Raw genomic sequence first — 72,089 nt, 5'->3', positions numbered from 1 at the left:
AATTGGGTTCCCCCACTACTTTCCATACTTCTCAAAAAAAAAAAAAAGTTGTATGATGTTGCTTTCAATCTACGTAATGGTGCTATGGTGATTATTGATAGATATAGAAAGTCTTGGGTTAAGCAAAATATATTAGGCTCACTACGAGAGGATGGGCTTCAATCTTGCAAAGAGACCACTGGGCTTCGATTTGAAAGAATGCAGGCAATTACCTGGATCCACTTTGGTTGGTCTTGCTTTCAATCTCTCCTTGATCTCCACATCCCAGCTGCGACATGCTAGGATGTAAGCTAAAATCTTTATATGGCTTGCTTTAAAGCTGAATATAAGAGAAATTTTATGGAGAAAAAGTTGGAGCCAAGGATTCAATTATATCCCCTTCGGAATCCATTTTTCTCAACTTTTTAATCAAGGATGTGAAGGAGAAAGGAGTTTGTAATAACCTGATCCTTGGTCACCCCAATTTTTTTTTAAAAAAATTCTGCATGAATCTCAAAGCGTATGAATCTCAAAGCATGGAAAGGAGGAAAATAACAAAAAAAAGAAAACCTCACACATGGGGTGCGCGAGGCAAGAAACGGAAGACTCCTGATGCTCTTCTCGACTCCGTCGGAGAATGGGATTGTAGTATTGCCGGAAAAAACATGGATTTTGGCCTATAAATAGAAACCCCTCTTCCACTTTATTTTCCACCACAAATTGCTGGGAAGTCACCGCCGATTTGAGTCTTTCTGTCGAGCCCTTTTCTTGGGATTTCACTGGAGAGGTCGTCGGATCTTTCGTGTGGGCATCGCCAAACCATGGTAATGTTTTCCCCTTTCTCCTTCTTTTTCTAGCTTCACCATCGCCGGAATAGGTCCGATTAGCCACTAGATGAGTTAAGAACAGGATCTCCCCTGTTCTTTGATTTCTTTCCTCTCGTTTCGCCGACCACCAATGGCTGTGGCCGCCCTCGGGATCGTCTTCTGACCGGCGTTGAGTGCTAATGTCGGCCACCGGCTTGGGTTTCATGCTGTGGTGAGGAGAGGAAGGGAGGGACAAGGGATGATCAGTTTAAAGAAGAAGAAGAAAAGAGTGCCTCTGTTCTCTCTCTTTCTTTTATTTAATTTTTTTTTTTTTTAACTAGGTCGAATAAAATAAAACAAATAATTAAACTAAAACTATAGAGACTTGGAGCGGATCCCTCACGAGTCATAGAGAGTTAAATTAAATAATTTATATTTTATTATTTTAATATTAAAATTGATTTTATAGAAAAATAATCTTTTAGATAAGAGATTTTCAAGCAGATTTCTTAGCATCCCGTCAGTTGATAAATTGAGAAACAGATCGATGTTAGGAGATTAATTTATCATCAATAGATATAAAAATTCTTAGATAAAAACATCGATATATATATTTATTTTTGCCCTGTATGATTTGATTTTTCGTAACTGATATTTATTTTATGATTGTCGATATGATTATTTGTATATTTTGTATCATATATTTATATTAAATATTGATTGCTTTTTGGATGGTTGAGATTGTGATACTGGCTATTGAAAATTTTAAAAGAACATAATATGATACAAAATATTTTTTCTGACATAATTGATATTTAATAAATTGATGATCAAGAAAGAAGTATTTGAACTAGCCACAGTACACTGAGAATAGCCTCATCACGGGCAGAAATGTGATACTAAGAATAGCCTATCATGGATAGAAATATGGTACGAAGAATAGTTCACCATAGATAGAAACATAGCATTGAGAATAGCCCTATCATGAGTAGATATGTGGTATTTGAATTTGTCATCACAAGTTGAAGCATGGTTATTCTTGATTTGCTATCATGAGTCAATGCAGATAATCTGGTTTGCTACCATGGGTTGAAGCACAATTATTATGGATTGCCATCATGGCCTGAAGCATAGTTTATAATTTGTCATTCACGGGCTGAAGTATAGCCATGATTATCCGAACCCCTAAAAACAACAGCTGATTGATCAGATCAAGTTAATGAGACATGGACGATAAGGCATGAAGACACAATTGAGTAAAAAGGGGCTTTGCTTAATTACATATGTGCGGTACGCTACTTTGAAAAGATAGATATATTATGGTATATAATATATGTTTTTGCATGTACTGATATTGAAATATGTTGGATTCTCGATATGAGATTTTGTAGCTAATATTTTCTTGTAATATGGTTTATATATTATTTTTGAATTATTATTATGTTGATATGAGTGTGTGGGGATTTTTACTGGACTGTAAAATTCATCACCCACTTTCTCTTTTTTTCTTTTTAGAATTACAGGATGCTTGTACTTAGGTAAAGTTGAAATCATGATTTGAAAGGATAAATTAAATAGAGTATCATTAATATCTATCAGAGGATCGAGTTTTATAAGTTGCATAAGATTTGATATTTATTAATATAGAATATTTGTTATGAATTGAGATCAATAGTATTCACGGAATTTTTAGGTTGTAATAAATTTTAAGATCTTGTATAGTCTTTAAGATTTTACTCTAAAGAGTGTGTGGTCATCACATATCCGACTTGGCTGTTGGGTTCAGGATATGATAGAGTAGTATCAGAACTTTTAAGGAAACATACAGTAGTGCTATGCATGTAATTTCAAAAATTTTATGCAGCGAAACTATAAGATTCAAGAATTTAATCTAAATTATATGCACAAAATCTAATCTAGACTATCATGCTAAGATAAATAATATGATTTAATATGCATATGAGATCTAAAAATAAAACTTGTATTGATTTGATCGATGCTATAATTCTAGATCTAACTATTAGATCTAAGAAAAACAATCAAGAAAATTTAAAAATTATTATCAAATTGAAAATTCTTGATCTTTACTGGTCCTTTGGATAGGCTCTTCTTCAGGTTGATCGCAGTTATATGAAGTCATCCGGCTTCTACAGAATATCCACACGAAGACCGATGTAGATCAGGCTCCTTGAAAGTGCTAGCTTGCAAGGATCTTTAAGACTGATTTCTCCCTTCTTCTTCAGAAGCTTTGGACGTTTCAAAAAAGAATAAGACTTAGAAGAGGAAGAGAGGAAGAGGGAGAGCTCTGGAGGAAAATAAACAACCAACAAATGAACTCAAGATGGGGCATCCACTATTGGAGACCCCTTTATATAGAATAGGGATTAGGGTTTAGGTCAAAGGGAGGGTGCCAAAGAGTCCATGCCAACCACAATTTTTGGCATCCAAAAATTTCCAAGATTAGGTGCTTGGTGTGAGGAAGAGATTTGGTATCTCACATGCCCAAAAATACCTCATAGAAATTAAGGAAAAAATCAATAGGCATTAACATTCTTTCCTAACTTAAAAAATCCCTTTCCTTCTTATCTCTTTATCTCTAATCGGACCATATTCAAATTAGACAGGAGATAAGATTATGACTCATTATGCTATGCTACACACCATTACTGGATCCACTCTCATCATGCTAAAAATCTCAAGCCAAATCTAATTTGGCATTGAGATTAGGTGCATGGGTCCAAGGTGGCATAGGGATAAAGAGATAGAGTCCCTATTGGGTTGGACTCTCTATTTTCAAATTAATTCTAAACCAAATTAAATCTGATTTGAATCCAATATTAGAAATAAATCTAATCAAATTAAAAATTTAATTATCTCAATAAATTTCTAACCCAATTAAGAATTAGCTGAGCTCAAGTTCTGATCGAATCAGGATCAAATTTCTCTTGCAACCAAACTTGATCATATCAAACCCAATCTAAGTTGAACTAAATCCAATTCAAAGCTCTTTACTCAATCAAATTGAGTTAATTAGCAATCTAATTACTAGTTAATTTTTTATTAATAGTAGAGTCCCAGTCCAGTAGGACTCTCCTTCAGAGTTTCAATCCCATTGGGACTCTTCATTAGAATCACAATCTAATTGGACTCTTCAGCCATCAGATCTGATCGAATCTTTTAATGTGTATGATTTCATAGGTTCAAACCTAAACTGGTAGCACAGAAATAATTTTTTATACTAATCGATGTAACCATTTAGCAATGAGATCTGACGTCCAGATAGACCGAAGGATTGCAAAGCAATATTCTAGAACCTACCGACGTATGGTTACCATATAATTCATACCTTTGACTCTTATGCTTAAAGTGATCTAGGGTTTGACTGTCAACTCTAATTTTGTCGACTGCATTATATTTCAACCTTTCAAATCTATCACATGGATTATCTTGATCAAGATTTTACTAAATTAAAATATACTGATGCATATCTCCTACTAATTTGAAGGGATCAATTTCATCTTGACTCACACACTAACTTAAAAGTATTTGATTGCATCTAGTATCCTTCCATTATTGAATTAGAAACTCAGATAGTCTGATACTAAAGTACAGTGAGTTGCTTACAAGTCACCGTGGTGATCTCAGGTCTGAGGGATACTTATACCCATACCCTTTACGAGCTACTCTTGACAGCAGAGTGCTCAGTAAATCGTCACGTTCGATGCGAATATACTTCTATATTTCATCTGTATGCCATAGCAGTGTCTCACACTTCTTGGTTAAGAGGACAACCAACTCATATGGTACACAACGACCTATACTCGATATTGCTATCATCCTATTAACAACATATCATTCGATCGCAAATATTTTTAAGGACTAAATAATGAATCATCTTTTGTCGACTAAATATAGTCCTAAAGACTTCATTACAATATAAGAGTTCAAAATAAGATGGACAAATTGTAACGAAAAAGTCAAATAATTTTTATTAATAAAAATTCATATATATTTTACAAGCATGAGCATAATCGTCAATAGGCTGACGATTGACTTTGGGACATATTTTTCAACAACTTTCACTTTGACTAAAGTCAATTGGTACAGTATTGTATATCCATCTTTGACTTGTGATCATCAAACTTTTTAATTCTTAGAGCTTTAGTAAATGGATCGGCTAGATTCTTCTTCCCATCGATCTTCTGAAGGTCGACGTCACCTTGATCCATGATCTCCTGGATAAAGTGGTAGCAGCACAGAATATGCTTGATGTGCTGATGAACTTCAGCTCCTTGGCTTGAGCAATGGCTCCAGTGCTGTTGCAATATAATAGGATAGGGCAATTGATGGAGGATGCCACTTCAAGCTCATCGATAAACTTTCACAATCATACAGCTTTCTTTGCAACATCGGATGCTGCGATATACTCTGCCTCACAAATAAAGTCAGCCATGATGTGTTGCTTAAAATTTTTTCAGTAGATTATTTCACTATTTAGGATAAAAATATAACCCAACATACTCTTACTATCATCATGATCTGATTGAAAGCTGAAGTTGATAAATCCCACTAATTTTAAGTTAGTTTCGCCATAAACAAGCCACTGGTCCTTAGTATTTCTTAAATACTTAAGGATGGTCTTTACGACCTTCTAGTAATTCTCTCCTAGATCAGACTGGTATCTACTCATTATTTCTAGTGAGTATATCATGTCTGATCTTATGCATATCATGACGTATATTATAGAATCCACTGTTGAAGCATATGGAACTTTACTCATACGCTCTCTCTTGAGGAGTTATCGGACAATCTCTCTTCGAGAGAGAAATTCTATGGCCTATTAGGAGATAGCCATTTTTGAAATTCTTCATATTGAATTACTTCAGCACGGTTTCTATGTATGTGAACTAGGATAATCTAAGCAACTTTTTCGATCTATTTCTATAGATCTTTATCCCAAGAATATAGGATGCTTCTTCCAAATCTTTCATAGAGAACTGAGACGATAACCAGACTTTTATTTCTTATAATACAGGGATGTTATTCTCAATCAAGAGAATATCATCCACATACAGAATGAGAAATATAACTACAGAGTCATTTACCTATTTATAAATGCAGAGTTTTTCTCAATTTCTATGAAGCCATACGTTCTAATAACCTTATTAAAATGCATGTTCCAACTTCTAGATGCCTGCTTTAATTCATAGATGGATCTCTAAAGCTTCCACACTTTGGACTCATCTGTGGATGTAAAATCTTCAGGTTCTATCATATACATCTCTTCTTTCAGCTCTTCATTTAGAAAAGCTATTTTTACATCTATTTGTCAGATTTCATAGTCTATGTATGCCGCTATCGCAAGCATAATCCGAATAGATTTGAGTATTGTCATAGGAGAAAATATCTTGTTATACTCAATACCATAATACTGACGATAATTCTTAGCAACCAAATGGCTTTATAGGTCTCCACCTTTCCATCTGCACCCTTCTTCTTTTTGAAGACCCACTTACACCCTATGGGTTTAATCATTTTAGGTGGGTCAACTAATATCTATACATCATTGATCTTTATAGACTCTATTTCAGATTTCACAGCTTGAAACCATTTATCAAAGTCGAACCTCTGCATTGCATCTATATAAGTGATCGAATCCTCATTGTTCTCATCGAGTTCAATAGGAACTCCATTTCGGACTAAAAAATTGTAGTATCTGTTCGGTTGACGCGATACTTTATCAGATCTCCTTAATAGTGCCTCTACAATGGATTTTGAATTTGACATCATCAAATTCGATTCCGTAGACTTACTAGACTATGTTGGTTCTACCTGTTGAACTTCATATCAAGTTCAATCTTAGAGGCATTAACTCCTCCAAAAAAAATTTTTCTAAAAAGATTGTCCTAAGATTGACAAACACTTTTTGTTCATCAACAAGATAGAAATAATACCTCTTAGTTTCTTTGGGATATCCTATAAAATTACATCTGTCAGACCTGACTCCAAGTTTGTCTGTTTTCAAATATTTGACATAAGCTGGACATCCCCAAACTCTAAGGTGAGAGAGTGTTGGCCTACGTTCAGTCTATATCTCATATAGTATTTTACTTACAGATTTATTAAAAACTCTATTAAGCACATAACAAGCCGACTCGAGTGCATATCCTCAGAAAGATATCAGCAGACTAAAAAAATTTATCATGGATCGAACCATATCCAACAAAGTTCGATTCTTTCTTTCTAGCACATCATTATGTTGTGGATTTCAAGAGATATCCATTGAAAGAGAATCTTATTCTCCTCAAGATATATCAGAAATTCATCAGAAAGATATTCACCTCCTTGATTTGATTGAAGAGTTTTAATATTTTTTTCAGTTTATTTCTCTATTTCATTATGGAACCATTTGAACATTTTAAATTGATTCGGATTTGTGTTTCATCAAGTAGATATACCTATATCTAGATAGGTCATCTATGAATATAATAAAATAATGGCACCCTCTTTTGGTACTTGTGCTCATGGGTTCACATACATCAGTATGTATCAGACTCAGAACATCACTGGCTCGTTCATCTTTTTCAGTAAAAGGTGACTTGATCATCTTTTTAAGTAGACAAGACTCACAGGTTAGCAATGATTCATAATCATTATCATCAAGAATTTCTTCTTGAGCTAACATGTTCATCCTGTTCTTGTTGATATGATCTAACCTACAATATCAAAGATAGGCATCCATGACATCAACTATCCTAGGGCGTTTATTAGACATGTACATTACATTAAGCCTAGATACAATATAGATTTTATTGTTCAACTGTCCACGCATTATCGTAACATCATTCAAAATGATATCATAATTTTTTTTTATTGATATTTCATAATTTGATTTGACCAAAAGTCTATAAAAATAATATTTTAAAAAAAAATTAAGACAGTAATGACATTCATTTAGAACAATAAAATGAGACTCAAATATAAGCTTGATAACTCTTAAAGCTAGAACTAGAGTTGATCTTCCATCTCTAATGTTCAGAAATCTCTCACCATCTCTAAATCTTCTACTGATTTGAAGACCCTACAATGAATTATAAATATTAATGGAGCTATCGGTATCCGATACCCAAATCATTGTATCAAAAATAAAGAAGTTACAAGATGTTATTATATAAGTACTTTGTCCAGCAACCGATTGCTTCTTCTTCTTTGACTTGTTTGGGTCAAGGAAAGCTATATATTGAGGACAGTTCCTCTTCTAGTGACCCTACTTCTTACAATAGAACCACTCTACCTGACTCTAGTCAGCCTTGAACTTGGGCTTCTGGGTCTGACTCTCAATACTTTGTATCTTTTTATTTTTTTTCTTTTTTTTTCTTAAAGGGATGATGCTCATCCGAAGAAGATTCTCTCACTACATTCACCATCTCTTTATGGAGCTGGTGAACTTTCTCAAAAGTTTGCAGCAACCTCAACTGACCGTGGTAGTTGACTACAGGCTTCGTCATTCTAAAATAACTGAGAAACAACAGTTAGGATTTGGATAGGGAGTTCAGGATCGCATCCTTTCTCAGTTGTTCCTATTAAGAGAAGCAAAGCTTGCTCAGATGCTTGATTTGTTCAATCATATACAATACATGATCGGTAACAAATACTTTTTCTCTCATCCGAGCATTGAAAATGACACAATTAGTCTTGTAATGCTCAATATTGTCGGGAGTACCAAAGGACTCTCTCAACACCTTGAGCATGTCCTCTGGCTGAGCCTCTTCAAACTTTCGACTGAACTCATCATTCATGAAGGTCCGCATTATATAATGAACCATGGTGCGGTCATTGAGCCACTTCAAGTAAGTGTCTCTAACCGCGCCACGAGCATTAAGAGCGGGCTCCTTAAGTGTCGGATCTATAATCACATACAAAATCCACTGGTGCTCCAGGATAATTTTGAGTTTTCGATATCAGTTATTGAAATTGGGTCCCATCAATTTCTCACTGTCGCATAATAATTGGAGTGATAAGTTTGAGGCCATATCTACACACATAAGAAAAAATCAAAACCTAATCAGTATATGAATTAATTAAGCCTAAAGATAGACTTTAGTCTAAAGATTCGCTCACTATTTTATATGAATTGGTAGTCTCTATCTCCAACTGGAGAAATTACTTTAATTTCTGAGTGAGTACTAGATCCACACAGACTGTATACGAGTCTGACTTTAATCGGCTCATACATGTGCATCCATGGATAAGTTCATTAATCAATTATTTCACCAAATAATTTCTAATCGTTGATTTAGCCTCAGATAACTTTTTAGTTGATTTTGGTCTTCTCTGCAAGTCCTAATTAGGTCCAATCACTAACATGATTATACTTACAAATCCAACTACCAAATCATTAGTCCGACTTTAGCTAGCTAACCTGATCACTTGACAGAGAGATTCGACTAAGTCATTATATTATGTATGATAATTTCAATAGCAGATGAGCATCAGATCTTTGGGCCTCGAATGATCATCATACTAATAGACTCATTATCACCCAACTTAATGGGAGGCTATGATTTAGTTATCACCATAACTATCTCATTTAAGAGATTTAATAATTTAGAATATTTAATTATGAATTAGGAGAAGAAAAAGAGAAGAGATCAATCAGCAAACTACAATCTTCTCACTGACTTTACCAAGTCATTGAATCGGATTAGGGTTATGCTGATTGAAATAGTATCTAAATCAGTCACACTGATTAATCTTAATGGCATGGGTTAACTTAAATTACTTAGTGATCTAATCAAAATATAATTCATCAAATTGATCGGATAAGTGAGATCGATGAGAGGGTTTGCTAAGCTTGCCTTAGACACTATCAAAATAGCTAGATAAGTCACTCCCAATTAAAAACTACTAGTCGAAATGTCAAACTTGTCTTAGATATCAATTGATTAATTAGTTTTGATTGGACCAACCTAATGATTCAGGTTCACCATTGAGTCACAATCAAGGTCCATTTGGTCTAATCAAAGACATGAATTTGACCATCTACAACTATTGTATTAAAAAAATCCTGATTAATCTAATTCAATATTTGGTTAGACTTAATCAATTTCTCTATATGGTCAATTAACTCTTTGATTCTAATCTTAGGTCTAACCCAATTAAAAGAATCTGATTTGAGCTAACTCATGCCTTATGTTTTATGCAATGTCATTAGATCTTAAATTACAATTCTAGATCTAATCAATCTAATACTTAATTCTTAATTAAGTTTTTGCATCAACATGGTTTAGATTTTAAAATAATTTCTCATATAAATTTTTTATATTAAATTATAAAATATTTTTAGATCAAATATAAATTTTTATAATTTTAAATCAAAATAATTTTGATTATGAAAATTAGATGTAACTACTTTTCTATGTAACTTGTATCACATACAACAAATCCCAAAGTTTCAAGATCTACGATTTTGTAAGAAAGTAAGTTTTTTTCTTTTTGCTTTCTTCTTCATAGGACCTCATAGTGGTACCCCAACATGCCATAAGAGAACCTTATTGAATGGAAGGAGAGGATCATGTAACTCTACTTACTCCTATGATCGGATGGCCTGATGATTATCCAATCGATTACTTTGCTACTCAGATCATCTAATCTAACATATAAATAACCAGATCTAAAAATAAAATATATTTAGATCTAATCTAAATAGCAAATAATTAGATTCAAAGATATACTATCAGATCTAATAGCATATAAAATCACATCATAAAGAACATGGCTTTGATACCAATTCAAGGAAACATACAGTAGTACTATGCATGTAATTTCAAAAATTTTATACCGTCGAACTATAAGATTAAATAATTTAATCTAAATTATATGCACAAAATTTAATCTAGAGTACCATGTCAAGATAAATAATATGATTTAATATGCACATAAGATCTAAAAATAAAACTTGCATCAATCTGATTGATGCTGCAATTCTAGATCTAACTGTTAGATCTAACAAAAACGATCAAGAAAGTTTAGAAATTATTACCAAATTAAAAATTTTTGATCTCTGCTAGCCCAATACTTAGATAGGCTCTCCTTCAGGTTGCTTATAGCCACACAAAGTTATCCGATCTTTACAAAACATCCACATGAAGATCGATATAGATTAGGCTCCTTGGAAGTGCTAGCTTGCAAGGATCTTTGGGGCTGATTTCTCTCTTCTTCTTCAAAAGCCTTGGATATTCCAAAAGAGAAAAAAAGACTTAGAGGAAGAAGATAGGAAGGGGGAGAGTTTTGGAGAAAAATAAGAAACTAGCAAAAGAACTCAAGATGAGGCATCCACTATTAGAGACCCCTTTATATAGAATAGGGATTAGGGTTTAGGTCAAAGGGAGGGTGCTAAAGAGTCCACGCCAACCATAATTTTTGGCATCTAAAAATTTTTAAGATTAGATGCTTCGCATGAGGAAGAGATCTGGTATCTCACAGACCCAAAAATACTGCATTTAAATTTACAAAAAAATCAATAAGCATCAACCTTCTTTCTTAAGTTGAAATTTTTTTTTTCTTCTTATCTACTTATCTCTAATTTGGATCGCATTTGAATTAGGTAAGAGAAAAGATTATAACTCATTATTAAAAGAATAATATTCTACAAGCCAATCGCATATGGGATGTTATTGGATGTTTATTATAATTTATCTTTCAAATTTATGTAAATGATATTTATATTATTAATAAAATAAATATTTTAGATTCATTATATGCTGCATCTTATTGTTCTTAAGATTATAATGAACCCCATAGGTCTGGACAGTGATTTTAGGGCCGTAATGAGATTATGCCAGTGAAATCTAAATCTTTGATAGCCCTAACTTAAAATATTTCTAATCGTTGATATATTAAGTTGGAGATCAATGATACCGGTAAGACTGGCATGTCCTATGTATGCTCAGAAATGAGGATGGTTGATCTCACAACCACTTGTGAAGTGACACTAATACAAGATATGTATGCTCATTAGAGAATGGGTTCACTGAATTAACTTACCAGAGAATATCAGATGGAGTCTTATTTATATATCAACTGATAATTCTCTAGTGGGAGTTGTATAAGTGATCTTTAGACCTAAGGTCACCATGGTACCTTGTGTACATAGATCCATATTTTGGTTCACTATCTAACTTGATTCTTTGATCCTTATATGGAGTTTTCTGGATATGATGAAGTGTATATAGAGGTTGTGAGTGATCAATAAGGGATCAGTCACTCCTAATAAGAGGAGCGAACATCCTATGTGATCTCATAGGATGGTGATTCTGGAAGTCTTTGGCCAAAGCAGGATGATAATTAGAAAAAGATTTCTAATATATCATCAACTGAATCATCACCTTCAAATCGAGATACATATAGATAAGTGGTTGGATTTGACATATTTTCATGTCCATAGCTTATCTGGGATGTTGTTTGACTGAAAGATTGAATTACACAGGAACTTGCCACTAAAGAATATTTTGATAATTTTTATCAAAATTTTAAATCTTTTGAATAGTCATGACATATTGCTAGATATCAATCTTGACTTGTGGGCTTATCAGAATTGAAAGAGTTTAATTTTGAAATCAATTTGAAAGAGTTCAAGTTGATTGGGCTCTTCGGATGATCTAATCCCATCAGATTAGGGTTACGTCGAAAGTCTGGATCCATTGCTGGCTAAATTTGAAATCCAGTGGGTCACACACTTTAAAATTTAGTCTTAATTTGATCTAATTAAAGTTTAATATAAATTTTATGGGTTAATTTGATAGCTAGCATATTGTATTAATCCAAATTTTTAAATTGGTTTAGTTCAAAGTGGTTGAGTTAATCTAGACCAGTTGACTTTGACCTAATGGGATTGGATCAATTTGGATTGGATCTTTATCCAACTTAAAATAGTTTCAAGTTTAGAAGGACTCCTCTACACCTACCAGAAGCCACAGCAAAAAATAAATGCCACCCCCCTCAATTTGGCATGTGAAGTGGAGAGTCCTTAAAAAAGGCTCTTAATTTTACATGTTGCCTTAATTTTTCAATCAGAACTCCTATGATCTAATGTCAAAATTTATTACAATTTTTATAGCACATAGAACAGGGAGAGTTCTTCTGCTACAAGTATTTGATGCACCAAAAATTCACATGGTGAATTTATTCATCACGTGAGAAGATGAAGCGCCAAATGTTGGTGCCCCTTGGTTTCTTGTGACGTCCCTTGGTCCCCTATATATTTGGGATGTCCCACATGATTTCTTACAGAGATTTTAGATTAAAACTAAAGAAAAGGGATGTGGTAATCATAAAAAAATTCTGAAAAAAATTTGAAAAAAAGGCAAGAGAAATTTGAGTGGCAAAAATTGCAAGAAGGGTGGTGAGAATTTTAGCAAGTATTGCTAGTATGCCCTAGGATTTGATTTTTTCATATGTTGGAGTCAAAAATCAAATTTTAAGTTGTAAGATAACTGAAGAGTATCTTTTTGATATTGTTTTGGTGGTAAGATCAAAAACAACTGGACTTTGGTGCGATTGTAACATAAGTTCGAAGCCGACAATATTCTTGAGAAGATAAGGCTGCGACAGTGCACCGGTTGGGAAGGACCTTGGCTAACTTTCATGTGGATCACTATTGGAGGACTTTTACTTTGGAGTCTTGTGGAGAACACGAACATGCTAATTTTTTATTTTGATAAAAGTATAAAATTCTATCTCTTTTTGCATGCTTATTTTCGTTTGATCGATATTGGCAAGATGATTCTAGGGGTTTGGATTCTGACTCGATAGTTTTATTTGATAAAATTATTGATTTATTTATTTTAAAATTTTTAAAAATTATTTTTTACTGTATGGCCAAAACTCAATTATGGTATCAGAGCCATCCTTATTTGGTTCGATCAAAAAAGTGCAAGGTTGTTGCATAGAATCATTCTTGTGCTTTTCCTGCCAAAAATTTTGTATTGATTTTTAGCATCAATCCTTTAAACTCAAAAATTATTTTTAACTTTATATGTATCAGTTAAGTTTTAGTTATTAAATTATAAATTTATGATAATTTTGAAATATATATTATCATGGTAGTATGGTGGTTAAATTGATGCATTGTTAAGGGTGTTATGCATGCCTAATGTGATTAAGATTTGCTATATTTTTTTAATATGCTTGTCATATGTTTTGATTTCAATTGCACCCTTGTTTGATTTTTGACATGATAATATGATTACTATTTTGAATAGTAGAAGCATATCAAATTGCATAATTTGTAGTGTACATTTTATGTGGTTATTGTTAGGATATACCGAGACCAGTTTAAAGTCTCTCATAAAAATTATTTGAAGTTGTAATGTCGGGATTCACTTTTAAATCAAAAATTAAATTCTTAAGATCAATTGGTGTCGAAAAAAGTGTTAAAGATATTTTTCTAATTAGGACCGTATGCTGACCTGGCCAACTCCATTGGTGTCTAAGAAAAGCTACGGAGAGCCTCCCACCTACTTATCTGGCCAATTTGATTTTGTTGAATCTCGAACTTAGATTAATTAATGATGTAGGCATTATAAGGACCTTCCTTTAAACTTGATCGATAGAGTATGTCAAGATCTTAGTGAGCTTGTTGTGCTATCTACAAAGTTTATTATAGAAATTGACATGATATTGATCAAGTGCATATTGATGCTTATGGTATATTTGAATAGTGTTGCTTTGTTGTGCTATCCACAAGGACAGCATTGTTTAAGTATAACCATATGATTTGAAGGATCAACTTAACTAGAATACTATAGTTTGTTGTGCTATCCACAAGACTATATGTGATCTAAAGATTAGAGTGAAAGATGTTGAGAATTATAAAGATACAATTGGTAAAGAGTTACCTACTCTTGAACTCATGAATACTTATTGTGCTATCCACAAGATGTTTGTGAGGAATAGGGATCTCAACCCTACTAAGAGATATTAGTATGTTTCTCGATTTTCATATTTGAGGGCTATGAAGTTCGATAAAATAGTGAGAGATACAATTAGATAAAAGTCCTAGTCTAGTTGTATATGTCATCATGAGTTGTTTGCTTATATTATGTTCTTGCTATTGTAGATTAACTACACACATGGCATTCTCACTTTCACTTAGAGTTATCTTAGATGCAAACAAGTTGATTGGATCTAACTATGTCGATTGGTTGAGAAACTTGAGAATTAATTTTACTCAGGAGAAAGTCTCCTACATTTTGGATACACCTGCTCCAGATTCTCTTGGAAAAGATGCTTCCAAAGATGGTAGGGCTACAATAAGATGTAGAAAGATGATAGTGTGACTGTCAAATGCATCATGCTTGCTTTCATAAGTAACGAGCTTCAGAAGTAGCATGAAGACATGGATATTTCCTCTATTCTTCTTAATCTTAAGGAGTTATATGGGAAACAAAGTTAAACTGCTCAATATGAGATATCAAAGTAGTTGTTCCATGCCCGCATGACTGAAGGCACCTTCGTGCAAATGTATATCCTAAAGATGATTGATTTAATCACTCGTTTGGGATAGCTGGATTTTGCCATAGATGGTGAACTGAGCCAAAATTTGATCCTACAGTCTCTCACTGACTCTTTTTCTCAGTTTCTCAGTTTATTATAAATTATCATATGAACAAACTGAACACTAACTTGCTTGAGCTACTGAATATGTTAAAAATAGTAGAGAGCCATTTCAAGGGTGAAAAGGCTTAGGTTCTTTATATTGATAAGATCAGCAAGAAGAAGGCAAACAAGAGTTCTAAGAAAAAGATGAACCCTAAGACTGGCATCTCCAAGAAGAAGGAGAAGAAGATCTCCACCAAAGGTATTTGTTATCATTGTGGCAAGGAGGGCCACTAGAAAAAAAATTGCAAGGAGTACCTTGCAATCGTGAAATCGATAAATATTGCTAAAGATTTGTATATGATATAAACTAATTTATCATTAAATACTTCAATGTCAGATTTTTGGTTGTTGCATACCGCTGGTGGTTCATACCTTTACAAATCATTGTAGAATTTACAAGAAATAAGAAATCTGAATAAAGATGACTTCGAGCTGTTTGGCGCTAGTGGAGAGTCTATTCAGACTGAAGCCATAGGAACCAGGGTTTTGAAAGCCTTCAGACAAAATTTTGGAACTGAAGACCTATTATTATATCTCTAATATTATTAGAAATATTATTTTTGTACCATTATTATTGAAATAAGATTTTGAAATAATTGTAAAGAATAATGGTTGTTCTATATATTTTCTAATGAATATTATGGAAGTACTTTTATTGATAATGGTCTTCTATTTTTTTCACTTAATGATAATATATTTCATATTGATAATATGAAGAAAAAAAAGAGAAAAGATGTGAATATCACATACCTCTGGCACTGCCGACTTGACCATATAAATGAGTCTAGGATTAACAAGTTATACAAAAATAATTTTTTTGATCTTTATAGTTATGAATCATATGGAATTTGTGAATCTTGCCTCATAGAAAAAATAATCAAAACTTCATTTACTGGACATGAAGAAAGGACGAGTGACATTTTGGATCTTGTACATACTGATATTTGTGGTCTAATGTCGACTCAAGCCAGAAGTGGATACTCATACTTCATCACATTTATTGATGATAGGTCAGAATTTGGATATGCGTATTTGATGAAATATAAATCTGAAGCCTTTGACAAATTTAAAGAGTATCAAAAAATAATCAAAAAATAAACTGATTAAGTATTAAAACTCTTCGATCGGATCGAGGAGGAGAATACTTGTCCAGTGAGTTCCTTGATTATTTAAAACAAAATAAAATTCTCTCTTAATAGACATCTCTTTATACTCCACAATTAAATAAAATTATGGAGAGAAGGAATCACACCTTATTAGATATGGTGCGATCCATGTTGTGTTTCATGGATCTTTCGATATCCTTTTGGAGATACGCCCTCGAGGCTGCAGCATATATCTTAAATAAAGTACCTTCAAAATCTATTTCTAGCACTTCATATAAAATATGAAAAGAAAAAAGATCCAATCTTAAGCATCTTAAGATTTGGGGCTTCCAGCTTATGTGAAAAATATTGATAGACATAAGCTGGATGCTAGATCAAAAAAATACAGATTTGTAGGCTATCCCAAGGAGAGTATAGGATACTACTTCTATAACCCTACTCAATAAAAAGTGTTTGCTGGTAGGCATGCTATTTTTTTAGAGAAAGAGTTTATCCAAGAAAGAGGCAGTGGGAGTCTATTGAACTTGAGAAAGTTCAAAACCTACAATTCATCCAAGATTCACTAAATGGTTTTCAACCAGGGGTGCTCATTATTAAGGCACAGTCACTACACACACCTCCTCTCTGAAGGTCGAGTAGAGTGCGTAATGTACCACTTAGGTATCGATTTGTCATTGAGAATGACAATACAACCCACATCATTGAGAATGATGATCTCACGATCTATTTGAAAGCTGTCATGAGTAGTGACTTGACAAGTGGCTCAATGCCATAAAATTCGAAATGGACTCCATGTGTGCAAACCAAGTATGGACTTTGGTTGATGCATCTGAGGGTGTGACCCCAATAGGTTACAAATGGATCTTCAAAAAGAAGATTGGATCAGATAGCCAGGTAGAGACCTATAAGGCTAGGCTTGTGGCAAAAGATTTCAGACAAAAATAAGATGTTGATTATGAAGAAACTTTTTCATCGGTGGCCATGCTTAAGTCTATTCGGATAATGCTTCCCATTGCAGCATATCATGATTATGAGATCTGGTAGATGGACGTCAAGACTCCTTTCCTCTATAAAAATCTTGAGGAAGAAATCTATATGACTCAGCTAGAAGGATTTATCTCAAGTGGGAGAGCAAATCAGGTATGCAAGCTGAATAAATTCATTTATAGATTGGAGTAAGTATCGAGAAGCTGGAATATCCATTTTGATGAGACAGTCAAATTGTTTCGCTTTATCAAAAATATAGATGAACCTTGTGTGTACAAGAAGACTAGTGGGAGTGCTATTATCTTCTTAGTTTTGTATGTGGATGATATACTGCTCATTGAGAATGATATCCCAATATTTTAATTAGTCAAAACTTGGCTATTACAAAAGTTTTTCATAAAAGACTTGGATAAAGTGTCCTATATACTTAGTATAAAGATCTATAGAGATAGATCGAAAAGGATGCTAGACTTATCCCAGTCTAGGTACATTAACCTTGTGTTGAAGAGGTTCAACATGGAGAAAGTAAAAGAGGTTACTTTTTCATAGGTCATGGCATATAACTCTCTAAGAAGATGTCTCCTAAGACACCTGAAGAGAGAAATATAATGAGTTTTATTCCTTATGCTTCGACAGTAGGATCAATAATGTATGCTATGTTGTGTACCAAGCCTGATGTAGCTTATGCTTTGGACATTGTAAGCAGATTTTAGACTGATCTCGAAGAGGATCATTGGAAAGCTGTGAAAAATGTACTCAACTACTTGAGGAGGACTAGACATGTTTTTCTGATATATGGTGGATCTGGTTTAAAACTGAAAGGTATATTGATTCTAGTTTTTCATCTGATCCAGATGATAGCAAATCCATATCTGGATATGTATTCATTTTGTATGGTGGTACAGTAAGTTGAAAAAGTTTTAAATAGCAAACTGTTGCTGACTCGATCACTGAGGCTGAGTATATTGCTGCAAGTGAAGCTGCTAAGGAAGCCATATGGATGAAAAAAATTATCATAGAGTTTGATGTGGTTTCAAATATTGAACAACCAGTGCCTCTTTATTGTTACAATACTGGGACAGTTGCTCAAGTCAAAGAACCAAGATCTCATCATAAATCCAAGCACATCCTAAGATGGTTCCACCTCATTCGGGAGATAGTCGAAAGACGCGATGTGATCGTGGATCAAGTTAGCACCAAGAACAATATAGCGGACCCATTCATTAAGGCCTTGTCAATGTAGCAATTTGACCATCACTTTGATAGTATGGGCATCAAGTATAGGGGCGATTGGCTTTAGTGCAAGTGAGAGATTGAAAGAATAATGTCCTACAAGCCAATTCATATGAGATGCGATAGGATGTTTATTGTAATTTATCTTTCAAACTCATATAAATGATATTTATATTATTAATAAAATAGATATTTTTAATTTATTATATACTGCATCTTATTATTCTTAAGATTATAATGAACCCCATAGGTCTGGACAATGATTTTAGGGCCATAATGAGATCATGCCAGTAAGACCTAAATCTTTGATAGCCCTAATCTAAAATATTTTTAGTTGTTGGTATATTGAGTCAGGGATCAATGATACCGATAAGACAGGCATGTCCTATATATGCTCAAAAATGAAGGTGGTTGATCTCACAACCACTTGTATGGTGGCACTGTTGGGAATAGTGTCCCAAAGCCAATCGTCAGTCTGTTGATGGTTGTGCTCTTTCTTGTATTAGTATATGAATTATAAATAAATAAAAATTATTTTAGTATTTTTTATCATAAATTATTTCATCTTCTAATGAACTCCTGTGTTGTGGTGAAGTCCTTAGGACTATTTAGACTCGACAAAAGAGGATTTATCGTTTAGTTCTTAAACCAGTTCGCGACCAAATGATACGTTGTTACCAAGGACAACAACGTTTATCAAGCATAGATCATTGTGTGCCACATGGGTTGGTTATCCTCTTAACCAAGGAGTGTGGAGATACTGGTATGGCATACAGGTGAGATGTAAGGGTACATCTGCACTGAATGTGACCGACTTCGGAGCATTTTTTGCAGTCAAGATTTGCTCCGATGGGATATGGATATAACTGTCCCTCCGATCTAAGATCGCCACGGTGACTTGCAAGCAACTTACTGTACTTAGGCACTGGACTACTTGAATTTCTAATTCAATGACGGAAGGCTGCTGGGTGTAGTCAAGTACTTGACTTGTCGGTGCATGTGTCAAGATGGGATTGACCACTCTAGTTCAGGAGCTGTGTATAGTCATATTTTAATTTAGCAAAACTTTGACCAGGGTAGTCCTAGTGAGGAGTCACAGGACTGTTTGAGTTGAGCACGATTCGGATGATCTGATCAGGATTGACAGTTTAATCCTGAGTCATCCTATACACAGGGATCAAAAGGGATGAATTATACAGTAACCATATTCGTATAGATTTTAAATGTTGCGATTGTGACTATTCGACCTATCCGGATGTCGGGTATCATTGCTAGATGGTCACTTCGATTAGTACAGAAATTGGTTTCTGTGCTACCGGCTTGGGTTCGAACCTGTGGAGTCACACACATTAGAGGTTTCTATCTGATCTGATGGCCGGTGAAGAGTCCTAATGCTCGTGGACTTTGAGTCCTACGTGTCTGACACTCTATGATTGAGAATCAGGATTCTCTAATCATGAGTTCCACACATTTTGGGTACGGGGTCAAGAGTCCCACTGGTTTGATACTTTTTATCAGGATTTCATATCGATGGACTCTGATGCCCGATTGCCCATCAAATTTGGACTCAGTATTTATGAGAGATTTAATTAGTGATTTGATCACTAATTAACTCAATTTGATTGAGTAATTATTTTTGGATCAAGTCCAATTGAATTGGATTCAGTTGGATTTGACCCGATTAGGTTAAGTATTGACCTAATCGCTAAGGTGTTTTGGTCCCTGATCTGATCAAGGGTTGAGCTTAGTCAATTCTTGATTTGATTAGAATTTTATTGAGCCTAATTAAATCTAATTATATTAGATTTAATTTAGTCTAATTGTGCCTAACCTATTTTGATAAGGTTGGTTCAATTAGATTTGAAACCACCTTGACTCATCTCCCTGCGCCACCTCACCTCATCCTGGCCCATTTGAATTCATGAGAAATGAGTTCTCATGAATTTTCTCCCACGTAGAAGCTTTCCCATGCACCTTCTTTGTGCACCATTTTGAATGGATAATGATAGGATTGGTTGGCCATTCAAATTCAAAGGATGTTTGAATTTGAATGGTTAACAAATCCCTGCACCACCCCTTTAATTTCTGTGCCACTTCCTCCACACGAGAAAAGGTTCCTCGTGTAAACACTCCACACACAAAGAAGCCCATGCTCTTCCCTTCTCATGCCAAGAGTGGATAAAAATTGGTTGGTTGGCATTTGAATTCAAATTCGATTTGAATTCAAGTGAGCAACCACTTATCTTTATCCTCTCACGCGGTAAAAATGCTGCAAAGATGCGATCTTGCACCGTTTTAAAAAGAAGAGAAGATAGGGCGTGCAATAATCTAATCCTAGAGAGAAAGGGTGGCATGAAAAAGCTTTTTTGCATGAGAAAAGAAAAGAAAAGGAGAGAAAAGAAAGGAAAGAGTGGGCGCAAGGTTTTTCTTGTGTACTCTAAGGTTTCTGCCTAGGGTTCGTGAAGTTAGAAGGTGAGCTACGAGTTTCGTGAGCCCACCAAATTTTAGAAAGAACTTCATCAACCTCTCAAGTATATCTGCTGACGATTCAAAGCATCCAAAGAGTCGGTAGATCAAGATCGAAAGAGTTCGATCAATATCAGCCGTCAAAAGGGTTCTGCAACGAACTAGCATTCGTGAGGAACCGATCAGATCGGGAGCTTCATGTGGATGATCTACAGAGGCCAGACATACTGTGTGGCTGTATTGCAATGATTGGATCTTTTCAACGGTGATCAGACTACGATGATTAACTATCCGCACAAAGGTAATATGTTCTGAACACATAACAGTAAAATGTTTACTGTAGAAGTTTAAATTTCAAATTTAAATACATGCTATATATATCATATTTAGATCCTTGTGTAGGGTTAATTTATGTTAATTAATTAGATTAATTAATAATTTCACTGTAAAATTATAATTTTAAAAAAATTTAAAATTATCGTTTTACCCCTACACTAAAATTCACTACAAATGGTATCAGAGTGGGTTCTAAAATATGATATACATTTGCATACGTAGATTAAGTAGTAATCTAAAAGTTTAAATTTAAAATTTGAATTTGAATTTTAAAATTCAAACTTTGAAATTTGAATTTTGAAATTTAAAATTCAAAATTCAAAATTCAAAAATTTGAAATTCAAAATTCAAAATTTAAAATTCAAAATTTGTTTGAAATTTTAAAATTAAAATTTAAAATTTAAAATTCAAAATTTGAAATTCAAAAATTTAAAATTTGAAATTTAAAATTTAAAATTTAAAATTTAAAATTTAAAATTGATATATTAGATATACTTGATCCAAGTAGTAAGTAGTCTAATTGGGTTGGATGCCATGATCATCCGATTATAGGAGAAAAGTAGGGTTTAATGGCCCTCTCCTCCCATTTGATGGGATTCTCCTATGGTGGTAGGAGTGCCGATGCAATTATATCCCATGCAGACGAAGCAGCGAAAGGACTTAATTGTAAAGGTTCAATTGTAAAATTTATCATGAATGTGTTAGATTAGATCTAAAAGAATATTCATGATTTATTTTGATTGAGTTATTTTCTGTTATGTAATTAGCAATAGGATTGCTGTTTATGAAATTTGCTGATCTATTTATGAAATGAGTCAACATATTTGGTGAACAGAAAATAAAACCTTTCAAATTTGAAAATTATTTTCGAAATGCCAAACCCTGACCCATCAGCCTAAATACTTAATTAAAAGAATTATGTTGTCTAGTTGGTCTAGAATTATGAATTAAGACCTAAGACAATTGCATAAACTTGTGGATCAATAGGTTAGATGGATTAGGTCCATAATTGGATTAGACCTAAGGTTAGCTTAAAGAAATGGACTAAATTAGAGTAATTGATCAAATCTAATCAAAAGTTGAATTAGATTAGGTCAAGGACACTCTAGATTCAACTCCAATAGTTTAGTTGAATGGGTCCATGTCTTTAACTAGACCAAGATGGACTTAATTCATGGCTATGCGGTGGAACCCTATTTACTAAGTTGATCAAATTAAAACTAATGAACCGGTTGGTGTCTAAGGTAAGTTTGGCAGTTTGACCAGTGGTTTTTAAGTGGGAGCTACTCGTATTGATTTGATCTTTGACAAGTTAATGGCATATCCTCACCACTGATCTCACTTACCTGGCCAACCTGGTGAGTTAGGGTTTGATTAGATCACTTGGTGATTAGGGCTCACCCATGTCATTAGGTAAATCAGTGTGACTGATTTAGGTACTCCTAATGCCGACTTTACTTAATTTTTTTTTTTAATCTGACTTGGTGAAGTCAGTGGGAGGATGGAAATTGGCTGGTTAATTTCTTATCTTCTATCCTTTAATAAAATCATCAAAAATTATTAGGTCCCTAAAAATGATTAAGTTATAGTGATAACTAAGTCATAGCCTCCCATTAAGTGAGTGATAATGAGTCCATTAGTTTAATAATCATTAGAGGCCCAAAGGCCCGGTGCTTATTGACTAATGAAATTATCATTCATAATATGATAATTTGGTTGAGTCTTTCTGATGGTGGTCAGTTTGGCCGGCCAAAGTCGGGGCTGATCATTTATTGAGCAGATTCACTAAATCAAATCATGTTAATGGTTGGACCTAACCAGATCTTTTTAGTGGAGGCCAAAGCCTACTGATTAGGTTCTGGGGCAAAATTAATTACTAGAAGTTGTTTAGAGAAACAACTGGTTATGAACCTACCTATAGATGCACATGGGTTGACCAACCAAAGTTGGGCTTGTGTGTAGTCTGTGTGGATTCTAGTACCGACTAAGGAATTAAAGTAATTCCTCGAATTGGAGGTTGAGGCTACCAGTTCATAAAAATACTGAAAAAAATTTTAGACTAAAGTCCAAGTCTTTAGTATTAATAATTTATGTACTAATAAAGGTCTGATTTTTCTTTATGTAGCTATGCCACTACCCTGTCACTCCGGTCATTATTAGATAATGACAAGCTCATGGGATCTAATTTCGATAGCTGGTATCGAAAATTGAAAATCATCCTTGAGCATGAACGGATCCTTTATGTAGTAACAGATCCGGCATCTGAGGAGCCAGCCCCGAATGCTAGAGAGACGGTCCGAGATACTTATCAGAAGTGGCTCAACGATCGCACCACCATTTGGTGCATAATGCTGGCGGCAATGAATGATGAGTTCAGCCGTAGGTTCGAGAACGCCCAACCGCAGGAGATGCTTCAAATGTTGAACGACTCCTTTGGCACGCCTGACGATGCTGAAAGGCACAAAACTAGTTGTGCCATTTTCAATGCTCGGATGAGGGATGGGGCCTCAGTCACTGATCATGTACTGTACATGATCAAAATGATTGAGCGCCTAAGTAAACTGGGCTTTCCTTTGCACGAGCAGCTTGGTAAGGATGCGATCCTTAATTCATTACCCAAGTCCTTCCTCCCTTACCTTACTCATTTTCGGATAACAAAGCCTGCAGTGAACTACCACAGTTTGTTGGCATTGCTGCAGAACTTTGAGAAGGACCACCAGCTTAATAAGGAGTCGGTGAATGTTGTGGGAGGGTCTTCTTTTGGTCGTTGATCCTTTAAAAAAGAGAAGAAGAACAAGAAGAAGAAGAATAAGAAGGTGCAGCCACATGCTGGGACGTCTGCACAGGGTCAGACCAAGAAGCGTAAGCCCGACCAGAGCCAGACGGAGTACTTCTTTTGCAAGAAGTAGGGGCACTAGAAGAGGAACTATCCTCTATACATTGCCTCCCTGGATCCAAACAGACCGAAGAAGAAGCAAGGTAATTATATGATAACACCTTGCAATTTTTTCATTTGTGATACTACTGCCTGGGTATTGGATACCGGAAGCCCTTATTATATCTGTAATTCGATGCAGGGTCTGCAGGTCAGTAGGAGATTTGATGAAGGCGAGAGGTTTCTGAACGTTGAAGATGGAAGCAAAGTTCCAATTCTAGCTTTAGAAATCATGAACCTTGTAATCAACTCTCGTAATGTAATTCTGAGTGAATGTCACTATTGTCCAAGTTTTTTATTAAATATTATTTCTGTAGACCTTTTGGCCATGAACAGTTATGAATTTTTAATAAAAAAAATATTTACAATATCATTTTGAATGGTGTTACAATGTTTGTTGGATAACTAAATAATAGAATTTACTTACTATCACAACCTGTTAATATGGTTCAAACCTCCGGTAAATGCCTTAGAATAGAAAATATGTCAGATGTCTATCTTTGGCACTGTAGGCTAGGTCATATCAATAAGAACAGGATAAACAGGTTGGCTCAAGAAGGAATTCTTGAAGTTGGAGATTGTGAATCACTTCCAACCTGTGAGTCCTGTCTTCTTGAGAAGATGACCAAATCACCTTTTACTGAAAAAGGTGAGCGAGCCAGTGAACTCTTGAGTCTGATATATTCTGATGTATGTGGACCCATGAGCTCAAGTGCAAGAGGTGGATATTTCTACTTCATAACCTTCACAAACGACCTATCTAGGTATGGGTATGTCTACTTAATGAAGCATAAGTCAGAGTCATTTGAAATGTTCAAACTATTCCAAAATGAGGTAGAAAAATAAACTGAGAAGTGTATTAAAACTCTTCGATCTGATCGAGGAGGTGAATACCTTTCCAATGAGTTTCTGACATATCTTAGGGAGAATGGAATTCTTTCTCAGTGGACTTCTCCTGGAACACCAGAGCATAATGGTGTGTTTGAAAGGAGGAATCGGACTTTGTTGGACATGGTTTGATCCATGATGGGGTTTGCTGGTCTGCCGATCTCTCTCTGGGGATATGCGCTCGAATCGGCTTGTTACCTTCTAAATAGGGTTCCGAGTAAATCTGTAACCAAAACACCATATGAGATATGGATAGGATGTAAGCCAGTACTCTCGCACCTTAGGATTTGGGGGTGTCCGGCTTATGTTAAACGTTTAGTTAAGGATAAGCTTGGACCTAGGTCTGACAAGTGTTATTTCATTGGATACCCAAAAGAGACCAAAGGGTATTATTTCTACCTAGCTGATGAGCAAAAGGTGTTTGTCAGCCTTAAGGTAATCTTTTTGGAAAAGGAGTTCCTTGATGAAGGGACTGTTGCCTCTAAGGTCAAACTTGAGAAAGTTCAGCAGGTGGAAAAACCGACACAAGTTGCTGAACCTGAACCGAATTTGGTTAGATCAGATTCAGAGCCCATTGTTCCTGCACCCTTAAGACGGTCTGGTAGAGTACCACGTCAATCGGACAGATACTATGGTTTCTTGATCTGGGACGGCGATCCTATCGAACTTGATGAAAATGATGGAGATCCGATCACCTACATGGATGCAATGCAGAGACCTGACTCTGAGAAATGGCTAGAGGCCATGAAATCCGAAATGGAGTCCATGAAGGCCAACGATGTGTGGACATTGGTTGACCCATCCGAAAGAGTAAAACCCATAGGGTGTAAGTGGATCCTCAAGAGGAAGAGGAGCGCAGACGGAAAGGTGGAGACCTATAAGGCCCGTCTGGTTGCCAAGGGATATCGTCAACATTATGGTATAGACTATGATGAGATATTTTCTCCTGTGGCAATGCTCAAATCCATTCGGATTATGTTTGCGATAGCTGTCCATCTGGATTATGAAATCTGGCAGATGGATGTGAAGATAGCTTTTCTAAATGGAGAGCTAGACGAAGAGGTGTATATGATACAACCTGAAGGATTCACATCCACAGATGAGTCTAAGGTGTGCAGACTACAAAGGTCCATTTATGGACTTAAGCAGGCTTCCTAGAGTTGGAACATACGTTTTGATAAGACGATCAAGACGTATGGCTTCATTAAGAATGGAGAAGAGCCCTGCATTTATAAGTGAGCTAATAGTCCAGTAGTGGTATTTCTTATACTGTATGTGGATGATATTTTCTTAATCAGGAATGATGTCCCTGTATTACAAGGAATAAAGATTTGGCTGTCGTCACAGTTCTCCATGAAAGATCTGGGAGAAGCTTCCTACATCCTAGGAATGAGGATCTATAAGGATAGATCTAAAAGGTTGCTTGGCTTATCCCAGTCCACGTACATTGATATTATGCTGAAGAGGTTCAGCATAGAGAATTCTAAGAAAGGCTATCTACCGATAGGCCATGAAATTTTTCTCTCGAAGAGGGATTGTCCGATAATACCTCAAGAGAGAGAGAGCGTATGGGTAGAATTCTATATGCTTCGATAGTGGGATCTATCATGTATGCCATGATATGTACACGACCAGATGTGGCATACTCACTAGGGGTAGTGAGTAGATACCAATCTGATCCAGGAGAAAATCACTAGAAAGTTGTTAAAACCATCCTGAAGTATTTAAGAAATACTAAGGACTAGTGGCTTGTTTATGGTGAATCAAACTTGAGACTTATGGGGTTTACAGACTTCAGTTTTCAGTCTGATCATGATGACAGCAAAAGTGTGTCGGGATTTATTTTTATCCTTAATGGTGGGGCTGTCTGCTGGAAGAGTTCCAAGCAGCACACTGTGGCTGATTCAGTTTGTGAGGCAGAGTATGCCGCTGCATCAGATGCTGCCAAAGAAGCAGTGTGGCTGAAAAAATTCATCACCGAGCTCAGAGTAGCACCCTCCCTTATTGGTCCAGTTCTGCTCTATTGTGACAGCTCTGGAGCCATTGCTCAAACGAAGGAACCGAAGGCACACCAGTAAATGAAGCATATTCTGCGCTGCAACCATCTTATCCGGAAAATCGTGGATAGAGGTGACGTCGACCTTCAAAAGATCAACGGAAAGGAGAATCTGGCCGACCCATTCACTAAAGCCATTGCGGTGAAGGAGTTCGACGACTTCAAGTCAAAGATGGGTATTAGATACTGCACCGATTGGCTTTAGGCCCAGTGGGAGATTGTTGGGAATAGTGTCCCAAAGTCAATCGTCAGCCTGTTGACGGTTGTGCTCTTTCTTGTATTAGTATATGAATTATAAATAAATAAAAGTTATTTTAGTATTTTTCATCATGAATTGTTTCATCTTCTAATGAACTCCTGTGTTGTGGTGAAGTTCTTAGGACTATTCAGACTCGACAAAGGAGGATTTGTCATTTAGTCCTTAAACCAGTTCACGACCAAATGATACGTTGTTACCAAGGACAATAATGTTTATCAAGCATAGATTGTTGTGTACCATATGGGTTGATTGTCCTCTTAACCAAGGAGTGTGGAGACACTGGTATGGCATACAGGTGAGATGTAAGGGTACATCTGTACTGAACGTGACTGACTTCGGAGCATTTTTTATGGTCAAGATTTGCTTCGATGGGATATGGGTATAACTGTCCCTCCGACCTTAGACCGCCACGGTGACTTGCAAGCAACTCACTGCACTTAGGCACTGGACTACCTGAATTTCTAATTCAATGACGGAAGGCTGCTGGGTGTAGTCAAGTACTTGACTTATCGGTGCGTGTGTCAAGATGAGATTGACCACTCTAGTTCAGGAGCTGTGTACAGTCATGTTTCAATTTAGCAAAATCTTGGCCAGGGTAGTCCTAGTGAGGAGTCACAGGACTGTTTGAGTTGAGTACGATTCGGATGATCTGATCAGGATTGACAGTTTAACACTGAGTCATCCTATACACAAAGGTCAAAAGGGATGAATTATACAGTAACCATATTCACGTAGGTTCTGAATATTGCGATTGTGACTATTTGATCTATCCAGACATCGGATACCATTGCTAGATGGTCACTTCGATTAGTACAGGAATTGGTTCCTGTGCTACCGACTTAGGTTCGAACCTGCGGGGTCACACACATTAGAGGTTCCTATCTGATCTGATGGCTGGTGAAGAGTTCTAATGCTCGTGGACTTTGAGTCCTACATGTCTGGAACTCTGTGATCGAGAATCAAGATTCTCTAATCATGAGTTCCACACATTTTGGGTACCGGGGTCAAGAGTCCCACTGGTTTGGGACTTTTTGATCAGGGTTTCATATCGATGGACTCTGAAGCCCGATTGCCCATCGAATTTGGACTCAGTATTTATGAGAGATTTAATTAATGATTTGATCACTAATTAACTCAATTTGATTGAGTAATTATGTTTGGATCAAGTCCAATTGAATTGGATTCAGTTGGATTTGACCCGATTAGGTTAAGTGTTGACCTAATCGCTAAGGTGTTTTGGTCCCTGATCTGATCAAGGATTGGGCTTAGTCAATTTCTGATTTGATTAGAATTTTATTGAGCCTAATTAAGCCTAATTGTGTTGGGTTTAATTTAGTGTAATTGTGCCTAACCTATTTTGATAAGGTTGGTTCAATTAGATCTGAAACCACCTTGACTCATCTCCCTGCGCCACCTCACCTCATCCTGCGCCCATTTGAATTCATGAGAAATGAGTTCTCATGAATTTTTTCCCATGCAGAAGATTTCCCACACCCCTTCTTTATGCACCATTTTGAATGGATAATGATGGGATTGGTTGGCCATTCAAATTCAAAGGATGTTTGAATTTGAATGGTTAACAAATCCCTACGCCACCCCTTTAATTTCTGTGCCACTTCCTCCACACGAGAAAAGGTTTCTCGTGTAAACACTCCATGCACAAAGAAGCCCACGCCCTTCCCTTCTCATGCCAAGAGTGGATAAAAATTGGTTGATTGGCATTTGAATTCAAATTCGATTTGAATTCAAGTGAGCAACCACTTATCTTTATCCTCTCACGTGATAAAAATGCTGCAAAGATGTGGTCTTACACCATTTTAAAAAGAAGAGAAGATAGGGCATGCGATAATCTAATCCTAGAGAGAAAGGGTGGCGTGAAAAAGCTTTTCTGCATGAGAAAAGAAAAGAAAAGGAGAGAAAAGAAAAGAAAGAGTGGGCGCAAGGTTTTTCTTGTGTACTCTAAGGTTTCTGCCTAGGGTTCGTGAAGTGACAAGGTGAGCTACGAGTGTCGTGAGCCCACCAAATTTTAGGGAGAGCTTCATCAACCTCTCAAGTACATCTACTGACGATCCAGAGTATTCAAGGAGTCGGTAGATCAAGATCGAAGGAGTTCGATCAACATCGACCGTCAAAAGGGTTCTTTAATGAACTAGCATTCGTGAGAAACTGATCAGATCGGAAGCTTCATGTGGATGATTTGCAGAGGCCAAATACACTGTGTGGCTGTATTGTAATGATCGGACCTTTTCAACGGTGATCAGACTACGGCGATCAACTACCCACACAAAGGTAATGTGTTCTGAACACATAACAGTAAAATATTTATTGTAGAAGTTTAAATTTTAAATTTAAATGCATGCTATATATATCATATTTAGATTCTTATATAAGATTAATTTATATTAATTAATTAGATTAATTAATAATTTTTACTGTAAAATTATAGTTTTAAAAAAGTTTTAAAATTATCGTTTTATCCCTGCACTAAAATTCACTACAGGTACTAGTACAAGGATATGGGTGCTCATTAGAGAATAAATTTATTAAATTAACCTGTGAGAGAATATAAAATAGAGTCTTATTTATATGTCAATTGATAATTCTCTAGTGGGAGTTGTGTAAGTGATCTTTAGATCTGAGATCATCATGGTACCTTGTATATATGGATTCATATTTTGGCTCACTGCCTAACTTGATTCTTTGATCCTTGTGTGGGGTATTTTGGATATGGTGAAGTATACATAGAGATTATAAGTGATCAATAAGAGATCAGTCACTGCTAATAAAGAGAGCAAACATCCTATGTGACTCATAGGACGATGATTCTGGAAGTCTTTGGCCAAAGCAGGATGATAATTAGAAAAAATTTTTAATATATCATTAATTGAATCATCACCTTCAAATTGAGATACATATAGATAAGTGGTTGGGTTCGACATATTTTCATACCCATAACTCATTTGGGGTGTTGTTTGATTAAAAGATTGAATTACATGAAAACTTACCACTGAAAGATATTTTGATAAATTTTTATCAAAATTTTAGATAGTCATGACACATTGCTAAATATCAATTTTGACTTATGGGTTGTCAGAATTGAAAGAATTTAATTTTGAAATCAATTTGGAAGAGTCCAAGTTGATTGGGACTCTTCAGGTGATCTAATCCCATCAGATTAGGGTTACGTCGAAAGTCTGGATCCACTGCTGACTAGATTTGGAACCCAATGGATCACACACTTTGAGATTTGATCTTGATCTAATCTAATTAGAGTTTAATATAAATTCTATGGGTTAATTTAATATGCTAGCATATTGTATTAACCCAAGTTTTTAAATTGGTTTAGTTCAAAGTGGTTGAGCTAACCTAGACCAGTTGGCTTTGACCTAATGGGCTTGGGTCAATTTGGATTGGATCCTTATCCAACTTGAAATAATTTTAAGTTGAGAAGGGCTCCTCTGCATCCACCAAAAGCCATGGCAAAAAATAAATGCCGCCTCCCTCAATTTGGTGTGTGAAGTGTAGAGTCCTTCTTAAAGAAGGCTCTTAATTTTACGCATTGCCTTAATTTTCCAACTAGAACTCCTATGATTTAATGCCAAAATTTATTAAAATTTTTATGGCATATAGAAGAGGGAGAGTCCTTCTGCTGCAAGCATCTGATGCACCAAAAATTCACATGGTGAATTTATTCACCATATGAGAAAATGGAGCATCAAAGGTTGGTGCCCCTGGTCTCCTGTGACGTCCCTTAGTCTCCTATATAGTTGGGATGTCCCACATGGTTTCTTGCTGCTGCGAAAGCCACAGGGGAGACCGCCAGGTATAGAAATAATTTTTCTCCAGATTTGAGTTGAAACTAGAGAGAAGGGATGTGATAATCATAAAAAAATTCTAAAAAAAATTTGAGAAAAAAGAAAAAAAAATTTGAGTGGCAAAAGTTGCAAGAAAGATGGTGAGAATTTTAGCAAGTGTTGCTAGTGTGCCCTAGAGTTTAATTTTTTTATATGTTGGAGTCAAAAATAAAATTCTAGATTGTGAGACATTTGAAGAATATTTTTTTGGTATCATTCTGATGGTAAGATCAAAGGCAATTGGGCTTTGGTGTGATCATAATGTAAGTTCGAAGTTGGCAGTATTCTTAAGAAGATAAGGTTGCGGTAGCGCATCGGTTGGGAAGGACCTTGGCTAACTTTCATGTGGATTATCATTGGAGGATTTCTACTTTGGAGTCTCATGAAAAATACCAACATGCTAATTTTTTATTTTGGTGAAAGTATAAAATTCTATCTCTTTTTGTGTGCTTGTTTTTGTTTGATCGATATCGGCATGGTGATTCTAGGGTTTTGATTCTGGCTCGATAGTTTTATTTGATAAAACTATTAATTTATTTATTTTAAAATTTTTAAAAATTATTTTCTATTGTGTGGTTGGAACCCAATAATTATGCTATGCCGCACACCCTTACCGGGCCCACTCTCATCATGCCAAAAATCTCAAGCCAAATCCAATTTGGCATTGAGATTAGGTGTGTTGGTGCAAAAATCCGCTTGTGCCAGAGAAGCTGGAGTCAAGGAAGTCGCGGTCACCGCGGGACCTGCAAAGGAAGTCTAAACCAGAGGTGGGGTTGCTCCGGCAAGACCCTCCGACGCTCAAGTCAGTTCTCTGCCTCAACAAGAATGGAGTGCTCGAACGGAGAATTTAGCAGAGTTTTTAGATGAAAGATGAGAGCTTATTTAATAACGTATCTGGGGCCCCCTTTTATAGGCGGAGGGGGCAGTAGCCTGATAGCGACATCTGTAACCGTCTGGCAGAGGGCTGCCCAGGGTCAGGCGGAGTTTGCTGCGAAGAGTAGTGGAGTAGATCCGTGGCTATCACTGGGGCGTGCCACGTGGAGTCTGCCGCGGAGAGTGGAGCGGAGCCTGTTGTCGCGACTTGCCAGCGGATGGGAGAATTGCGCGGTATCCATCGCAGGAAGTGGAGCAGGATCGTGGCCGTTATTGTAGCCTGCCAGGGAGTAGTGGAGCTACGCGGGATCCGCCGTAGGAAGTGGAGCAGGATCGTGGCCGTTATTGTGGCCTGCCAGGGAGTAGTGGAGCTGCGCGGGATCCGCCGCAGAAAGTGGAGCAGGATCGTGGCCGTTATTGCTGCCTGGGAGTGCAGATCCGTCGGCTGAAGTTCGGCAGTGGTCGGAGCTGATGACGGAGTCCGGCTCCCATAGGAGTCCGGACGAAGTCTGTCTGCAGTCGTTGGAGTCGAGGGCGAAGCCCGGCTCCCGTAGGAGTTCGGGCGGAGTCTTCCTGCAATTAAAGTCAAAGGCGAGGTCCGGCTCCCGTAGGAGTCCGGACAGGGCTTACCAGCAGTTGATGTTGAGGACGGAGCCCGGCTCCCGTAGGAGTCCGGGCGGAGTCTACTTGCGGTTGAAGTTGTCGACGGAGTCCGGACAAAGTCTGTCTACAGTCGTTGGAGTCGAGGGCGAAGCCCAGTTCCCGTAGGAGTCCGGGCGGAGTCTTCCTGCAATTAAAGTCAAAGGTGAGGTCCGACTCCCGTAGGAGTCCGGACAGGGCTTACCAGCAGTTGATGTTGAGGACGGAGCCTGGCTTTTGTAGGAGTCCGGGCGGAGTCCACTTGCGGTTGAAGTTGTCGGTGGAGTCCGGCTCCCGTAGGAGTCCGAACGAAGTCTGTCTGCAGTCGTTGGAGTCGAGGGCGAAGCCTGACTCCCGTAGGAGTCCGGGCGGAGTCTTCCTGCAATTAAAGTCAAAGGCGAGGTCCGGCTCCTGTAGGAGTCCGGACAGGGCTTACCAGCAGTTGATGTTGAGGACGGAGCCCGGCTCCCGTAGGAGTCCGGGTGGAGTCTACTTGCGGTTGAAGTTGTCGGTGGAGTTCGGCTCCCGTAGGAGTCCGGACGAAGTCTGTCTATAGCCGTTGGAGTCGAGGGCGAGGTCCGGCTCCTGTAGGAGTCCGGGCGGAGCCCTCCTGGAGCTGATTCTGTTGAGGACTTCGGCTGTGGGTATTTTATACCCAACAAGGTGTATGGATCCAGGGTGGCGCAAGGATAAATAGATAGAGTCCCTGTTGGCTTGGACTCTCTATTTTTAAATTAATTCTAAATCAAATTAAATCTGATTTGAATCCAATGTTAGAAATGAACTTAGTCAAATTAAGAGTCTAATTATCTCAATAAATTTCTAACCCAATTAAAAATTAGCTGTGCCCAAGTCTTGATTATCAAGATCAAATTTTTCTTGCAACCGGACTTGATCATATCAAATCCAATCCAAGTCAAATTTAATTACTAATTAATTCTCTATTAATAATAAAATTTCAATCAAGTGAGACTCTCCTCCAAAGTTTCAATCTCAGTGGGACTCCTCATCAGAGTCACAATCCAATTGGACTCTTCAGCCATCAGATCTGATCGAATCTTCTAATGTGTGTGACTCCATAAGTTTGAACCTAAACTAGTAATATAGAAATAATTTTTTATACTAATCAATGTGATCATCTAGTAATGGGATCCGATGTCTGGATAGATCGAAGGATTGCAAAGCAATGTTCTATAGCGTACTGGCATGTGGTTACCATATAATTCATTCTTTTGATCCTAATACTCAAAGTGACCTAGAGTTTAATTGTCAATCTTAATTTAGTCGACGATATTGTATTTTAACTTTTCAAATCCATCACATAGATTATCTTGGTCAAGATTTTACTAAATTAAAATACACTGATGCATATCTCCTGCTAATTCAGAGGGATCAATTCCATCTTGACTCACATTGACTTGATAAGTACTTAACTGCATCCAGTATCTTTCTGTCACTGAATTAGAAACTTAGATGGTCCGATACTAAAATACAGTGAGTTGCTTATAAGTCACCATGATGATCTCAGGTTTAAGAGATACTTATATCCATACCCTTCATGAGCTACTCTTGACAGTAGAGTACTCGATAAATAGTCACGTTTGATACGAATATATTTTTATAATCCATCTGTATGTCATAACAGTGTCTTCACACTCCTTGGTTAAGAGGACAATCAACTATATGGCACACAATGATCTATACTCGATATTGCTATCGTCCTATTAACAGCATATCATTCGATCGCAAACACTTTTAAGGACTAAATGATAAATCCTTCTTTATCGACTAAATATAGTCTTATAGATTTCATTACAATAAAGAAGTTCAAAATAAGATGAACAAATTGTAATGAAAAAGTCAAATAATTTTTATTAATGAAAATTTATATACATTTTGCAAGTATGAACACAATCATTAATAGACTGATAATTGACTTTGGGATACATTTTTCAAGAAACTTAGATAATGACCACTAGGGATATGATAGACATAGCAGAAGGATTCTTATTGGGCTGCAGAGAGCTCACCACCCCTCTTCCTCCTCTTTTCTTTTTCAAAGTTATAGGATGCTTGTACTTGGCTAAGATTGGGATCTCAATTTAAAAGGATTGATTAGCTAAAATGTCATCAATATCAGTCGGATGATTAAGTTTTATAAATTATATAAGATTTGATATTTGTTGATGTAGAATATTTGTTATGAATTGAGATCAATAATATTTACAGGTTCTTGATGTTGGAATAAATTTTAAGATCTTACATATTCTTTAGGATCTTGCTCCAAAGAGTGTGCGACCATCACGTGCTCGATCTTGATATTGAGTTCGAGACATGACAGAATGATATCAGAGCTTAGATTATGATTATTAGAGATTGTGATAGAGGGGTATTAGAGCTCAGGTTATAATAATTAGGTACATGATAGATATAGCAGAAGGGATTCTTATTGGGCTATAAAGTTTACCACCCCTATTTCTCTTTTTTTCTTTTTTAGAGTTATAAGATGCTTGCACTTAGCTGACGTTGGGATCTCAATTTGAAAAGACTAATTAGCTAAAGCATCATCAATATCAATTAGATGATCAAGTTTTATAAATTATATAAGGTTTGATATTTGTTAATGTGAAATATTCATTATGAATTGAGATCAATAGTATTCACAGGATCTAAAGATTTTAATAAATTTTATAGCCTTGCATATTCTTTAGAATCCTGCTCTAAGGAATGTGGCCATTGCGTGCCTAACTTAAGTGTTGAATTTGGGGCATGACAGAGTCAATCGAGGGCCTTGCTGGAAAAGAGGTGTTATTACACTCTTATTTAAACCCCAATATCCTTGTCAAGTTAAAGGTTCAAATCCAATCAGATCTAATTACAAATATCATGATCGGCTTGTGGTTACTCCACCCAAGCTCTGCAGTATCTTCTAGTCTACATGGATCATGGGTCAGATATACTCTGATATCATACGATCAAAGTAGGATCTTACCTAAAAAGGTTAGCTTAAAGTTATTGTCCAGATTTATTTACCTTGTGTAAGTATAGAGATGGTAGTTTTTCTCGATTCAATGGATACCTGACTTTATCCGACCCAAATGGGATGGATTTTATCTAATTCGATTGAGAGGGGGGGCGAGTTTGGGTTTTAGGAAAAAATATCTGAAATGGGTATGGGTCGGCTATCGATAATGGTATGTCTATTGGAGGTCCAATACCAATTGTTGTAGTAGAAAGAAAGAAGAAATAAAAAAAAATATAATCGAATAAGTGGATCAGTCCAAGGCTTATCTTCATGGAGCATGCAAGCTTCACTATAAAAGAAGATAACTAGTACAAGAGGAGATCATACATTCTCAACTCTCATGCACAAATTTTTCTCAATAAGAAGCATAATCCTCATAAAAGCTCTCATAAAATCTTCTAAGGAGACCCTCTCATAGGCTTGTCGAGTCAAGATCCTCGATGCCCCTAGATGCTTCTTGTGATGCTCTTAGCCACTACATCATGTTGCAGCCTCTGTCTCTACACTCACAGCCACTTCCATAGCCGTTTCGGGACACTCTCGATAGGTTTGCATATTGCTCACACCAAGCCACTCCTCAACCATTTTCTGCTGCTGCTGTTGATGCCCTAGGTGCTCTCAGATGCTCATGGTCTCTCTCTGACCAGTGCTAAGATACGCTCATCTCCATAAGCCATCAAGCCTCTTTTATAGAGCCAAAACCTATTCTAGATTAAAATCACAGCCCTGATCGAACTCCAAAAATATCCTGGCCATCCAATCACTTCTGCACGCTTCTCTGAATCACTTGATTGTGCAATACAACCCCTAGATCAGCACCCAACCATTGGATAACAACCATATGCATTTCTAGCCATTGGATCATGCAAAACCACACCATACACTACAATTTTTAGCTCTTGAACCATGGTGGTCCACAGAGGTTGCGTGGACTGCGACACCACATGCGGTCCACCATGGCCCACACCAAAATTCTGCAATGGGGCTGCGCCATGTGGGCTGCATGCCCGTGTGCCCGCACTTGGCTGCTCGTGCCTGCACGTCCGTGTTGGGCCAGGCATGCCAGGGACATGCATCCCACAGGCTTGTGCATGCCCATGGATTGCACCCTACTATTGGCCCGCATGCGCTGTCTTCAGGCCTATTTTTGGGCTTCTCACATCGTGCACTGTGTGCTGGACTTCTCCATATCTAGTCTTCACTACTGATGGATCGAATTTGAGGCAGTAAATTTTAATAATCTCCACCTCGACTCGACATTCGCTCTTCATTTATTTTTAAGAGCTTTTGGATCTTCTCAACCCCATACCCTGGGGCATATGCTTGCTACTTATGGATGGGCAAACATGGGAGTCGAGTCAGGCTACTTGATCCCATCTCCATCCTTCATGACTTGAGACCTGCTTGGGATAGCCTTTTGGAACATTGCTTATCATCCTTTCGAGTCTCCCATCTTGTATCTGATCCATCTCCATCTGGAGCTCCATCTCGCACTGAGCTCCCACTGGTATTCTCCATGATAAATGGCTTCTCCTTGCAAAGAGAGTATTGATCAATCCTTCATGGTTGATCTCCACCTTGACTGCACCTATTTTCTTTATCTTCTTTAATCTCAATCAACACCACTATAACCTAGATAACTGTGCACTTTGGTACCACATGGCTCTAATACCAATCATGCACTCTGGTACTAATCTAGCTCTGATATCAATTGTTAGAGATCTGGTACCAATTGTTGTAACAAAAAAATAGAAGAAATAAAAGAGAATGCAATCAAATACATGGATCAGATCAAGGCTTACCTTCATGGGGCATGTAAGTTTCACTATGAAAGAAGATAACAAGTACAGGAGGAGATCACATACTCTTAACTCTCATACACAAACCTCTCTCCACAAGAAGCACAATCCTCACAAAAGCTCTCACAAAATCTTCCCAAGAGATTCTCTCATAGGCTTGCTGAGCCAGGATCCTCCATGCCCTGGATGCTTCTTATGATGCTTTTAGCCGCTATATCATGTCGCAACCTCTGCCCTTACACTCACGGCCACTCTCATGATAGTTTCGGGATACTCTCAGCTGGTATACCTACTACTTATACCAAGCCGCTTCTCAATCATTCTCTATCGCTATTGTTGATGCCTTGGGTGCTCTCAGTCACTCACAATCTCCACAGACCGTTAGGCCTTTTTTATAGAGCCAAAGTATACTCCAAATTGAAATCACAGCCCTGATCGAACTCCAAAAATATCTTGATCGTCCGATCACTTCTGTACACTTCTCTGAACCATCCAATCATGCAATATAACCCCTGGATTAGCTCCCAGCCATTGGATCATGATTGCATGCATTCCTGGCCACTAGATCATGCAAAATTGCACCATATGCGGTGATTTTAAGCTTTTTGATTGTGACGGTCTACAAAGGTTGCATGGACCATGACACCACATGTGGCCCATTATGGACCGCACCAAAATCCTACAATAGTGCTATGTCACATGGGCGTGCATGCCTGCACACTCGTGCTGGGCCAGCACGTGCCTGGGCCATGCATCCCACAGGCCTGTGCGTGCTTGCAGGCTGCGCCCTACTATGGGCCCACACGCATTGCATCTTCGAATATTTTTGGGCTCCTCGCATAGTGCACTACGTGCTGGACTTCTCTGCATCTAGTCTTCACTATTGTGGATCGAATTCAAGATGTCAAATTTTGACAATATCCTGTCTCGAATCTATCTCAATAATATCTCTCTTATTTAAATAAATTTAAAACTATCTCTCTCCTTTACAAAAAACCCAAACCCACCCACCCCTAACCCCACCCCCAATCGAAAACCTGCCCATGGCCCCCCTTCCACCCCCACCCGATCACCCCGACACCTACGGTGGCCCAACAGCCAATGGGTCCCCACTTCCTCCCCCATCCCTAGTGGCAGCCCGATGGGTCCCCAACCCCCCAACCCCTGGTGGCAGTGGCGGTGGCAACTGGACTAGGGTTCTAACAAGACAAAACCCTAGCCATCATCTAAGCTTCCCAATTCGGCCACTCCAAGCCTTCCATCTGACTGAGAATCCTGAGGATTGAGAAAACAAAGGAAACACTAGGGAAAACATAGGAAAAATCAACCAAAACAAATAAAAGATGGAAAAATTAAAAGGTAATATCCTTTTCCACATAGATAGATTTTTGTCCTTTTTTGCTTCATTTTCTTTTCATTTCATTCTCTTTTTTGGAGATATGTGGGGAAGGAGAGCACCTGAGGGAGATCAGAGAGATCTTTAGGTTTCAGTTGGGGTTTTTTCTCGAGCATATGGGATTTTGTGTGAGATATGTGGTGTGAGTTGGTCCCGATTGGGGAAGGAGAGCACTTGAGGGAGATCAAATGGGTTTTTAGGTTCCAATTGGTGTTTTTTCTCGAGCATATGGGATTTTGTGTGAGTTATGGCAGTGTAAGTTGGTCCGTTGCGGTTTTGAGAGCTTAATCTTGGTGGAAGCATGATAGTTTGTAGGGTTTTGGAATGGGATGGCAGGTGGTGGTGGGGCAACAGCAAAGATGGGGAACGAAGGAGACTGAGCCGGGTATACCCAACCCGACCCAATCCATCCTTGGAGCCCGACCTAAGATGGGTATGGGGTAGGTATGGATATGGTTCTTTTACTTACGATGTGGATATGGGTATGGGCCAACCCGATCCATACCTGACATGTTGCCATCCCTATTTAAGTGCTCTAATCTTCCCATTGTCTAATGGATTGGGCTATCTAACTATGTGCCTATCCATATCTCATATACTTGGTGCACGTGGACTCCAACTATTTTTTGAGGCTTTGGTAACAATACTATAGATAGCCTTTGCAGAAATTAAAAAAAAGCTAAAAGCTTTTTTATTTGGGTATTTAATTAGCGATCTCCTAATTGATGCCACTTTAACAAAAACTTCTTGTTGACCAAAACTGTAACTCCCGATCCCTAATTATCATAACCTAATAGTTTTGACATGAGATGACTTTAAAAGATATCCAAAATACCCTTTCAGGCCATGAAATATTTCTGATTCCATTCTTTTACAAAACGTTCCTTTGTTTTTTAGAAAAAATGATAGAAGCCCATTCTGAGGGATTTTCTGCCTGTCCTCACCCTTCTAAATTCATCAAAACTCAGGTGTGAATATTCTAATGTGGACATTCACATTTTAAGGGATTTTTTTGCTCATTTTGGCCTCCCTAATTTTTATTGTATTCAGGTCAAAATATTCTGATACAAATATTAGGTTTTAAGGAATTTTATTTAGGTTTTCCAGAGATTTTATTCTTTATTATTGTTGATGTGATTTAAAGAAGCTCATCAATCATTTTAGATGACCTCATTTAGCTTTCTAATAGTCATGGATTTTAAGAACATTGAAAATCCAGTTTTCATAGCTATGTGCTCTTATGGTATGGAGGGCCATATTATTTCAATTTCACTAGACTCAACTCTCGATTATATTGTTAATGAAATAGTGGAGAGATAAAAGCATCTATCCTCTATAATGATAGAAATTAAATTCTATATTGTTAACAATTCAAGAATGCTTGTCAAGCTCATCATGGATAAGGATGTTAGGAATATGTAGAAATATATTTGAAGTTAAAAGCTACGATAATTGAGATGGTTGTATCTCATTGTGTTTCCTCATCTGAATCTCCTAAAGTGGTAATCAATATGAGGTAATGTAAAATTTAATTGCCAATTATGTATCTTTTTTTATTTTTAATTAGTTGTTTTGTGCATTTATATGTAATTGCAGCATGAATATAGTACTTATGATATATGTAATAGTTCAAAATTGATTGGTAATATAATGAAGAATAATCCTTTTATGTCGTAGGGTTAGCGATCTAATCCATGGTGCTAAATATATAAGTTGTTGCAAAAATGGTCAAATGGTTGATTCATCTCGCTTTTCATCATTTACTAGCTCAAGTAATTTCATTCGAGTTGTCAAAGAAACAAAAGCTACAATTAAAGATGAACCAAGTCAAAAAAATACATTGGATAGTTGGAAGAGCTGCATAAAGGGTGTAGGTCAAGAGTTCAAGGATGTTGAAATCCTTCGTGCGATAATTCATAAGTTCTGCATTGCAAATTATAGAGATTTTACATTTGTTAAGAATGATCATGTGCGCGTGACTATGGAGTGTGCATATAATGGATGTGGATGGTGCATTCATGCTTCTCACCTTGAAAAAGATAGGTTTGCAATTAAAATCATGAACAACAAACATATATGCAGAGTAGGATTGCAAAATCGATATCATCCCAAGGCTTTGAAATACTGGATTTTAAATATTGTCAAGGAAAAACTCCAAGATATGGCCTTATATAAGCCGGCTGATATTGTAAAAAATATTCATCATGAATATGGTGTGGAATTGCCATATCATCAAGCATGACATGAAAAAGAGATTACTATCAAGAAGATTTATGGTGAGAGGTCAGTATCTTATGAAAGGTATGATGGTATTGTGATGTCATTCTTCAAACCAACCTCGATAGCATAACAATGTATGAAACCATTGAAGATTGATTTAGACGTCTATTCATTTCATTTAAAGCCTTAATCAATGGTTTTATAAAAGGTTGTAGACCTCTGATATTTATGGATGGAATATTTGCTAAGCATAAGGATGGAGGAGTTTTACTTGGTGCTATAGGCAAAGATGCGAATGATGATATGTTCTCCATTGCATTTGTTATTGTTGATATAGAAAATGATAACAATTGGGATTGATTTTGTCAAATATTGAAAGCAGCCTTAGAGTCTTGCATTGACTATTATGGGCATCATTTTACCATTATGACAGATAGACATCAGGGACTTATAAAAACAGTATCAAAATACTTTACTGGTAGCTACCACTCATATTACATCCACTATGTCAATGATAATTATAAAAATTAGGTATGCATCATATTCTTCTAAATTTTTAAGTTAGATATTCAAGATATCTGGGTTTGTGAACTCATTGTTATCCTTTCATTGTTGTACATGCTGGTGCTTGTCCATTATATATCATGCAATTGAAAGGAAGAGATTGCTTGATTTATTAAATACTATTGCATATACTTCAAACCTGAATAATTTTCAAAAACTAATCAGCAAACTTATAGCAGCAGCTCCAAGCACAAGTAGCTTTATGATGCATGCAAAGTCAGAGCATTGGGCAAATGTGATCTTTCAGGTCTGCATTGGGGTATCAGAACTTTAGCAAGAATGGTTTCGATCAAAAAAACTTCAGCAAGAATAGTTTCGATCAAAAAAACTTTGGTTTCGAACAAAAGAACCTTAGTAAGATCAGTTTCGATCAAAGAAACTTTAGCAAGAATAGTTTCGATCAAAAGAACTTTGGCTCCAAACAAAGAAATCTCAATAAGATTAGTTTCGATCAAAGAAACTTTAGGAAGAATAATTTTGATCAAAGAAATTTTAGTTATGTACAAAAAAACTTCAATAAGAACAGTTTCGATCAAAGAAACTTCAGTAAAAATAATTTTGATCAAAGAAACTTTGGTAAGAACAGTTTCGATCAAGAAAACTTTGGTTTTGATCAAAGAAACTTCAGCAAGAACAATTTCAATCAAAAAAAATTTGGTAAAGTTCATCAGACAAGAGCTTCAGCCTTTCATACCACTTTTATGTTCAAACATAAGTTAATGAATCTAAAAATTTATATATAAAGTAATATAATATTATAGCATCACTGATAGTACATACGTAGATTGACCGAATTTCATGGCCTGGGGAGTGGGGTCTCGTCGAGTTGCTTCAAACGATAGGTCCCAGGACATACCACCTCGTCCACCTGATAGGGACCTTCCGAATTGGATGATAGCTTTTCTTGCTCAATGGGCTACAAAACTTTAGTTTGCCCCAATACTAGGTTGCTAGCTTGAAATTCTTTGGCCTTGACCTAGATGTTATAATACTTAGTCACCCTCTAGCGGTAGGCAGTCATTCTCACAGCGGCATGCTCCTTTCTTTCTTCGATCAAATCGAGGTTGGCTCGAAGCCACACCAAATTGGTATCTTCATTGTACTCCTTAACTCTGAGAGAAGGGAGCCTAACCTCCATAGGAATGACTGCTTCAGTCCCAAATGCGAGGTTGAAAGGAGTCTCGCCAGTTGGGATCCTTTGAGTAGTCCAATAAGCCCATAACACGTGATGAAGCTCATCTATCCACGACCCCCCTATCTGATCTAACCTCACGTTTAAGCCCTGTAGGAGAGTTCTATTGGTCACCTACATCTCTTCATTTGCCTATGGGTGGCCTATCGATGTGAAGCGATGCTCTATTCCATAGTCTTCATAGAATTCGTGAAGTCGAGCACCACTGAATTGTCTATCATTATCTGTGATCAACACTTTGAGAAGACCATACTGGTAGATAATGGATTTTTAAATAAAATCTTTTACTCTTGTCTCGGTTATATAGGCCAGAGGCTCAGCTTCTATCCATTTTGTGAAGTAATCAATAACCATCAAAGAAACTTATGCTAACCTGATGCTCGAGAAAAAAGACCAAGAATATCCATTTTCCACTGAGCAAATGGCCAAAGGGCGCTGATGGGAGTTAGAAGTGCTACCAGCTAATATTGAATGTTGGAATTTTTTTGGCACTGATCGCACTTCCTGATGAAGTTGTCTGTATCTTGTTGCATAGTGGGCCAGTAGTAGCCCTACCAAATAATTTTGTAAGATAGGGATCTACCCCCAAGTGACTTCCGTAGATCCCTTTGTGAACTTTTCATAGAACATAATTAGCCTCAAACGAGTGCAAGCATTTCAGAAGAGGCAAAGAGAATAACCGTCTGTATAGCTTATAATCATACAGAACATAGCGAGCAGCCAGCTTCTTTATCTTCTGGACCTCCTTGCGATCAGGTGGTAATTCACTCGATCTCAAATACTTGAGCAGGAGATCAATCCTGCTGGGTTCCCCATAAACCTGCTGGACAACGAGGGGCTCTTCGAGGCTTGAGGCTTTTAATATCTCAAAGATCTCCTTTTTCAAGTCAGCAGGTAATGAGTTCGCTAGTGCATCTATCTTGATATTTTCCATTTTGGGGATCTATTGAACATCAAAGCTCAAAAAGGATGAGGTTAAATCCTTAACCTTTTGAATGTACCTGCTCATGTTTTCCTCTCGGACCTCATATCCATCCTTGATTTGTCCAATTACTAATTGGGAGTCGCTGAAAACCTTCAGATGTTGAGCCTCTACCTCTCTTGCAACTTTTATGCCAGCAATCAAAGCTTCATATTCTACTTCATTGTTGATGGTTAGAAAATCAACACACAGAGCGTACGCCGCCACATCACCTTCAGGATCAGTTAAGATAAGCCCAGCCCCTGACCCTGCTGAATTTGATGAGCCATCAACATGCAAGGTCCATAGCTCCTCAGGGTCAGGTCCCACATTTACTTCTTCACTTCTTGAGCTCTCTCCACTTTTTGAGCTTTCTTTACTTTTTGAGCTCTGTCCATTCGGGATGGTGCATTCAAGGATGAAATCCGCCAACATTTGGGCTTTGATGGAAGGCCTTGGGTGGTACTGCACATCCAACTCCAAAAGTTTTAGAGCCCACTTCGCAGTCCATCTTGAGATATCCAGACGGTGGAGAATGGCCTTGATCAGCTGATCAGTAAGCAACACAATGATGTGAGCCTGAAAATAAGATCGAAGTTTCCTCATCATAATGACTAGTGCAAATATTAGCTTCTCTAGCTTGGAATATCTAATTTTTGCATCATGGAGGACTTTACTCGTGTGGTATACGGGCTTTTGAATTTATCCTTCTTCTCAGACAAGGACTGAGCTAATTGCTACTAGAAAAATAGGGAGATAATAGCACCTCCTCACCAAGCCGAGGCTTCGTAAGCAATGGTGTAGAGCTGAGATATTGTGTCAACCCCTCAAATGCCTTCTGGTACTTCGTAGTTCATTAAAAATCTTTTGGCAGCTTGAGGGTCTAGAAGAAAGGAAGACACCTCTCAATCGATCTGGAGATGAAGCAGTTGAGCAAAGTGACCTTGTCAGTCAGATGCTACACTTCTTTAATAGTTTTTGGTAGTGTCATCTCAAGGATTGTCTTGATCTTCTCAAAATTTATCGTGATGTCTCTTCACGAGATCATAAATCTGAGAAATTTACTGGAGGTAACTCTGAAAGCACACTTTGCTAGGTTCAGCCTTATTTGGAATCGATAGAGGGTGTTGAAAGTTTCTTGAAGGTCAGCAATATGATCTGGAGTAGCTTGGCTTTTGACCAACATATCATCTACATATACCTCCATATTGCAGCCGATTTGATCTTTGAAGATCTTGTTCACCAATTGTTGGTAGGTAGCTCCTGTATTTTTTAAACCAAAGAGCATCACCCTGTAACAAAAAAAACCCACAATCAGTAATTAAGGCTTTTTTTTTTATCTTCAGATGTCATTCGGATCTGTTTATAATTGAAGAAGGCATCCATGAAGACGAGGAGCTCATGCCCTAATGTTGCATCCACCAGTTGGCTGATCCGAGACAACAGATAGCTGTTCTTGGGCTAAGCTTTATTTAAGTTGGTGAAGTCGATGCACATGCATCATTTTTCATTTATCTTCTTGACTAAGACGATATTCGCCAACCAATTTGGATACATTACTTCTCTGATGAAGCTAGCTTTGATTAGATTGTCCACTTTCTCGGCTATAAACTTCTGACATCTTGGGGTGAAGCTTCACTTCTTTTGCTTTATCGGATGATAGATCGGATCCACTTTCAGGTAGTGGACATCACTTTCATATCTATGCTATGCATGTCTATGGGCGACCAAGCAAAAGGATCTGTTTTTTTTGATAAAAGAGCAGTTAGTTGATCTTTTGTTACCTTGTCTAGATGTGAGCTGATCTTCACCATCTGGTGTGGATTCTCTTTCCTCAATGGGACCTCCAGGAGGTCCTCAGATGGCTGTGCATGCTCCTCGACTAGATCATCCTGGGCATTCAACCTTATTGGAAGCTCAGGTTAGGCCTCCGCTCAAAGCTTGGTAGCAAAACATTGTCGAGCCATAGTCTGGTTACCTCAGATTTGCCCTACTCTATTCTTTGTTGAAAATTTTACTATCAAATGATAGTTCAACACTACGACCTTTAAAATCCACAAACTCGGATGGTCAAGGATTATATTGTAGGGTGAAGAAAGTTTAGCTATTAGACAATCGACTTGGATCATCATCCGCTGAGGTGGGGTATCCATTGCGATAGGAAGCCTGATCATCCCTTTCAGAATCATCGAGCTTCCAGAGAAATCCTGAATTGGGATATTGAATCTACTCAATTGATCTGGAGTAAATCTCATTTGGGAAAAGATAAAAAAATATAAAATATCGATCGAGCTTCCATTATCAATAAATACACAGTGTACATTATAGTCAGCAATGTTTGCAGTTATAACTACTGCATCATTATGTGGGGCTTGCACACCCTCTACATCTTGCTCGGTGAAGATAATGGCTTCCTCGAGCCCATCCTCAAGCCTCGGCCTCTTCACCTCTGGAATCTCTGCTGACCCTAATGACTATTATGTGGATTTGTTTTCTCAAGGGTCGATCTTCTACTATCGCCTGTCCCCCTACCTCTTGTCTCTCCAACTGCATCGGTGTTGATTGTGGCTGAGGCAAAGAGAATGGCTGCTAAGCCCTTGATGGAGATCATCGTGGAGGCGCTCTCCTCCAGATAAAGCAGTCCAACCTCCCTTGCCAAATGAACCTCTCAATCTTATCTTGAACCTGGTGGCAATTTTTGGTATCGTGACCATAGTCATGATGGTAGCAGTACTTATTTGGGTCACGGTGCTCATGATTCGTCCGCATCCTCGGAAGCTGAGGTAGCTTGGCTCATACTTCCATCAGTATCTCTCTTCTGGAGGCATACAGAGGTGTATAATCAGTGTACCACCTTCGAGGTGAATTATTCCTTCGTTCTTTAAGAGGGGACCTGCTCCATCGATTCCCTGATGGAGATCGGATCCGATGATAGAGGGGAGTCCTGGATTTTGTGTGACCTTTTTCAAGGCCCCCAGTGCTCGAAGGAGGAACAGTGCCTTTATTTTTTCCAATTGGGGGCTTGAATGGACCCCCATGCTTCTCCCAAGCTTCATCAACATGTGCGTATTCCTTCGCACACTTCAGCATATCCTCAAAGTCTCACAAATATGTCTTCTCCAGTGAATAAAGAAGGGCATTTCTCTGAAGCCCTCCCTGGAAGGCTGTCATTGTGACTGATTGATCCAAGTCGTGAACTTCTAGTGCAGTGGCATTGAAGTGGGTTGTATACTCTCAGATCGACTCATCCTCCCTCTATTTAATATGTATTAGAGAGGAGGACAGCCAACGTTGCCTCTTACTTGTAGCAAAATGAGCAATAAAATCCGACTCATCTGATCAAAGGAATGAATAGAGCGGGGCTTTAGGCTAGAATACCAATCTCGAGCTGCTTTCCTTAAAGTAGACGGAAAGGCCCAACATAAGATTGCATCACTAGCTTCTTGCAGCAATATGAGAGTTCTAAAACTCCCCAGATGGTCAGTCAGGTCCATTGACCTATCGTAGGCTTTCAGGTGCGGCATCTTGGACCCTATCGATAAAGGTTCTCATAAGATCTCCATGGTGTAAAGGGGGTCGACACGAAAATCAGAAGTATCGGCTTGCTCCAGGCTTGATGCTGTAAGGCCATGATTCTGCAATTCATCTTCTGGAGCTGGCGGTCCATTCTATCATCACGGACCGTAGGTGCATCTATTCGGGGAATTGGTGACCATCCTGGGGTCGAATATCTCTCAGATCGAGGAGTAGGTGAGTGTCTCCTACGATCAGGGCTCTGAGGCCGACTCGATCTAGTCTGCCTTTCTCGATCTGAACTCTGCTGAGGGGATCGAGGAGGGATTTGAGAGGGCGGTGGCTATACCTGCCCTAGCTACTGAATAGCATCGACTGTCGCCGTTAGCATCCAGACCTGGTCGACTAGTAAGGCAAACTGGTCTTGAGAAACACCTTGGGCCAACTGCATTGGTGGCAGAGGGATCAATTGTTGTGATGTTGGTGCATGATTTTCTCCAACACCAGTGACGGTTCGAGAGGCGGCAGATCACCTCGATTGTCTAATGGCAGTTTTCTTTGATGGCATGATGCAAAAATTGGCCCTTCCTCTATCTATTGCTAATGATTCCGGTTGAGGTCGAAAGGTGAGTGATCGGATCTCGCGCAGAGGTGCTGGAGTGACCTGCAAAATAAAGTTCGGACCAAAAATTTTTACTTCGGCAAAGATTCTTCGACGCTCAAGTCAGGAATCAGAGAACAACAGAAAATCGTAGATGATTCTCTAAGATGGGTTACTTCTTTGGATCCTCGGAGCTTTAGTTATTTATAGAGAACATGGTCGAACAATCGTGGAAACGTGCAGTTCTGAAGTTGTTGGATTGTTGGACGTGCTGTTGTGGGCGAGATTTTCTCGCCCTTATTTGCTTCTGTGGGATTATGGGGAGTTAGTTCACCTAAGCTTGTCCACTTAGGATGGATGTTACTGCACATGTCAGAAAACTGACTGACTGAGATAATGGAGGAAGCTCATGTGCCAAATGGGCCATACATCAGATTGGATGCAAATAGTTCAGCTCCGTGTATTTCAACTTGATATTTGGATCGGCGACTATAAAAATAGTACACTGATCCAAGGTATCCATATTACCAACATAACAATCATTCCCACGGTCCTCTTTAGAGGTGGATGAGGAGTCTCCAAAGTGGGGGGATGCTCTGTGATGAAGTTAGTGGAGGTTGAAACAGAGTATGTGAAAGGGCTAACAGTTACCTCAATCTTCTCCGGAATGTCTTCAATTTCCTTGCGAAAGAAAACAACATCAAAACCCGACATATCTTTCCAATGAAGACTAGCACGGCTTGCCCTGCAGGGGGTTCCAAAGCCGGAGATGATGGGGGCCACTGCATCAGCCATCCAGTGGAAGAGAGGTAGGTCTTTCAGAGTGGCATGTACTTGATGTTTTAGCTTGTGCGGTACCCCTCCTTTGAATTTGTTCCATCGATTAACCAACAGTGAGAATCCATCGCCGCGAATGCGCTCACCGGACATGAGGGTTTGTAGGGTCTCAGGATCAGGGCAAGAGACCAAAAATTCCTTCTGTGAGAGTTGCCGTGTGGTCCATGACCCCACTTTCTTCGCTTTCTTTGCCAAGGCGGTTGCCACATCGTCAACTTTGATGCAGCATCCAAAGGCTTCGACATGTGCGACTCGGTTTAGATATTCAAAAACCTCCACCATCCCTGGACTGAACGTCAGGAATGTTTTGTGTTGGTGAGGTTGACCACCATGGGTGTAGTCCATCTTACTGAGTCCAGGCTTGTGGTTTATTCTTTGCAGGGGTGGTGGTTGGGGAGGACGGAATTTGCAACTGTTTGCTCGGTGGCCAAAGCTATGGCACCTGAGACATCTTAGTGGATTCCGACAATCCTTTTTCCAGTGTCCCGTAAACCCACATCGGAAGCATGAGCCCTTTTTAAAAGGGGAGTCTGGTCTCCCGGACGGTGCGGCACCGTTCGGTTGAACTCCCAATCGGCTCGGAGCATCTGACCGCGTTGGCGTAAGACACACCAGTCCGCCGTGCCGCGCGGCTGTAGGATCTGTACCTCCGTTGCTCCAGCTTTAAGGCCTGTAGGTTGCTTACCCGGGTATCAATCGAACGGCGGAAGAAGGTTCCTTGACTGATAGGGGGCCTCTTCTGTCCGTTGTATGGCTCGACAGGTGTCCACTGTCCGCCGCTCAGAGGATGTGGAGGTTTCACGGAACGAGGCTGAGTGCTGGAAGCGGAACAGTTTCTTTCAGACATGCGTGCGGACAGGGTTGGAAGTTTGGAGCAGGTCTTTGATCTCGACGGGACAGCGTTTGCTCCGTTAGTACCGTAAAACCGCCTAAAGAGGACCTTTCTGCTCTCTGTACAAGTATAGGTGACAAGTGGGATGCAAAACTTGTCTCCTTTGGCATCCACATGGGCATGAGGAGGGGCTCTAGTGTCCCCATCAGGTTTAAACGGGGAACGGGAGGGGTGGCGAGGAGCAAGCTAGAAGGGGGAAAGGGGAAGCGAAGGGGGAGGGATCTCGAGAGAGATGCAGTTTCTCTCACCAGAAACCCCAGACATTCTCTCGCTAAAGCTTTGGTTCCAAAAAAAATAAATTTTAGATATTTATACATAGTCAATGTTCCCAAATAATATCTTTTGATTAGTCATTTTTTAGATGAGGTTTTAAATTATTATAATATTTAATATAAATTATTTATTGATAGTTAGATATAAAATAAAAATAAATACTATGATTAATATTTAACTAAATATTAATTTTATTATAAATAATAAAAAATATCAATTAAAACATGTTGGCTATATTAATTATGATTTAAAAGTTTTTTTGCATTATATACTAATAAATGAACATTATACAATGCATGTTAAATAAAGCAATTTATTGAAAATTAAATTATTAATGGTATTAAATAATAAAAACCATACTTAGTAAATAATATAAAATTAACTAAAATAAAGAATACAACTTGCCTCAGTAAAATCTGTATAGAAAAGAGAGTATGCTAAATTAACATACAAAATATGAATTAAAAATTATATTAAGAGCAACAAAAATATAGCTAAATAACATTATAAAATTTTTAAATAGAAAGAAAACATCAATTAGTAAATATAGAAAATTAAAAACAAATAACGTAGGAAAACTATAGATCATAACAATCAAATAAAAATATGAAAATAAAATAAAATTCTTAAATATAATTTTAAAAATAAAATAAAATAAAACTATGAAAGATTATATGTGTGGGTGGGTGGATGAGTCTGTGCATTCTATATCCGATTTCTATTGTAATTTTTTTTTTTGAGGAAAATGGGGGAAGTAAGATACTTCCACCGGAGAGAACTATATTAATAATAATAACTTAGGTATTACAGGGGAAATATAGCCCAGGGCATGAACAGACACCCGAGACAAGGGAGATAACAAACACTCAGAGCCAGAATAGACGAACACTTGAATCTAAAAGCAGAGACCTGAATCTGAAAATGGAAACCGTGCAAAACGAACACCTAAACCTGAAAACCGATAGAGATATAGGCCATTATGGGAAAGTTCAGATAGAATGATAACTATAGAGACACAACCTTATCCTTGACAGAGTCTGTTAGGACCCAGTTTGCGAACTTCTCCTGAAAATCCGACCGTGAGTCAGTAGGAGATCAAATTCAGGCATGCTGAGATAATCCACTTCTGGCTGGAATTCCTTCAGAACATGACCTAGGAGAGTGGTAGAGAGTGCCTCCATGAATCCCATATGTAGAATGGAAACTTGGATAATGAACACCTGCAATATATGCAGAGTCAGTTGCAACTTAGGAATCTTTCAAATCTCCTAAATGCAATCTCCCATAGCTCCCCATCCACGGTCCCTCTCATGGTATGTTGTCATCCTCCCACCCTATGGTGAGGGATGTTAGTAAGCTGAGAGAGCAATATTTTGATGCACTACAACAGAACAGGATATTAGCGGCGTAAAAAATTCATCGCTAATAATAGATTTTTGTCGATAATAGTTATTAGTGATAAAATTATCGTCGCTAATATTTCATCGCAAATAACGGCATCGTTGATAATTTTTTACGGCAGAAAATTTTTTTTATCGTCAATAATCGATATTATCGATAAAAAATTTTGGTCGTTAAAAATATATTTTTTTTAAAAAACTATTTACAATGAAAAATTTTAGTTGTTAAAAAAAATAATTTATGATGAAATATTATGTTGTTAATAAAAAATAATTATTTGAGACAACATATTAGTCACTATTAATTTAATTAAAAATTTTTATAAAAATTAAATTTTCAAAAAAATATTAGCGACGTAAATTTTTCATCGCAAATATGATAATTTTTAATATAAATTTTTATCACTAATAAATTATCAATTATTTATGATGAAGATATTTTTATCGCTATTAATTTAATTAAAAATTTTTATAAAAATTAAATTTTAAAAAAAATTAATGACGTAAATTTTTCATCACAAATATATAATTTTAGATATAAATTTTTATCACTAATAAATCATCAATTATTTACAATAAAAATATTTTCATCACTATTAATTTAATTAATAATTTTTATAAAAATTAAATTTTAAAAAAAATTAGTGACATAAATTTTTCATCACAAATATGATAATTTTGATGTAAAATTTTATCACTAATAATTTATCAATTATTTACGATGAAAATATTTTCATCATAAATAATTTAATATAAAATTTTGATATTTTTAAATTTATTAAAAAATTTATTTACAACCAATTTTTTATCACTAATATATTTTTTACCGACCAATATTTTATCAAAAATAATTTCATTACTAATAATTTACGTATATTTATTTAAAAAATAATTTATAAATATATATATTTAATTTATATTTATAATATTTTTATAAATTAAAAATATAAAATTAAAATAATAAATTCACATAATAAATTTATAAATAAATTTTATCATTTTATTATATTAAATTAAAATTATAAAAAGTCTAAAATAAAAATAAAAAACTACATAAATAGACCATCAAGTATTGGTATCTGCAGAAGGGGAACGGGCTGGAAAATGGAGCACTCGAAAGAGCTCGGACCGATCTGCTACTCTCTCATCAGCTGCATCATCTACTCTATCTACGCTATTTACTCCATCATGTAGATCTGGAGCCACTGGTACTTATCGATGCGTACAGTCAACTCATCAGCTCGCTACTCAGTCTGCCTCGCACCTCTACCAGCTCAGCATCACAGATAGCATGGATGCGGCCCTGGACGAAGTGAGAATGAGGGAGCACTGATCCCATGCTCTAGACCTCTAACATAACAAGATCTCGTACCAAGCATCTGATCACAGATCTCATCATCTGTGGATGCGGTTGAACTCTCAAAGATAGATTGAGATCTGATGTTTATCATACGATTTTGAAAGTTAAAATTATAGCTATTTTAATTTTATACTGAAAATCAAACTGTGAATGAAAAAAATAATTAAAAAAACTTACAAAAAGCTTCTAGCTCTCCATCATCCACTCTCCTGACCACCGCTGGTAGGTCCATTGGTAAATATCGATCATACAAAAAAACTCACCACTCTCTGTATCTCTCTATAATTTGAAAATAATTAATTAAAAAATTTTTACCTAGTTAGAGAGTTAAAATATACTAATTAAAAATTACTTACCATCTGCTCTATATGACGAGTGAACGACTTCGAACCCCCATAATGCGATACGATCTGTCTCACTCGATTCACGATATTTTGGGCACATTGTCTCTGTACAGTTAGCAGTCAAATTAGTAGGTAACAAACTGAATTTAAGAATAAATGATTCAATCATTAAACTCTAAGAAAAAAAAAGTTTGGATGTATAACCTGATATGTCAGATCCTCGTAATGCTGGCATATGAGAGCCCAATCATCTATAGTGATGCTGTCATAGGGCCATTGCCAAGCTGCTTCCACCCTATGATCCTGCATCATATGGTACCAATGCTGATAGATGTGGTGGTGATACTCCTTGAAATGCAAAGATAAATGAGCATCCACAGCTTGCTGCATGCGATCCTCCTCAAAATCAATAATATCAAATACACCCTATCAATAATAAATATTAAAAGAATATCGTACTAATTAAATATTCATAGTATAATTTATTTTATCTGTAACTGGATATAAAAAATCTCTCTCTGAGCTCGTACAACATGACACCAATCGAAAAGCATCATGAGGGCATAGCTACAGCATATGATACCCAGCTCGGTCTGCCACGACTCGCACCATCCCCTAATGGACCTAGTGTAGTTGGGTGGTATCTCAATATGGAATACTATCCTGGGTGCTCGCATCTCCAATACTCTAAAACGAGATTCTTCGATGGATCTCGCCCTCATCTCATCACTGGTGGAGACTGGCCTGAAATAACAATAAATAAATCATTAGTATGATAGCTATCCAAATAAAAAAAATTAAATTTTATTATATAAAAAATATAATAATATCACTTGGACCCACCTCACTTGGATCCGCCTCACTGGGACCTGCCAGTGCAGGACCCTTTGGCGATAGAGCTGGTGCAGCAGTGGAAATGGGAGAAGGTGCCTCAGCCTCAGGGGTAGACTGCGAATGCAAACATCGTCTTCTATCTTCTGGTGCCATACCTGTAATTTTTGATATATAAATGAATATAATAATGAACAATAATAATGAAAAATAAATTACATTCTAATGAATAGAATTATATCGCATATCATTATTGCAAAAGAAGATTGAACAAAGAATATAGATCTACTCATCAATATTCATATCTTCCTCGATATGTAGATCCTCCTCTGAATCATAATAACCGACTAATGTATCGTCTTCTATCTCATCGTCATTCATGAACTGATCGATGCCCTCTGACTCATCAAGATTAAATACAAAATCAGTTTCAACTTCGTTGGATGGCAGATTAGCCCTATTCAAAGGAGTTGTTACAAGTCCATCAATAAAAAGTTCGGCTAATATTTGTTGTTCCTCTTGAAAAGCTTCCTCTTCATATAAATCTAAATTTTTATTCATCTCTAATCAGATTAGTATATCATATATGCCTCTAGGTTTATTTTTGGTACGACATGCCAATTACCTCGATACTTTAGATCTTTCAAATATATTACTTGTTTCGCTTGAGTTGCTAATATATACAGCTCATTCTGGTACCATATTCATACAAAGTTTCCACTAATAAAGTGTGGATCGATATGAATATCGATCTTTTTATTACTAATATCTCACCATTCACACTAAAACAAGAATACAGAATTAGTGGACTCATACTTCAGTTCTATAATATCTATCAATACACCATAATATTTAATCTCTTTTTCTTCTTTATATCCTATCATAGCAATGTTACTATTCTGGATTTGTCATTGCATCTCAAGCTCTCTTGTGTGAAATCTCATTCCTCCAATGATACAAGATGCGTAGTAGTTAACCCTTTGATCGGAGCTATATACTAAATTGTACAACTCATCAGTCGCATCTTCTTCTTTACTGAAATACTTATATTTCATCTACACCATAACATAAAAAAATATATTGGTTCAAATAATTATTTTTATAATTATTAAAAATAATATATTACTAGTGCAACTTACAAGATCACTAAACTATTTTGTAAATTTTTTCTGTCAATCATCAGCATCCATATTATTCTCTCTGCATAGTATACTCATATACTCACTGCAACAAATCATGATTTTTAATTTTACATCGATATGAAAAAATTACTTAGAACATTAAATAGTATGCTAAGATGGTACTTAATGAAATCTTCAATTTTTTTACAATTATTTAGAATGTAGAAGTGTGCCTTGGATAGCTCATTCACGTCCGTAAATTCATATCTCCTTCCACCAATGGGTCGAACTGTTTGTTTAAATATAGACAGTATCGGTTCATTGTCACCCTATTCACGATTGCGTTATGATCTATATGATTGAATCTTGTTTCGATATTGTCAAGATACATTGACGTGACACACTTCGAGCTATGTATGCTTCCACTATAGACCCTTCAGGCTATGCTTTATTGCGCACATACTTTTTTAGGATACACAAGAATCTACAAATAAAAATAAATTTAAATTTTAGAAATACATTTACATCTTATAACTAATATGATAAAGTGCATATAATCTTTTTACCTTTCAATAGGATACATCCATCGATAATGTACCGATCCGATCAAAAGAGCTTCTTTTGAAAGATGAATTGTCTGGTGCACCATAACATCAAAAAATGATGATAATTTTTTTTTTTAATTTACAAAGAATGAGCACGATATCCTTCTCAAATTTCACAAGTAAGTTAATCTTCAATTTTCGACAATACAGTTCTCGAAAGAATACTCCCCACTCAATCAATGCAGTTTGAACGTCACCACCTAAAAAGCCATGCATGACCATAGAAAATAAGCATTGCATCATCACATAGGAGTCATGACTTTTTATGCTAGAGATATTACTGTTGTTGTTTCCAACACACCGTGATACATTTGAAGTGTATGCATCAGAAAATTTTACGATTTTGAACCATCTACAGAAACTCTTCTTTTTCTCGCCAAACAGTGAATAACATGCAGGCGGTATAAAAAATCTATCACCTCGACGAACTAAATGCAACTCTGGTCGGATTCTCATTTCCTTCAAATCAAGATAAGTTTTTGTACTATCTTTTATTTTTCTTAGGATGTTCAATACAGAACCGATGATATTATCATAAAAATTTTTCTCAATGTGCATTACATCCAGATTATGATGAAGTAGTAACTACTTCCAATATGGTAGTTTGAAAAAGATGCTTTGCTTTGTCCAATTCAGCTCCATTTTAGTATGCTTCTGCTTGTGAGTACCTAATATTTTTTCAAATTGGATGTTTCCAATAACTTCAAATTGTTCTAAAATTTTTGCTCCATTTAACTCCTTAAGTGACGGATGCCGGTCGGACTTACCATCAAAGATTGATTGGAACGGGTCCTCCAAGAATGATTACTAGGTAAAAATTGCTAATGACCCATGAAGCATATTTTCTATCCATGCTTTAAATGTAAGGAGGATGCATCCTTGATACATGTTGGACATACCAGATATCCTTTGATGCTCCATCCAGATAAGTTTTCATACATAGAAAATTTATTTATGGTCCATAAAATCGAAGCATGCAACTTAAAATTTTTTTGACTCATAGAATCATATGTTTGTACTCCATTTTTCTATAGCTCTTTCAGATCATCGATTAATGATCGTAGATATACATCAGTTTTATTATCTAGTGCTTTTGAATCTAGAATCAACAGTGACACAAAAATAAATGGTTCTTTCATGTACTTCTAAAATGGCACATTATATATAACTAGCATCACAGGCCACATGCTGTAGAAAGTACTCAAATTGCTAAAAAAATTAAATCAATCTATTGCTAGACCAAGTCGGATATTGTGCAGATCACTCACAAAGTACGGATACTTTGCATTGAAGTCTTTTCACACTACGAAGTCGGTTAGGTAGCTAAGTATATTCTCCTTTGGAACCCCCTGCTCATGATGCCATCTCATTTCTTCAGCTGTCTTTGTGGACATATATAGCCTTTGAAGTCTTGGAATCAATGAAAAATATCTTAAAATCTTTTGAGGTATCTTCTATCCTTTCCTATTATTGGTTTTATACCTAGGCTCACTACATTTCAGATATTCAGTTGCCTATTCGTTATCTTTATAAAATAATATACAGTCATTTTTGCAGGTATGTATAGGAATATAGCCAAGTCCCAATTTCTGCATGTATATTTTTGCTTTAGAATATGATTTCAGAAGTCTCTCTCCATCGAGAAGTGCTGCTTTAATCAATGTCAAATTTTAGTCAAATGACTTCTGACTCCATCGATTCACGATTTTAATATGAAGCAATTTTATCAAAAATCCTAACTTGAAGAATTTTGCACAATTTAGATAGAGTGGCTCTCGTGCATCCCTTACAAGCTTTGCAAACTATTCAGAAGTCTCTTCTATCTCAAGTCGGATATTGTGTTCATGATCAGAATTGCCTTCAGATGCACTAGTACTCATGCGTACATTTAAACAAACAGCCTAATGTAAATCATCCAATAGTTCTCCTATACCACTATGTTCGACAGGTTCAGCAGCATCACTATCATCTTCAGTATCGTCATCGTTGCGCATAACTTCATTCAGATTATCCTCCCCATACTATATCTAGCAAGTATACTTCTTATCCATATCATAATGTAGCATATGCACCTCAATAAGTGTTATATGACGATATACCATATTGACACATCTCTTTCATGGACACTTTATCTGACTAGCATTGTCAGCCTTATGCCATGTGAAGTCAATAAAATCTCGAATATTTTTTTGATATTCAAGTAAAAAAATACCTCTAGCATTCATCTAACTTTTATTGATATCCATCTAATAACAAACACAAAAATAATTAACAACAAAAAAAATTTCAATGGTATTCATCCGAACCAGATTCCGACCCAAATTTTGGACCAAATCCCGATCTGAATCCGGACACGGATCATTTTATACAAAACAACGTACATTAAAGAACACAGACTGAATAGTAACACAAAAAATCTCCTTCCACCAATTTAATGAAGCAAAAATGCATGATCCTATCTATTTCAAATCATTACTAACAGATGTGGCCCTATCCCTTTCAGAAAAGTAATAATCTTATTATTGTTATAAGTCAATATTTTATTTTATTATTGTAAAAATTTTGACAGTATCTCCCCATGGTTCTCTAAGTATATGATATGAATATGGTACCTACGCACCCTATCGACCATATACCCAGAGCACAGTGGACAGATAACTACTGAGTACCACATAATGAAATAAAATATCAACTATTAATCACAGTAAGATTATTACTTTTTTAAAAAATCTGAATACGAGACATCTAAGAGTCAATCTCGATCAAGATCAATTTTTTTTTAATGAGAATCTATGGCTCAATGCAATTTAACTACCATCTCTGGACATACATTCAAAGATGGATTTCTAATTTATCAAAAAAGAGTAACTCTGTATTAAAATTTTTTCATCAAAAATTTTAGTAGAGTTTTTTTAAAATAAAAATATTTTTTATATTTAATTATAATAAGCAAAAGCATACAAAATAGCATACAAAATAATTAAATTATAATAAGCAAAAGTAATGTGCATTATGCTAGTGGAACAAAAAAATTTTTATAAATTTCAGTAGTAACACAGAAAAATTTATGCAATAAATATAAAATAAATTATAAGTAGTTGAGTATGCAAAATAATATTAACTCAAAATAATAACACGAAACCTAATCTTGAGGGCCTGATGGTTTTTTATTTTTTTAAATATTTTTTACCTAAAAATATTTTTTTCTAAATATTTTTTTCTCTAAACGAGCTTTGGACTTGACTGCCCACAGCCCTCACTCCTACGGTGCTAACATCGACACTTAACCCGCAGTCCAGACTCGACCCCCGCAACTCCTACTCCCACGATGCTACTGCCGTCACCCACCCCTCGTGACCCACCCCCCAGGACATCGTTGCCCTCTCCAACCCCCACGACCTGGATCCCAACTTGGATCCTGATAAGATCTTGATCTGGATCCTAATCCAAATCGAGATCTCGATCCAGATCCTGACCTCGATCCAATTTAGATCATGATCTAAATTTTATTTTTATTAATTAAATAATAAAATATTTGATTAATATTTTATTTTATTTTATTTTTCTTTTTTCCCATCATTTCTCTCTTCCCTTCCTCCCCACCGTCACCTACCCCTCCTCGGCTGACCCCCTCCCCAGCCGACCCCCTCCTCGATCGCCCACGGCCCCCTCCCCACCCTAGGCCACCCCTCGACCCCATCTCCATCGACCGACCCCCTCCCCGACCCCGTGTCACCCTCGGTCGCCACTGCCCCCTCTCCGCCCCCGTGTCACCCCCAACTGCCCCCCGACCCCAACCCCACCCCGATGTCACCCCCGGCCACCCAACCCCACCCCTGCAACCCCCTCCATCGGTCGACCCCCTCCCTGACCTCGTGTCGGCCCCAGCCACCCCCAGCCCCCTCCCCACCCCCGTGTCACCCCCGACCGCCTGCTGACCCCATCCCCGCCTTGGTGTCGCCCCCGACTGCCCACCCCCACCCTGCAACCCCCTCGATTGGCCTACCCTCGTGTTGCCCTCGACTGCCTATGGCTCCCTTCCCGCCCCCGTGTTGCCCCCGACCACCCACCCCAGCAACCCCCTCCACCCCTTGAACCCCCGACCCCCGTGTCACCCCCAACTGCCCACCCCCATCCCCATAACCCCCTCTGCCCTTTGGTGGCCCGATCAACCAAAAAAAGGGTTGGAAGAACCCTTACCTCTGACGGATGGCGGATGGCAATGGTGGCATCGGAGGTGCGGATGGCAATGACGGTGGTGATGGTGGAGAGGTGCTCGGGGAGAGCTCGGGAGGGAGAGGGAAGAGGGAGATCTCGATCGGAGAGAGGAGAGGGGAGAGGGGAGAGGGAGGGGGAAAGAAGAGAGTTTCACACGAAGGGACATCGAGTTGATGTGCATTGAATGCAGAACTATTAGCGATAAAAATTTTCGTTGCTAATACTATTATTAACAATAAAAAATTATTTTTATCGTTAATAATTTTTATCAAAAAAAAATTTCCTCTAAAAATATTTTACCCAAAAATAAATTATTGGCGATGAAAAATTTTTTATCGTTAATAACTTTATTAGCAACAAAAATTTAATTTTCATCACTAATAAATATAGCCAAAAATTTTTTTTCCTCTAACAATTTTTCCTTCAAAAAAATTCAAAAATTTATTTTTAAAATAATTTTTCTGACGAAAATATTTTTCATCACTAATAATTTTTTTTTCAATTAACAAATTTTTTGTTCACAAAATTGATTAAAATAATATTTTTAAAACATGATTATCGATGAAAAATATATTTATGTCACAAATATATTTTCTTAAAAAAAGTGATAGAAAAATTTAAAAGCTATTTTCAATGAAAATTCTTTTATGTTGCTAATAATTAAATATCTTTTTAATAATAATTTTATAAAAAAATAATTTTAGATTTTTCCATCAAAAAATTTTTCTTCCAAAAAATTTAATAAAAAAAATGACATTAAAAAATATTCATGATGAAAAATAAAATTATTTTTTTTTAATCTAAAAATTTTTGGTCTAAAATTTTTTTTCAAAATTATTTTATCAAAAAAATTAATTTTTTATTAATAAAAAAATTTATATAAATAGTTAATTTGTGATTTTTTCTTCAAAAAAAGCTTTTCTCTCCAAAAAAAATTATGTACATAAAAAATATAATTATAATAAAAAGTTTAATTTATGTCGCTAATAATTATTATAAGAATAGCTCTTCGACTTTCACAATGGAATGGGCACTATTAAAAATTGATAGCTTTGAGATCTTTGATCTTCAAGAAGCTTATCTTTTTCTTGGAGTTCTGGTTTCAAAAGTCAGAGTATGAGAATATCATGATGATTTTGAGATCGCAAAAGAAATCCATCAATATTGAGATTTAGAGGATAGGATAGGAATAGAAAGTTAGAGGTCCAGAAGCTTTTATATTGTTTGCATATAAGGATCGAGCTTGAAAAATTCATCAAAAATTGTATGAGCATCAATAATCTGATAATTAATCAGAATCAAAATAGACCTGCGGATAGTGCAAGTTGTGTTACAAAGCACAAGCTCATATTTTAGCTCTGTATTGCTAGAAAGATGAGTGCTCGTATTGTTTATCTTCTCATGATTGAAACCCCTACAAAGATATATTTGAACATCGATCGATACGAAAAGTACGATATTTTTCGAGATCGTCGAAGTCATGCTAGAATGTGTTGCTTAACTATATGGTTTCTGTATGAAAGGAGATTCTTTTCATGCAGCTTAAGACAGATACTCTATTAGAAAGATTCATTGATATCACTAGTAACAGTGACAATGATGAACAGATAAATTTTACATCTCAAATAAACATATAGCTCATTTTATTCAAAAGGATCTATTCATTCTAATTTACAAATATCATTCACTTTTATATGATTTTTTCATATAAAAAGTTTGATTTGGATCATAATTCACATTTGCTTCTTTATCATGTAAAAAGATAAAAGATGTATACAATGCTATAAAAAATAGATGCAGTTGCCTTACATAAAATTAAAAATTTAAATTTTATAATTTTTTTAAAGTTTTGATTTTTCTACATATTGATGATGAAAATATTTTCATCGTAAATAAATATATTTATGATGAAAATAAAAATTTTATCGTAAACAATCATTATTTATGATAGAAAATTTTATCATAAAAAATAAGCAATTTTTGATTTTTTTAAAGTACTAATTTTTTTAACTATTTGCAATGAAATATTTTTATCATAAAAATAGATTATTTATGATAAAATTTTTTATCACAAATAATAATCAACTTTTAATTTTTTTTAAACTATTGACGATGAAAATATTTTTGTTGGAAATAATCATGTATTTATGATGAAAATTTTTTTCATCATAAAAAGTTTTTATTTATGATGAAAATTTTTTATCATAAATAATTAGTAATTTTTAATTTTTTTAAATTTCTTATTTTTTAAATATTTATGATGAAAAGAATTTCATCGTAAATAATCAAGTATTTATGATGAAAAAGTTTTTATCATCATAAAAAGGCTTATTTATTTTAAATTTTTTTTATCACAAATAATGAGTAATTTTTAATTTTTTAACTATTTACGATGAAAATATTTTCATCATAAATAATGAGTATTTATGTTAAAAAAAAATTTATCATAAATACTCAATTATTTATGATGGATTATTTTCATCATAAATAATTTATAATTTTTAAATTTTTTTATTTTTTTCAAATATTGATGATGAAAGTATTTTCATTGGAAATAAACTTATTATCGATGAAAAGATATTTTTCATCATAAATATTTAAATTATTTACGATGAAATTATTTTCATCATGAATATTTAGATGTTTAAAATGATGTATTATTTACAACAAAAATATTCATCATAAATAATTTGTATTTATGATGGAATAATTTTTCATCGCTAATATGCAACTATTTGCGATGAAAAATTATTTTCATCGTTAATATTTTATTATTTATGATTAATTTTATTTTTCATCATAAATACTATTAGTGACAGCGAAAATATTTGTATCGTAAATAATTTTGTCACAAAAATACTCTTTTCTTGTAGTGATGTTAGGATGTGATGCAACCGAAAGTCAATCTGAAAATGTATGTATAACTGTCTTCACCGCAGCTTGGGGCATGGTGGGGAAGAAACAAAAAATTCTGAAATTCTATTCCTTCCAAAGACACCAAGTTGAGGTTAGGCACAAGCACTCCGGTGCTGGGAACCTAATTTTTATCTGGGAGGAGAGCCTCCAAGAGTTATAGACATCAGTGAAAGATGATGGCAGGTCAGGGATGTCAACCGATGAAAAGATAATATGCCAGTAAGCTTTAGAGAAAGGGCATTGCAGCATAATGTGATTTAGAGATTCCTCATTTTCATCACAGAAGGGACAGTTAGCTGCAACATTAACTCCTCTTTTGAGCAGATTTTTCTTAGTCAGAACTTTGTCATGGTAACTTAGCCAGAAAAAGAGTTTTACCTTCTTTGGAATTGGAAGCCTCCAATAGCTTTTACCTAATCTTAAAACCACACCGCCATGCATCAGAAAATTGTAGCAGGAGTGTATTGAGAAGATATCGTTAGAACCCCACATCCAATATCAGAAATCTAGCTCAGAGTTAAGGGATACTTCCTGCACGATGGATGAGAGATGCTGGAACTCGATATAAGCTTGGGAGCTTATCGGATGCTTGAAGGAGGAGTGGAAATTAGTCTACTGAAGGAAATCATTTACTAAAGAGATTTGCTTCATGGCAAAGAAGAAGAGATTGGGGAACAATGATCTAAGCTCACAGTCACCAATCCAGTGATCATACCAAAAGAGAGTAACGTGACCGTTACCCACAATCGAATGAAACCATTGTCTGAATAAATCCAATATAAGCATGTTCCTCCAGAATGGTGATGCCAGGTTTAACAAGTGACGGGATGATCGAAGAAGGGGTTGTTGTAAATAGTAAGATTGCTTAATTAACTGACTACAGGGCTTAAGAGGGTATCTAATGAATCTCCACCATCATTTCAGAGGTAGAACCTGATTGAGAGTTGAGAGATTTTTAACACCGAGACCACCGAAACTTCTTGGTTGACAGACTTGCCACCAGTTGAGAAGGTGCTTGACACTGTTTTTAGACTGTTGAGTGCCCCAAATGAACCTTCTGTATAGCTGATTAATGTTTTGGATGACCGCTATGGAAAGTTTCAGTACTGACATCCAATAAACAGGGATTGCATTTAAAACTGAATTTACCAGAGTAAGACAACCTGCCAACGATCGGGTTTCTGCTTCCACACACTCAACTTCTTGGATATTTTATCGATAAGGAAGGACCAATCTTTTCTCTTGAGCTTGGCATGGTGCGAAGGAATACCCAAATATCGAGCCAGGAGGAGAGAAACCTTACAGCCAAGCATTGAGGCCAAGCTACTGATAGATTCCTTGCTAGAATTAATGCCAATGAGCTGAGTTTTGTGAAAATTGATACTTAGACCTGAAGCCATTTCGAAGCTGTAAAGAATCAGCTTGAGACAGCTGATGTCAAATTTGTCTACTTTGAAAAAGACCAGGGCGTCATCTGCAAACTGTAAGCATGGAGAGTATACCTCTGAACTGTTGGGAACCAAGTCATTAACTAACTTTTCAGCTCTAACAGTCTTAAGAATGCTTGCAAGAACGCCAGTGACCAATATGAACAGCATGGGAGAGAGAGGATTCCCTTGTTTGAGCCCTCGCCAGTTGCGAAACCATTTACCTACTGAATTGTTGATGATCATTTCTGAATTTGAAGTTCCAAGAAGCGTTTGAATCCAACCTATCCACTTGACGTCGAATCGTCTGTGAATCAGAAGGTCAATAAGGAAATCCCAAGAGACACTGTCAAATGCCTTCTCAAAATCAACTTTACAGAGAATTTCTAGGATTTTGGAGCGTTTAAGAGAAGAGATCTGTTCAACCGCAGAAATATAACTTTCGAAGATCAGCCGCCCCTTAATGAACACGAACTGGCAATCAGACGCCAATTCATTCAGCTTGACTTGAAGCCTATTCGACAGCACTTTAGAGATGATCTTGATCATCCCGTGCTCAATACTAATCGATCAGTAGTCTCTAACAGATGGATTATCGGACTTCTTGGGGATGAGTGTAATATACGTGAAGTTGAGCCTGGATAGGTTACACTCATCGTGAAAGAAAGCTGAAAATAGTTTGAAGATGTTGTTACTGAGACAATCCCAGTATTTCAGATAGAAGGAGATTTGGAACCCATCTAGATATGGGGATTTATTTTTGGTGAGGCTAAACATAGCTGATTTAATTTCTTCTATTAAGAAGGGGGTGACCAAGGCAGACAGGTCTGGGGGAGGGCCGGGGTTAAGCTTACCCCAGTCAATGTCAGTTAGCTTGACTCCCGGGGTACCAAAAAGAGATTTGTAGTAAGAATGGAATGCCTGCTCGATGTCAGACTAAGAATTGAGCATTTTATTGTTGTGGTGGATCTCCGATATTCCATTCTCCCTCAACTATTTGAAGCTGAGATATGAAAGAACTTAGTGTTCCTGTCTCCCTCACGCGGCCATACAGAGCGAGACCTTTGCTTCCACGTAACCTCTTCTTGCTTTAGAAGGGAGTCAAGCTGTACCTTGAGGTTCGCCCTGGATGCCCATTCTTTCGAGTCAAGGCCTCGTTGCTCCTCCAGAACATCAAGTTCATTAATTTGACTAGAAATGGTCATTTTATTTGTGATGATATTACCAACTATGATTTTGCACCAGTTCCTAAGGTTTGCACAAAGAGATCTGAGCTTAAAGACCATGTTGCTGGCTGCCTCCTCTGATGAAGGAGACTCAAACCACCACTGCTTGATCAGATCGTCAAATCCCTTATAGAGTTGCCAGAAGCTTTCAAAATGGAGTGGCTTCCTTGGAGGTCTTTGGCTAGGAATCACTGATTGAGTGGAGAGGAGGGGGGTGTGGTCTGATGTTATCCGAGGGAGAGGAGAAAGCATGGAGGTGGGAAAGAGGCTGTGCCATTCAAGAGAGACCATGCACCTGTCTAATTTTGCTAGACTAGGCTATTCTCTAAAGTTGGACCATGTGAATCTACGAGAGGTTAAATTGATTTCGAGGAGGCCCTGCATGAAGATGAAGTCATTAAAAGCCTGTGAGGAGCGAGTGCCTTTAGTTGCACTTGATCTGTCCGAATTGAACGTAGTGACATTGAAGTCACCAATCAGGGCCCAGGGCATTATGATGGATCGATTCAGGTCATGCAATTTCAAGAAGAATTCTGCATGAGAGAGGAGATCGTGAGGCCCGTATATGTTTGTGATGATGAACTTTGAAGCAGAATTTCTCAGAGAGAACTCCGTGCTTAGGGAGAATCTTCCTCTGTGAAATGGTCGTCCCTCGGTTTCATTCAGATTCCATACTGTTAAGAGATCACCAGTGGATCTGACAGCCTCCAGGGCATGGTGCCCTTGATAGTTTTTCCCACAGATCGATCTGAGAATGGAGGGAGAATAGTGGCTCAACTTAGCCTCCTGGAGGCAAACTATCGCAGTATCACCTTTATTAATGGTCTCTTTGGCTAGGCATTTTTTTGAAGGTAGGTCCAAACCTCTGACATTCCAGAATAGTATTAGCATGGAGATAGGGGCATGCTCAATGATTCTTAACAAAGGCCAAAAGCATGAAGGAGAGATTTGGCGATGTCTGTCAAGGTAAATGAGAAGAGCCAGAGATTGAATAGATAGGAAACAGAGTAACTAGAGACCATATATTGGCCCACTTACAAAGCAACATAGTTGAATGTATACTGACTAAGGCATGAACCTAGAAAGTGGCAGAGATTACCACCCAAAACCCAAAAGACAACATAGAACTTCCCATAAGAGAACAGACCAAAACGCTGTTGAACTGAGCTAAACAAGAGCCAAGTCAAACTGACGCTTTGGAACCTCCAGTCAAAAGAAGATGAAGGCAGCATTTCATTTCGAGTTTCTTCATATGCTGGATAGGAGAAGCTTTGTCCTCATCATGAAGAAGCAGACCACAGGTCTTGGAGATTCTGGAAATGTCGCCAGTTGTGAGGGAATTAATGAAGAGGAGATCTTCCACCGAGAGCGATGTATCAGCGATGCCCAGGGTGTTAAGCTTCTTTGTGTGAATCCAAACACTTTGCTTGCTGGTTGCTGGAGTGGGGGACGAAGTTTTGTCATGCGAGATGTTCAGAAGGATGGAGGAGAAGGCTTGAGCGACAGGGATGGGTTGCAGGGAGGGTGGCGGAAGGGATTTCAGAGAAATAGAGGAATGGGAGGCAGTCTAAGTAGGTGTAGCCTCCAAGGAGGAGATGAGATAGAGCTTGTCGTTGAGGGTCACGTTTGCATTGGAAGCCAGTCTTTGATAGGAAGTTTGAATTTGAAACCATTTCAAGGCCAAGAGGCACTCCCCTAATGAAGGACAGTGCGAGTTTGAGGAACTCAGAGGGGATATAGAGGGTAGGGTTAGCTTCAGGGAGATTAGATAGGATGTCACCTTTAGACTGAAAACCTGAAAAATGACCGATAGGTCGTTCCACAAGAGTGAGAGAGTTTCGGTTCAGGGGGCGAGCTAGAAGGGGCATTTTGCCTTTCATGTGATTTTCCACCGAAGGAACTGCCATGGCAGTGGGCAGGGTTGCGAGGCTGACTAAGGTAAGCCAAGCCAAACCAGAATTCCAGCTCGGAGTCACCAAGGTCGTCGGGGTCATTGCTAATGGAGGAGGACTGGTCCAGGAGCACGTTGTAGGGTATAGAGAAATTAACCATCAGTCGGACTCGAAAACAAAAAGCCCCTACAATGACATCTATAAACTCAGGGATGACTTCAAGCTATTCATAGAGGAACCGGAGGTCAAAGCTGGTTAGATATGTAGAATTTGGTATGGCACTCCAAAGCCTTAGAGAAACAAGAAGGCTAACAAAAGAAAGAAGTCAGAGAGATGACAGCAGCAGAAGCAGAAGCTTAGTCGACTCACCCTCAGACTAGGTAGACTAAGTTAAAGGTGGGTCGACCCAGTCTCAGGATGGGTCGACCCAGTCTCAGGATGGGTCGACTAAGTCTGAAAAAATCGTCAGATAGAAGCATGATGTATCAGAGTTCTGGCATGACACGAAAACTTAGTCGATTTAGTTTTTGGATGGGTCGACTCAATCATGGTCTGGGTCGACTAACTCTGAGAACAGGCAAAAAGGTGCATTTTCAGGAGTCAGCAGGTGGCAATAGACTTAGTCAACTCAATCCAAGAATGAGTTGACTTAATAGTATACTGAGCTGACTCAATTTTAGCTGAGCCAACCTAGTTCGTAGGCTGAAGCTGCATAGGGTTTCTGTTTTGGTTTAGGATCGGATTTGATCCAAGAGACTTTAGGCCTTGATCTGATAGGTCTAAAGGAGGCTAATCATGTAATTGGGCTCGGATTTAGTCCAATGAGATGTGTGCATGTGAGTCATGAGTGTACATGGGCTCGAAGATTGCATCGCATTGGATTTGAGTTTTTTTGAGCATTGGGCTTGATCCTTTTGTATAGTATTTATACATTGAAAATTAGGTTAAGTATGGACAGTGAATGAAATTTTGGCTCTTTCTCCCGGTCTGTTGTCTCTCTTCTCTTCCTCTTCTCCTCTTATACATTCTAAGACATCATTAATCTCCTTCTCCCTTGTTCCTGAGTAGTCTCAGATGTACTACAGTGGTCTGAATTTCTGTAATAGTTAGTATCAGAGCTACTGGTTCATGGTGAAGGGAGGAATCAAGCCAGAAAGAAGATCTTCGAAGGCTGAAGGTTTCAGCAATCCTCTATCAAGATTTTTTTTTTGATTCATCTTTGATTGTGCTATGTTTGTGGTGTGGATCTAACCATGGAAAGCAGCATTAAGATGGATTTTAAAAAGTTTGACAAAAAAGGGAGCTTCTCAATGTGGAAGGTGAGAGTGGAAGATCTTTTGGTTCAGCATGAACTGGACTTGCTTGGAGGAAAAGCCGGATGGGATGCCAGATCGGTAATGATTCTCTAGAAAAGAGGGCATGTGCTGCTATTAGGGGTTGCTTGGCTGATGCAGCCCTATATTCAATGTTAGAGGAGAAAACCCCGAAGGGACTCTGGTCAAAATTGCATGCCCTGTATAGGGTAAAAAATATGTGCGATAAATTAATGTTGAAGAAGTGACTCTACAGCCTTCAAATGTATGAAGGTGGGGATATAGTAGTACATATTCAGAGGTTCGATCAGATCAGTAATAAATTACTGAATGTCAGGGTGAAGTTAGATGAGGAAGACCGATCATTGCTATTGCTATGTTCTTTGCCCCGGTCTTATGATCCCTTGGTGACTACATTGCTCTATGGAAAGGAGATTTGTACTATGAGGACATCATCTCGATGCTTCGATCCAATGAGCAGAAGAAGAAGTTGATCAAGGAAGATATTCCCCAAGATGGTCGGGCTGTAGGAAATAGATCAGATAGAGGTCGAAACAGAAGCAAGTCTAGGGGATGGTCAAAGACTTGAAAGGGCAAGAGGAAAGTGAAATTCTATAAGTGCCAGGAGTTCGATCATATTAGGAGAGACTGTCCTTTATTGAAAAAGAAGCAGAGAGAAAAGGTTGTAGCTACAGCAACCACATCATCACATTTAGTGAGTGTGGTGGCTAACTGTGAGATAGAGGATGACCTCCTGATTGTGTCAGATGGTCATAGGAGTGGTTTTGAGATTTGGGCACTGGACTCCGTCTGCTCACATCATTACCCCCAAATAGGTCTTGGTTTGCCACATACACCAAGATGGATGATGGGAGTGTGACACTAGGAGATGATTACTCGTGCAAGGTTGCTGGGATAGGTACTGTTCGAGTGTGGAGGTTTGATGGAATTGTGCGGACCCTAACTAGTGTAAAGCATGTTCTAGAGTTGAGAAAAAATTTAGTGTAACTTGGTTATTTGGAGAGGATTGGATGCAGCTTCAGCAGTCATGCTAGGGGTGACGTGTTGAATATCTCTAAGGGGGCCATGGTTGTGATGAGAGAAAGAAGGCTGGAGAATAATCTATGTAGATTGGAGGGTTCAGTGGTGATCGGAGATTCTGATACGGTAGTTGCAGCACTGGACCAATAAGATCTACATCGTTTGTGGCACTACTACCTAGGCCACTAGAAGACTGTGGGATGCAGGAGCTGAGCAGGCACAAGCTGATACCAGACATAGAGGGTGGTGTTTCAAAGGTCTGTGAGCCGTGTCAGATGGACAAACAGAAGAGAGTGCAGTTTGCCATCAGTACAGTTTGGAGTGCTTCTCCATTGGAGATTGTGCATATAGATGTGTGGGGACCAGCGGCAGTGTTGGCTAGGAATGGAGTCAAGTATTTTTTGATACTGCTTGATGACTTCTCAAGAAAGGTATGGGTTTACTTCTTGAGAGAGAAGTCTGATGTATTCTCTAAGTTCAAGGTGTGGAAGGTCGAGGTGGAGAAGGAGAAAAGGCTCAGTGTCAAGTGCTTAAGATCTAACAATGGCGGAGAGTTTACCAACAGGGAGTTTCTGGAGTTTTGTGAGGAGTGTGGCATTAAAAGGTACTTCATAGTGAAGAAAACTTCACAGCAAAATGAGGTAGCTGAAAGGATGAACAGGACTCTTCTGGAGAAGGTGAGATGCATGAGGCTGCAGGTCAGACTTTCCAAGGCATTTTGGGTGGATTCGATGGATGCAACATGCTACCTGATAAATCGATTACCTTATATCAGACTAGATGGTGGTATTTCTAGAAAGAAGTGGTTTGAGAAGAAGGTGGAGTTGAACTACCTTAGAGTGTTCGGGTACACAGCCTATGTGCACGTGGCTGCTGGTGAGCAGAGCAAGCTGGATGATAGGTCAAAGAGGATGGTGTTCCTAGGCTATCCATGAGGTGTAAAGAGATACAGACTGTGGGATTTCTTAGAGAAGAAGGCCATTATTAGTAGAGATGTGGTATTCGATGAGAGCTCAATCCTCCAAGGGCAAGGAGGCATGAAAGTTCAGTCGGAATAACAGGAGGTCCCATCGGATAATGGTGGACAACTAATCTCCTATTCGATTTTGCCTTTTGCAAGTACACCTGGAGGACATGACAGTCAGGTGGAGCACTCCCTAAAGGTGTCTCCACTGTTAGAGAGGACATAGACAAATGGAGGAAACTAGAAGGTCCAGCAAGAGCAAGCTGGATCTAGGACAGACATCAGGATTGCACCACAGAAGCCCAAGAGAAATATGTGGCAACCAGCATGATATGGCTTTGAAGAGTCCATATCATATGCCCTAGTGACTACGAATGGGGACCCATATACCTATCAGGAGACAGTGAAGAGCCATGATAGATGTTGGGTATAAAATACCCACAGCCGGAACCCACGGCGGAACCACCATCAGCAAGTGCAGCTCCGCCCGGACTCCTACGGGAGCCGGGCTCCACCGCCATCAGCAAGTGCAGCTCCGCCCGGACTCCTACGGGAGCCGGGCTCCACCGCCGTTAGCAAGTGCAGCTCCGCCCGGACTCCTACGGGAGCCGGCTCCACCGTCATCAGCAAGTGCAGCTCCGCCCGGACTCCTACGGGAGCCGGGCTCCACCGCCGTTAGCAAGTGCAGCTCCGCCCGGACTCCTATGGGAGCCGGACTCCACCGCCATCAGCAAGCGCTGCTCCGCCCGGACTCCTACGGGAGCCGAGCTCCGCCGCCAACATCAAAACAGCTCCGCCCGGACTCCTACGGGAGCCGAGCTCCGCTCTCAATATCAATTGCTGGTAAGCTCAATCCGGACTCCTATCAGGGCCGGACTTCACCCTTGACTTTGTTTGCAGCGCAGCTCCGCCCGGACTCCTACGTGAGCCGGGCTCCACCGCCGACATCAGCACAGCTCCGCCCGGACTCCTACGGGAGCCGGGCTCCGCCGCCAACATCAAAACAGCTCCGCCCGGACTCCTACGGGAGTCGAGCTCCGCTCTCAATATAATTGCTGGTAAGCTCAATCCGGACTCCTA

The 72,089-nt window shown here is 37.6% G+C and overlaps 1 protein-coding gene and 1 pseudogene across 1 annotated transcript; one reads left to right on the top strand and one right to left on the bottom strand.

Moving 5' to 3' along the window:
- The first annotated feature begins 41,030 nt into the window (after positions 1 to 41,030).
- On the top strand, positions 41,031 to 42,356 carry LOC140857324 (uncharacterized; annotated as a pseudogene).
- Positions 42,357 to 66,117: 23,761 nt separating this feature from the next.
- On the bottom strand, positions 66,118 to 66,690 carry LOC140857323 (uncharacterized). The gene has a single exon (XM_073256107.1). The coding sequence runs from the start codon at positions 66,688 to 66,690 to the stop codon at positions 66,118 to 66,120; it is 573 nt and encodes a 190-aa protein (XP_073112208.1).
- Between the last annotated feature and the right edge of the window lie 5,399 nt (positions 66,691 to 72,089).

Source organism: Elaeis guineensis, chromosome 4, assembly GCF_000442705.2.
Source record: "Elaeis guineensis isolate ETL-2024a chromosome 4, EG11, whole genome shotgun sequence".
Taxonomy (NCBI): Eukaryota; Viridiplantae; Streptophyta; class Magnoliopsida; order Arecales; family Arecaceae; genus Elaeis; species Elaeis guineensis.
This window is presented reverse-complemented; position numbering and strand designations above follow the sequence as displayed.

Bases quoted from the DNA above. Each gene is read 5' to 3' on its own strand.
- LOC140857323 (XM_073256107.1), bottom strand. From the start codon at position 66,690: ATGCTAATACTATTCTGGAATGTCAGAGGTTTGGACCTACCTTCAAAA.